This window comes from Amblyomma americanum, unplaced genomic scaffold, assembly GCF_052857255.1.
Source record: "Amblyomma americanum isolate KBUSLIRL-KWMA unplaced genomic scaffold, ASM5285725v1 scaffold_93, whole genome shotgun sequence".
Taxonomy (NCBI): domain Eukaryota; kingdom Metazoa; phylum Arthropoda; class Arachnida; order Ixodida; family Ixodidae; genus Amblyomma; species Amblyomma americanum.
The window spans coordinates 250,312-322,400 of record NW_027526565.1 but is presented as its reverse complement, the minus strand read 5'-3'; the positions used below and the strand labels follow the sequence as shown (position 1 = coordinate 322,400).

At 45.4% G+C, this 72,089-nt stretch overlaps 1 protein-coding gene and 1 long non-coding RNA gene across 2 annotated transcripts; both read right to left on the bottom strand.

The window, feature by feature from the left end:
- Positions 1-20,657: 20,657 nt before the first annotated feature.
- Positions 20,658-70,899, bottom strand: LOC144112404 (uncharacterized). The gene is made up of 12 exons (XM_077645245.1): positions 70,790-70,899; positions 69,240-69,326; positions 69,078-69,155; positions 68,914-68,991; positions 68,653-68,796; positions 68,394-68,530; positions 48,731-48,822; positions 47,168-47,243; positions 44,478-44,664; positions 39,581-41,125; positions 33,524-33,582; positions 20,658-20,767 (listed from the first exon to the last, which is right to left on the bottom strand). The coding sequence occupies exons 2-12, from the start codon at positions 69,298-69,300 to the stop codon at positions 20,732-20,734; spliced, it is 2,493 nt and encodes an 830-aa protein (XP_077501371.1). The 5' UTR covers positions 69,301-69,326; positions 70,790-70,899; the 3' UTR covers positions 20,658-20,731.
- On the bottom strand, positions 62,946-66,345 carry LOC144112409 (uncharacterized). The gene is made up of 3 exons (XR_013310248.1): positions 66,261-66,345; positions 63,278-63,424; positions 62,946-63,055 (listed from the first exon to the last, which is right to left on the bottom strand). It is a non-coding gene; the product is annotated as an uncharacterized LOC144112409 (long non-coding RNA).
- Positions 70,900-72,089: the final 1,190 nt, after the last annotated feature.

Here is a 72,089-nt window from a genome sequence, read left to right as displayed (position 1 = left end):
TTTTTTTTTCTGCATGATTGGTGATGGATTAGACAATGCAGTCCAAGACTTCTTCAGCACAGTTTGGTATTGACACTGTTGCTTCCATCACTGGCAAAACACCATCCAATGAAAGTAACGCCTACGTGGAAGCTGAAGACAGCTAAACTTGTACTGTTGGAAAAAACTGCATGCATGCTAGACACTTGCTGGTTCACTCAAATACGGCCTAATAGAGCAGCTGGGACACGAGACCTGGCTTACATACCTTCGAGGCTGCACTCGTAGCTATGTGATTAAAAGGTTTCGCCTGCACATTCTTTGAAATGCCTCAGGTGTCATCTTTTACCAGGTCAACGGATATACTCAGACTGCTTTCAGTTTGGGCATATTGTTACGTGGCGACCAGCCGAATTATAAGTGGCGATGAACGATGGCAGTGAGATCATTCTAATGGCCCCTCGCCTATAGCGCGACCTTTCTGTTCCCGCGCCGCTGCCAGCTTCGTCGTTTCAGTGACACTACCCGGGGCTGCCGAGCGATCATCCCGATAGTGAATAGAACACACCGACGGAGAGACGGCTCAGTGGAGATGGGTTCAGAGGAGGACGGTACAACACAAATGGCATGGGGGAAGTGCTGGCTGCCACGATGAAAGATATGTGTGAGTGAATCCTAGTCGACGAAGCGCTTGGGACACAGGTCACTAGTAGCCAACGGACGAAGCCCTTGAATGCACCGAATGGCATGGGCAGGGGGGTGGTGTCCTCACGTGTGGGCGGCGTCTCGGGTCGCGGCAGCGTTGTCATGTCAACGTGTCTTGTGGTCAGGGCAGGGGACGGGACTGCGGTGAGCGGCGAGGTCGATTCAGGTTCGGCGGGCTGGGGCACAGCGGGGCAAACCAGGTGCACACGGCCGACGATAACGGCAGACAGAAGACTCCAAAGATCCAGGACCAGGATGGGGATGATACCCCGCATCTCACACCAAATGTTAAGTGGCGACCAGCCGAATAATAAGCGGCGATGAATGATGGCAGTGAGATGATTTTAATGGCCGCTCGCCTATAACGTGACTTTTCCGTTCCCGCACCACTTCCAGCTTCGTCGTCTTCGTGACAACATTGCCGCTTTGCAGTTTTTCCACAGTGCCGCGAGGTATGCCTTAACGATGTTTTACTGTACCTGTGAGTACTAACGTTGCTGAATTTGATGCGCCTCAATGTGAAATCTGAACCAATTCATACACCTCCTGCAGTAAAGCCCATGATCCAACTATAAAATATAAGCCCTGATCTATTGCTATGCGATGCATTCAGAACAGCTGGTGCCCTTGATGGTCTCACAGATAACTTTGACCACAATGGCAACAAAGGCATCAAAGGTTGCCTCCAAACTATAGCTCTCCACCATTCGTGGCATGTTTTCCGCTGCTCTACTATCTTTCTCCACAGTGGCCCACTCATAACTCACCTCAGTTCTGACTGCGGGGCCAATCCAGCAAACAAGTCTTACGCAGTACTGTTAGGATGGACCTTACGGCCATGCCACTGCTCTAATTACACCCTACCACTGTCGCTCGGCCCCATGGCGACATTCCTAACAGAGGTATGGGAAGGAGGAAGTTGGAGCACCATGAAAGCCAAATGTACAACAAGGACGTAGTGCAGTGGCCTCGCTCAAAGCTCTTGCCCTGAGCTCAAACAGCACAGGTACTTCTGGTCGAGCTTACAACTTCGTCATGCCCGAGTTGACAGCTCACATCGAAACACACACATCGAAACAAATTTTTAATTACTCACGCCAACAATGCCACAACTATTAAGATACGGAAGATGATGTTAAGCCATCTATGCTCTAACCAACCCAAAATTCTTACCACTGTCAAGTAGATGACCTCGATTCTCTTCGGCAATACATCCAGCTCATTACTGTTCACAGCTATGGTAAATTGTCATTTTTACCTCTCAGATTTTCTCATCAAGAGGCACAAGGGCAATTGGTTAGCTGTATGGTTCTTGGGACCAAGTAACATTAAGCAATCACTACAAGCACTGGACAAACACTCCCTGAAGGGGCCACTGGAAATCTTGCACCAAAGTTGCAAATTATAATGTTTGAAAGGGCACTACTTTTTTTATTTATTTGTACTTTAAAGGCCCACAAGGGAGTATTACATGAGGGGTGGGCTGACATGTATTAGAACCTCCTGTCACAGAATTTTTTCAGAAAAGGCAAACTGAGGAGTTAAAAACATAACAGCGCGGAAAACGGGGACTTCAAGGGTAGAAAACACAGGACAAGCGCTTGTCCTGTGTTTTATACCCTTGAAGTCCCCGTTTTCCGCGCTGTTAATTTTTTAAATATGTATCACCAACTCGCCCGCCTTGCTATCGTGTAGAAGAGCTAAACTATTCATCCACATCCTTGAGGTTTTTTTGCTCCCATAATTCCTACTGCACTAGAAGCCGTGTGTTGGTGCTTGAAACTGAATGCCACACACCCATATGCATGCAGCAGACATCCTTTACCAGCAGAGCACCACGTAAGATCATGTCAATGCGTCATTTGGGGACAAGGGGTGCAAGCACGCAGAACAGTAGGAACAAAACGCAAACACTAATGTGTGAGCCACTCCTGTGCTCTGTCTTTTGGGCTACATGTCTCAAGATGAACAACCCCCTCCCCATTTTCCTCAAAAAGTGAAACTACAACGAACATCTACTGTTAACTTGTGAAAACAAAATGACAAACATAGAAGGAAGAACATAAACATGTCTCGTCCTTGTGTTTCTTTGTATTCTTCAATTACGGGAACTACTTCCTCGTTCAGCTACCTGTCCTACCTACATTCTTCTCTCGCCACTGCTTGTCTCTAGGGGCACAAACGTTGCCAGTTTCACAGCAGGAGGCCCACCTTCAAAACTATAACTTGCTAGATACGTGACAGCCTAGTTGCTTTGTTCAGTATACAGGCAGGCTTTGTTCTTTTGGGGTCTGCAGGTGAAAGCTGTTGTCTTAATAGTGAATGTTCCCACGTTTCCTTTTTTTTCTTCTTTCTATGTAATGGCTAGGACAAAAAACTGTGGCCCACCAAATGCAACGGAAGTAGCCACATAATCATAAGGTCTCTTTCATTCGGCTGCACTTTCTGCACTAGTTCAAGAAGTGCAGCACGAGTTCTAGGCTGGCCTAAATGAATGAAATGAAAGACGAATTGCTGCACCGCAGCTGCGGTGCAGCAGTATGGCAATGCCCATGTGTAGGTTGAAGAACTGAAGAAGGTATGGCACTAGTTATTTAATGAAATGATGACAGTTCTTTGTTGAAATGTCGATGGGGGTTTAAACGTCACAAAGTGACTCAAGCTATGAGGGATGCCATAGTGAAGGGCTCTGGAAATTTCGACCACCTGGGGTTCTTTGCGTTAACACGTTTTGGCGGGCTAGTTGGTTAAGCATCTTGAACAAACAGCGCGAACAAAGACGAGCACAAAAGACAAGAAAGCGAACGACACGGCGCTGACTAACAACTGAGGGTTTATTGCTGATCACACAAGTATAAATACATGGATGTCGGCAATGAGGGAAAGGTTTACAAAGTGCAAAAAACCAAAAACAAAACGTAAATGTGACAACAGCAACATAAGCACGCTAGAAATCAGCAGAGATTATCAACCCCCAGGAGTGACAGCTCTTTTTGCAGAAGTGTTAGCGAAGGGGTACTTATACATGCATTTCCCTGCTTGAATATGTTGTATGCCTCGATAATTTCCCTCGCAGTTTTTTCCCGATTTTTGGCAATGACCTTGGTTTCATGATATAGCGGTACGCACTGTTTTTTCTCTTTCTTTGCCCATTCACAATCCCGGCAATGAATGCCGGGTCAGCGGAAAATGGCCGCGCCGGAAAACGGCTCGGGCCGTGACTCCGTGACGTCAAGGAGATGTGGCGGCGCTGGCGTCAGCAGTGACAAGGATCTAGTTAAGTGTCTCAATGACGATATAAAGCAGTTTGAAGACGGTGCTATGCGAGACACATCTCGGGGATCTAGAATATTCACCGTTTATTGATGGCTACGTCTGGGAAGGGAGCAACAGAACAACAACGGAGAGGAAGGGATGAGCGGTAGGTATGCTGATACATCAAGGAACAAATTGGCAGAGAATAAAATCAACTTGCAAAGAACATGTCTGGGTATCAGGTACAATTGCCGGTAAAAGGACATGGCTAGGAGTAGTTTATTTAGGGACAGGGGACAAATGCAGACAGGAAGACAAGGATCTAGTTAAGTGTCTCAATGACGATATAAAGAAGTTTGGAGGCGGTGCCGATATTATTCTGCTGGGTGACATGAATGGGCACATCGGGGATCTGGATAGATATACATATTGTAACGGGAAGTTAATGCTGTACTTCTGTGAGCCACACAGCCTAGTTATTGTAAATAGAGAAACTAAATTTCAGGGACAAATTACGTAAGAATCCCGTAACAGGCAGACGACCAGTACTATTGCCTAATGTCGCAGGGGATCTCTAGCAGGCTCGCAAAAATGGAAATAGACGAAGAGGGGGAGTAGAGTCTGGGAAGTGATCATGAGCGTATTAGGCTACAGTTGGCAGCCCTGATCAAAAGCGAAATGGAGCGAAGTAAAAAAGAGAACGCAAAATTAAATGAACAAATAGCGCTAATAGCGGCCGGCATAGAAAAAAGCAATAAACACCCCATGGAAAAGTGGGATTATAATCAGAACTACTCATTAGTACAAAAACAAAACAGGTAAAGAGTAAACCACAGGAGAGGAAAGAGGAGGCCTCGCAGTTGGTGGCATAAGGTATTATGGAGGCCATCGAAGAACGACGGTTGGCTTCAAGGGAACACAGAGAAGCAAATAGGGCGCAGTTATCCGAAGAGGAAATAGGCCAAAAATGGGAATCATATCGACAAAAGACAGCAAGTGCAGGTCCTCGTCCAGGCTAAAATAAAGCTCTCTTCTGATCGCTGGCTGGCTGAAGCTCGCTATGCAATTAAAGGGGGGCCAAGAAAATTGTGTAACCATGTAAGCTGGCTGGGCAAAACGAATAAAAGAAAGCAAGAAATGCCGAGGGAAAATGCTTGGAGGGAGACGACGCTGTGAACTACACTGCATCAGTTATAGCTGAGTCATTTAGGAAGACAATAGGGTAATCACCCCAAATGAGGGAGCAACACAGGACAGCACAGTAGAAAACAGCTTAGAACTGACCAGTCTTAACTGGAAAAAGGCGGAAGCAAATATTCCAAACAGCACGTCCACAGGGATAGGCGAAATTCCAATCAATGAACTTGGCCCAAAAGGCAAGGAAACGCGGATAAAAGCATTGGAGACAGTCATATAACAAATAAGCCAATTCCACACAGTTGGAGACAGAGTAAAATGAATTTGATTTATAAAGCGAAAGGAGATAAGATGAACTTAAAATCCTTCCGACCGATTACGGTAACATCAATTGTATACAGGCTAGCGGCGCAGGCGGTGAAATTAAAAATGCAGTCATGGGTAGAAAATAATAGAATACGCGGAGAACTTCAGAATGGGTCCAGAAGGGGTAGGCGTTTAGCTGATAGCCTGTTCATGCTTACCCAATGCATAGACATAGCTAAGGTGGAAAACAGACCTCTAGTGTTTAGCCTCCCTGGGCATAAGAGCTGCATACGACGACGTGAACAGGGAACTCCTGTGGAACAGATTAAAAGATGAAGGCATCGGTCATGAGGTAATTGGTTTTCTACAGGAAATATATCGAGAACATAAAGTTGAAATAACATGAGAAGAGATTAAGAGTACGACAACTGTCGAGGTACACAAAGGATTAAGGCAAGGTTGTCCTCTATCACCGCTGCTTTTCATGCTTTATATGATAAGTATGGAAAGAAGGCTACAAGGAAGCAATCTAGGTTATAATCTGTCGTACAGATTAGGCGGAAAGGTTGTTGAGCAACGACCACCGGGTTTAATGTATGCGGACGATATTGTACTGTTAGCCGATAGCCAGGTATATTTGCTAACTCTGGTTTATTGCTGTGAATATGAAGGAGACAGTCTAGGTTTCAGTTTTAGCGCAACTAAGTCAGGTTTGATGATTTTCAACGATGCAACTGATCTGGAGCTTAAAATACAAGGCCATGAAATACCCCGAAGGGGCGAATACAAATATATCGGGGTATGGGTAAACGAAGGGCAGATGTACACGGAAAAGCACGAACAGTCTCTTATAGCAAAAGGGCGAAGAGATGCCGAGATAATGAAACATAGAGAATTGTGAAGGTAGAACAGGTATGAAGTACTGAGAGGTATTTGGAAAGGAATAATGGTGCCGGGGCTAACTTTCGGGAATGCGGTTATGTTCTTAAGGGCGGAAGTTCTGTCGAGATTAAAAGTAAATCAGAGACCTGCTGGAAGATTAGCACTAGGTGCCCACGGGGAAACCACAAACGAGGCAGTACAGTGGAATATGGCCTGGGCATCGTTCGAAAACGGGAAGCTGAGAGTAGAATACTATACGAAGAGCGCCTGAGGAAATTGGACGATTACAGGGGGGCAGCTAAGGTACTTAAATACCTGTACAGAAAGAGCGTTGACTCCCAATGGCGGAAAATAACTAGGAAGATAACCAGTGAGTATGCCAGACACGAGGACGGAGAAAGAAAGAGCATTAGACGACAGGTTAAAAACGGGGAAGGTAAAAATTGGATAAATTCAATGGAAGCGAAGCACAGTATGGAACTATATCGATACTGGAAAAGGTAGATCAGGAAGGAAGCGTTTTATGATAACACAAGAGGTAGTGCCCTACTCTTGGAAGGTAGGTCAGGGTGTCTTAGAACGCGCAGCTACAAAAAGAAATTTAACGAAAATAACACTTGCTGTGTGTGGTAAATTGTAGAAACAATAGAACACCTCATACTAAAATGTGATGGTATCCATCCCGATGCCGGTGCAGGCACAGTCACTCTTCCTGAGGCCCTCGGGTTTAGAGATAGTCATGTAAATAAATCTGCGGTGTAAATTAGCAGAAAGCGACTGGAAGATTGGTGGCTCAAAAGCAGAGAGGTGACATAAGGTTAGAAGTGTAGGAAGACGTGTTTAAATAAAATGGCGAATTTTAATAACTTACAACGCAGTTAAACAAAAATAAAAGAAAAACTGAGCATGGTGGCAACTGCCATCACCCCGTTTCAAAGGGGACGCCTCCACCGTCCGTCCGTCCAATGGCCGCGCCGGAGAACGGCTCGGGCAGTGCGTCAAGAAGATGTGGCGGCGCTGGCGTCAGCAGTGACTTTCGTTGTGTAGGGACAAAGCGGTACCGTGCGCCCTGGGTATGCCACGTTGCGTTTTTTTCAACGTAATTCGCGATACCCCGTCGAGTTGCGGTGCGGTTGGTTGAGCCGCAATGCTGAAGAAATGCAGCGGCATAAGTTTCCACAAGTTTATCGTGTTCAGACAGGAGCGAAAGCGTCGGGTAACGGCCGTTGAGCGGGTCAAAGTTCGGCGTCGGATCGGCTGTGCGGCTTGTATTGCATTTCTGCATCTAAATATGATATAATTGCATCTCTTAATACGCGCCGTCGCTCTTCAGTCGCGCGGCGAACAGTGCAAGAATCAACGCCTGCAACTCGTTCGCGTTCTGTCGGGCTCTCTTGAGAAGTTTAGACGGGCTACTCCGTGTGCGTGTGATCGTAAGTTGAGCGCAGGGGGCCCTTTTCAGAAGACAGTCACCCACACTACGTCCCGGGCATCTCTTCGCACACAAAATGAAAAAAAAAACAGCTGCTGCCAGTTGCCTTCAGCGTTCATATCATAAGAGCCACTAAGGCTGGTGTTTCAATTTGGAGCATCACTATAATTTTGGTGCGTACGACGCCTCGTTTTCTCTGTATTTTCATTTTTGCGAGCTTGAACAAATATCCTTTCAACGTTAGTCGCAGCAAATGATTAAACGTCGCTAGGATATGGGAAAAGTCATGCTGTGTTATTTTCCAGATCATCGTACCTGAATTTTGCCATTGCAGGTGGATCAGAACTTGGCGAAATCAGCAAATGCTACAATAAAAGCAACTCTGATCAAGCAGAATTATGCACGCACTTGAATGCAAATTTTAGAATAAGCAGAATGATTTGAAATATTTAGCTCTGTAGAGCAAACGTAAATTTCGTTGGAAGCTCGAGGAAAACGCTTATGTATGCGCTTGTGCAGCTCTACCAAAACCAAGAGAACAAAAAGAGCATTGTGGGCAATACCGGCAAAGCGGAACCTTGACTCCTGCCAGAAATGTCCATTTCATCAAGCAGAATAAAACATTTAAGTTTGCTGCACCGTCGACAAAGTTCCTTAGAGAGATCGCATTTGCACGCCTTATCAAAAGTAGCTCTAAAACGTCCAGTAATATTTCGCGTACTCCGGAGTGAAATAGCTCGACGGAAACAGGGATCACACACGTTTTGAAATAGCTTTGTTCGATTCAGCCGTGGTTCTCTGCACCGCCGGCACCGGTTCACGGTGCGCTGCACCAATGTCCTCGATCCACAGCGCCCCCTGCACCACTGTCCGCGATTGATTTGGGTGCGACCGTGGTGTTGCTGTGGTTCAAGGAACCTTGGCACCGTCCGCGAAGGAGGTGCAGGAAAGTTGTACACATGCAGACAACTTTGAGCAGACGACGCTAACATTCTCATAAGTATTGAATGTGAATTGAGGGAGGTCTTCGCTGTCGTCGACGGGTCCTATGTCATTTTGCGAGAAAATGACGCTGAAATATACGCGACAGCAGGTAAATCTGTTTTTTGTTGTACCTACTACTGTTAACAGACAGCTAAGCGGTCCGTGTGCGTGCGAGATCACACGAAACATTTTTTTTTCAAATGGCGCAACAATGGTGAGTGGGCTATTGAAAAAATACGCGCAGGGCGAATTGCGGACGTGTTTTGTCGGCGCCAGTACCTCTGCCTGCTGCGCTGGCCAGATGCTAGCTGCTGGTTCGTCGCTGCCTGGACACTAATTATGCTGCGGCTACGTGCATTCCGGGGCTCAGGCAAAGCAGCGAGGTAGCTTTTAAACGGCTTATAAAGAGCTAAATGAGCGATCGAGGCGGGCTCTCGACGGTAATTTGATGGCGCCCCCTATAGGCACCGGAAAATATGCAGGGCCTTGAAGCGCACCGAAAGTTCTTCGAACGACTCTCTAGATAGTCTGAAGAGCTCATGAATTCGAAATTGAAGTAGCAATTGTAACCACGCTTTTACAGTACTTCGGAATTCGGCTGCAATCGGTCCAAACAAGTGAGTTGCGGCAAGACAGCACAGAGTCAGTTTCCAGGTATTCATTGTCGCAAGAGTAGAACTACTCCATAACAAGGAACTAGGTGATGTCCCCGTCGTCGACCATGGCCAACTCCATGGACGGCGCAAGTCTTGTTATGCACGAAAGCGACCGCATACAAAAAACACACGCGAGAACTGCACCGCTGAACACCACCACGGCGAGCAGACAAGAGCTGCCTGTACGCACATAAGGTGCGGCGCTGCTGACGAGCTGCACCTGCACCACAGAACTGGACCTGCACTGCGCTGGCACCAGCGACACTTTTTCAGGACTGGTGCCGTGAACCAGCTCTGAATCGAATAAAGCTAATATTCGCGTGCGAGAGTTAGTTCCTAAGGCAGCATCGCTTAGTGCCCGTGCAGGCACGGTGCGTTTTTGCCTACACCCCGCTGCGCTGGCGAACGCAGCGCCACATTTGCTACAAACAAGACGCTCAGGCCGTGACGTCAAAGAGATCCGGTGGCGCTGGCGCCAGCAGTTTCGTTGTGTAGGCAAAAAGCGGGACCCACTGATCTCCACTAGGGTACAGTGTTCTAGAACCCAACCTTCTAGAACACTGTAACTAGGGGGCTGGATGCCGCATCGGGCGCCCGAAAGTGAAGCCACCGGAAGTTGGACAGCATATCCCAGAAGTCAGCATTTGGCAGTGCATGAAATCGGACCTCAGCACGGTTTTTCTGTTCTAGTTTTCGTTTTCCTCTTACCACCTTGTCTTTTCGACGTTCTCGTCTTTTTTCATGACAACGCCTACCTGTTGCGCCGTCAACTGCATGAGGAGGGCAGCAAAGTTCTCGGAAAGACGTATCAAAAATAAGGATCCATTGCATCACTATGGGACGACACTAGCAGACGACAGAACGTTGCTACACACAGTACGTACGGAGCCTCGTGTGCTCAGCTCTGTGTTGCGCTTGCGTTGCCAACTCTCCTCTTTGATGCGATGCACGTTGTCGCGCTCTAAGCCCAAGTTATACCCTCAAAGGGGGATACATTTAAGAAAGAATAGGTGGAAACCTTCATTAGGCAGCCGACATTGCAGTGACCATTTTACCGAATTATGTTTAGACCGAACCAGAGTGGGGGCGAGGCCACAATCTGGTGGGGTGCCGTCGGTGTTCTGCTAGTATACATATTAGCGCGTACAAAAGGTATATGGTACTACTTTTTCGACGGAGCTAGTGTATCAAGTACTGTTTCGCACTGTAGCAAATTATGCCTGGATGGGCTGTTATTCGTGATGCTTGGTGCAGTTGACTTCAAACAGCACTTGTCACATGCGCTGCTGCATTCGTCTTTCTCGTCAGTCGTTTCTCTCGTGCTGTGTAGATGAAATGTGGCTGTGCTATAGAGTTCGATTAAAAGCACATATGGAATGCAAATGGCACACTAAATCGATAAACATCACCTGTCATCGAGGAGGAGAGACATCGTGCGCCACCAACCCGAAATTGAAACACTGGCAGCTGTATAACGAGTGGCTCTTCGAGTACGTCTCAGGATTTCCGCGCCATTGCCTTTTCTTTGCTACAGGAAAATTTGTTTTTTTAGATGACCTAGGCTCATCGTCATTCCACTACTTATCCTAATTACGCTCGGAAGACAAGAACCAGGTCAGAAAATAGTGTTTAATGCACGTACCCCTTTGCCGCGGCATGTTGAGACATGCATTCCTGTTCACTGTTCCCCGAACAATGCTCACATTTTTCACGTTCAGCTTGCTTATTCCTTTGGTATTACAGTAGACGTTACACGAAAACGACGCGAAAAACTGAGGACGGAAGGGTGAAAGACACGACTTTCTGCATTAGCAGACACCGAACTTCCGGGACATGCCATTCAACTTCCGGTGGCTTCACTTGCGCTACAGAGGCTAGTTTTTCCTAGTGTCGTGAACGGCCGCCGTTTCAAGGGGCCCCTGTGAAACCAGTTTGGATGCACTGCGTAGGTGGCGCTGCTGCTTGCAGGCGAGCGGCTTTGGCCGCGCTATTCTAGCCGCGCCGTTCGCCCAGCCAGTTGGCAAGTGCGCGCGGGCTTTGATTTGTGTGTTTTGTTTGTGCGACTCTCGATGACTCGTTGTGTTGAAAAAAAGTGACGTCTATGGAGCACGTGTGATAATGCCGACAAAAAAAGGACGCACGTGTTTCGTGCCAAGTCGTCGAAAGAAAAAGTGTCGTTGTTCCGCGCCCCGTCCGACCCTCATCGGTTGCAAGAATGGGCTCGAAACATAAAGCGAGTTGACAAGGCTCTCGAAGAAACCTGTGTAGTGTGCTCAAGGCATTTCGACGAACGCTGCATCCAAAGGACGTTCAGGCATGTCATAAACGGGAAAGTTGTGGAAATTGATCGCGAGCGGCCAGCGCTCACCGATGATGCCGTTCCGACGATATTTCCTGATGCTCCCTCCTACATGACGAGGCCTGTTCCCCAGAAAAGGAAGGAAAGGAACCTAGCGGACAACTGTCTGCCACCATCAAAGCGCATGGCATCAGGTAACGAAATCAACGACCCTGCAGATGTCAGTGCTGAAGGGTGCACATTAGAACTGCCATCGCACGCACTGCATCCGTTTCGTGACATTGTCCCTCCGTCATCATCTTGTTGCAGAATTGTTTTGTTGAACGATCCTGCCACTCTGTGCTTCGGGTGGCACGTCAGTTTGGAACCAAGTGACGTGCTCGTGATCAAGCATGTAACGTTTTCGGCTTGCGCCGAAGCAGCTGGGTACATCTGCACATTGCACTGCAGAAGCATCAAAGTTGAAGAATTTCATGTGCAGTGTGAAGAGGACGCCGTCGCAGCGTTGATGAAGGCAAGTAAATTGCTACTTTGTCCTGGCTGTCAGATTGAGCCTCTCTCACCTGGCCAACATACACAGTATGGAAAAGCGTACTTCTCGAAAGCCTGCACTGTGACGATGTCCGATGGCAATACTTGTCTACGATGCAAATACTCAAGAAAGCTCATCTTGAACCAGATCAACAGGCAACATAAGAAGCGACTAGCAACTTTGAAACAAATAAATACAAGGAAGCGAAAATCCCTTCACTTATTCCGGGCCAAAAAAAAACTGTCTAATATCAACAAGACTGTCGAAGACCTCCGGGCACTCACGCAGTCCATCCCAACAAATGTGCTGGAGGAGAAAATCGGAGGCCTTCCTCCAAAGCAGCGCCTTGCTGTGAAGGGATGTTTCGAGACAGCTTCCAGAAAGTCAACCCGGGGCATGCGGTTCGATCAGCTGTGGGTGCTGGAATGTATCCTCATGCGAATGAGGAGCCCGTAGCTCTATGAACATGTCAGGCGGCATGAGATTATGGCCTTGCCAAGCAAGTCATGCCTGGACAAGTATTTGCAGGGATTTAAGAGCACATTTGGGTTTAATCGCATCGTATTCTCTGCGCTTCAAAAGAAGACAAATGAAATGGATGAAGTTAGTCGCCATGGGGGCCTTGTGTTCGACGAGATAAAGCTCTCCGAGAACATTAACGTGATGGGCTCTGGTGAACTTAGTGGTTTTGTTGATCTCGGCCCATTTAACGACGAAAGCAGCAAGACCGTGCTGAGTGATCATAGCCTAGTGATATTGTTCCAGCCATTCCAATGTGTGTTAGTCAAGTAAGGTTGTGCAATTGTGTTTTTGTTATACAAAAATTAGTACTTGTGTACGTTCGTGAGTTAAATGTTTGAGAACGAAGCAGATGTTTTTTGAAAATATTTTTTCACTGACACCATGCCTGTGGTTCTTACACTATTTTCCTCACAATACAATGTTTTGTATTTGCAGGGAAATGGACACAAATTCTAGTGGTATTTGCTGCCAAAGGCAATGTGAAAGCTCCTATGCTTTCGAAAATACTTCTTGAAGCCACGATACTTGCCGAGAAATCGGGTCTTTTCGTCGATTTTTGGACAAGTGATGGAGCTCCCTGGAACAGGTGCCTGTGGAAGCTCTTCGGCATCAAAGGTAGGTTTATTGCATTAAAACTGCTTAAAGGCTTTTGTTTTGTTTAGCTCATCAGTTACTGATACTGGTTTCTCATCTGTGCAGCTTCATCCAAGGAAATCAAGTGTAAAGTGCCCCACCCTGTAAACAAAGAAAGAAGTATCCACTTCTTATTTGACTTCCCTCACCTGGTGAAGTGTGTGCGGAAAGCTTTTGTTGGAAAAGGCATACAAATTCCAGGTGGACATGTTCATGCTTATGTAATAGAGGAAGCCTGGAAAATGGACAAAGAATCTGTGACATTGAAGGTGATGCCACACATCACGCAAGCACATGTGCATCCAAGTGCATTCGAAAAAATGCGAGTAAACCTTGCATTTCAGCTCTTCAGTCAGGGGGTACTAAAGGGTATTTTCTTTTACCGGGACCAATTGCAAAGGGACAACGTCCGAAATATAGAACCGACAGAACGGTTTGTAAAACTAATGGAAAGACTAATTTTTATAATGTCGTCTAGAATACCATCAAAAGGCCTTCGTGCTGATTCAAGAAGTGCACAGTTTTTGAATGAGTTCATTGTTTTTCTCAAAGAATGGGAGGAACATGCTGCACAGCAGGGTGGCGGCTTTTTAAGTGCAGGAACTGCCCTTGGGCTGCGTGTAACGCTACAAAGCACACTGTCGCTGGTAAACTACCTGACCACGTCCCTGCAGTACAAGTACTTGTTGACCGCAAACCTAAGCCAAGACAGGATGGAGAATGTATTTGGGATTGTGCGCCAGTGCTTCGGTTGCAATGACCATCCAACTGTGGGGCAGTTTTTGATAATTATAAACTACCTGGCTTTCTACAGCCTCGCAAAGCCGCCAAAAGGAGCAAACGTTCCTGCAGAAGTTGTGACTGCCCTGTTGCAGCCATCTGATGTCGCCAAAGAAAAAAATGCACGAATATCTGAACTTGTCGATAATTTACTGAATGGAGGAAACTTGGCCTCTGCTGCAGAGCTGCTCGCGGAGCACAGCAGCCTGAGCGACCATCAGGGCTGTGCAGACAAAAAAAGTGACAGCAGACTAATTTTTTATGTAGCTGGGTATGTTGTGAGAAAAATCCTTAAAAGATTTCCTTGCCCTGAATGTGCAACTTCTTTCAGCACTTTGCCTTTGCAAGCTGAGTCAAACAACAATGCCTCGCTTACTCGAAATTTTGACCATGGAGGCTTAGTTTATCCATGAAGGCCAATTGAACAGCTCATAGCAAAGCTTGACAACGCATTTACGGTGTTTTTCAGCCGCAATAAGCTACACGCAGATAGCATGGTCCGCTTTCTGCATTTTCTTCAGGGACGTACGCTTCAAGGTGTGGGCTGCGAGGATCATGGACGCCGAATTACGACAGAAGTGATCAAGTTTTACACCTTGACTAGGATGCATTTCCTTGTAAAGTCAGTAAACAAAGAGTGCGGCGTGCAGCGAGAAAGGAAAAGCTGCTGAAAATGAGGCGCTGTCAGTAGCCTCGCACAGGGCACTTCGCACAAGGAAAGGCATTAGTAAGTTGTTGCCATGGAACCTTGTGTAATAAAGACGTTCCATCCTGCAATTTGTCCCGCTTCCTTTTTTCGTTTCGGTATCATGTACGAGATGTGTTTTTACGCTTCTTTACGGCGCAGTAGGTCGGGCCCGACGTGACGCTTGCATCTGCTCCTGCCGCGGCACGCTGTCGGTGTTACAGCTAGTACGTGTCGAATCTAAGTGACAAGACAGCCTATGCCAGTGTTCGCACTGTCTTTAACACTTTAACGCCTTGTCAAAACAGTGGCAGTAGCCCACACACGATCAACCGAATGAACCAGAGAGCACAACCCCCCTAGGGGCTTCTTGCGCCCGCCGGCACGCCAGCGGGCAGAAGCGCCATCTGCCTTTCGCATAGCAAGTTATTTCATGAAAGACATAAGAGCGCAAACTGGCAACACGGACGAGGAAGGGAACAGGACGAGCGCCACGTCCTGTTCCCTTCCTCGTCCGTGTTGCCCGTTTGCGCTCTTATGTCTTTCACGAATATGCACCAACAAGCCCAGTTGCAAGTACTTCCAAGTTATTTCAGCTCTTCATATTTGAACAGCGCAATAAAACAACGGGACACAACGAAGAAAGGACACCACAAGCGCTGACTCGCAACTAGATTTTTAATTCACGTCAAAGCATCTTAAATACTAACAACGCCAAACACAAACAAGAGGGAAAACCAAAAGAAAACGACACAAAGCTGCTAATCATGCCCACAAAGGTGAGAATCAGCACGAGCGCGAAACTATACATCTTGGCTGGATAAAAACATAATCTCTTTATCAGTTAGTGCGACAGAAGGATCACTAATGCAGCTATCAGGTTCCAAGCGGATGTGAAAAGCCTCCAAAATTTCCCGCGTTAGGCTGTCATTATGTTTTCCTAGGATGACGGTGTTAGACAACAGAGGGGTGCAAGTACCTTCTCTCCAGTGACGGGCAAGGTTACAAGAAGACCCATTATCTCGGGACCTGTGGTGCTCACTAAGACGAGCGTTGATGCAACGTCCTCTCTGGCCAATATAACTCAACCCGCAAGTGCCCGGAATCCTGGAGACAACCCCCACGTTACAGGGCACAAAAGGGCTCTTATGGTTGGTCTGACAACCCCCAGTCTTTTTCTTCGCGGTTGTTGCCTTAGCCTTCTCTTCCACTTGCCTGCAAACACCTCTAAGTTTTTTTTAGGCGCTGAAAAGACCACATAAACATCGTATCTCGCCGCAACATTCTTTAAACCATGCCCCACACCATGCGTGTAAGGCACCACCACAAAATTCTTTTTTTCAAGTTTTGGTTTATCCCCGCTCTTGATCCATCTATGAAGCTTATCACATTCCCTGAAAATCACATGAGAAGGGTAACCGCTAGATTTTAATCGGCCAACTTGACGCAAAACACTTTCGTTGATTCTTTCAAGACATGACTTGTTCATGGCAGATTGCAGGCTAGAAAAAACAATGCCATTTTTTACCAGTTTTGTGTGGCTTGATTGGTAATTTAGAAAAGACTTGGTAGAGCGAGGGAAGTATTGCCAGCACACATGACGCTCTTCCAACAACAGTCTTAAGTCCAGAAATTGAAGTACATCTTCTTTATGAAGTTCAGTCGTTAAAGTTAGTCTCATCGCGCATTCTCTGAAAACCTTCAGTACATCTAGCACGCTACGCGTCAAGTAACCCTTCTTAACAAAAACAATATAATCATCGACATGCCGAAAAATCCTCAGAACAAACCCGTCACATCTCCTGTCTATGGATCTGTCTACCCTGGCAAGGAAGATATTGGCTAACACAGGTGCTACTTTAGATCCTATGCACACTCCATCATTCTGCGCAAACGATTTCCCTTTCCATTCAATGACAGTTGAACGGAGGTAAAAAGAAAATATCCCGGTTGGCAGGCAAAGATAGTCAGTTTCAATGCATCTCGGAATGTGTCGAAGTTTTCGAAAGAACAAAAGAGAAACCACGGAATTACCCCCGCATGAAAAAGCTCGTTGACTTTGCTGCATCTAGTGGTCTCAGGATAACGGTCGCCGACAAGGAAGGGTGCTTCGTCGTTCTCCCTGCTGGCACCTTTGAAGAAAAAGCGCATCAAGCCTTAACGAAGAACTTCAAGTCCGTAACTTTCAGAGCTAACAAAGTCAAGGGAAGTGCCCATCGTCTTTTGGAGGAGAACAACTTGCAACGCCTCGCGGCTTCTGTTAAGAGCACAAAAGGATCGCACCTTCAGGTTTTCTTTTCTGCAGAGACGCATAAGGACAATGTTCCCTTCAGATCTATCGTGTCTGAGCACGGCACTTGGCAGTTCTTCGTGTCTAGCTATCTTCAAAAGCATTTGTCGTGTTTGATAATTGAGGATCCTTTTCACATCTCTAATTCCGGTGCTATGGTTGACTTCCTAAAATCCAATAACCCGGGAAGGTGTGATGCTTTCAGCATTGATGTGCAAGACCTATATTATTCTCTACCTCATGATGACCTCATGAATAGTGTAAAAATGTGCATCGCTGATTCAACAATGAAACTGATTTTATTGCTAGATCTGGTGTGTCCCTTGAGAGCTTCTTAGAGATTCTGTCTTTTTACCTCCGTTCAACTGTCATTGAATGGAAAGGAAAATCGTTTGCACAGAATGATGGAGTGTGCATAGGATCTAAAGTAGCACCTGTGTTAGCCAATATCTTCCTTGCCAGGGTAGACAGATCCATAGACAGTAGATGTGACGGGTTGGTTCTGAGGATTTTTCGGTATGTCGATGATAATATTGTTTTTGTTAAGAAGGGTTACTTGACGCGCAGCGTGGTAGATGTACTGAAGGTTTTCAGAGAATGCGCGATGGGACTAACTTTAACGACTGAACTTCCTAAAGAAGATGTACTTCAATTTCTGGACTTAAGACTGTTGTTGGAAGAGCGTCATGTGTGTTGGGAATACTTCCCTCGCTCTACCAAGTCTTTTCTAAATTACCAATCAAGCCACACAAAACTGGTAAAAAATGGCATTGTTTTTTCTAGCCTGAAATCTACCATGAACAAGTCATGTCTTGAAAGAATCAACGAAAGTGTTTTGCGTCAAGTTGGCCGATTAAAATCTAGCGGTAACCCTTCTCATGTGATTTCCAGGGAATGCGATAAGCTTCTTAGATGGATCAAGAGCGGTGATAAGCCAAAACTGGAAAAAAAAATTTTGTGGTGGTGCCTTACACGCATGGTGTGGGGCATGGTTTAAAGAATGTTGCGGCGAGATACGATGTTTATGTGGTCTTTTCAGCGCCTAAAAAACTTAGAGGTGTTTGCAGGCAGGTGGAAGAGAAGGCTAAGGCAACAACCGCGAAGAAAAAGACTGGGGGTTGTCAGACCAACCATAAGAGCCCTTTTGTGCCCTGTAATGTGGGCGTTGTCTACAAGATTCCGTGCACTTGCGGGTTGAGTTATATTGGCCAGACAGGACGTTGCATCAACGCTCGTCTTAGTGAGCACCACAGGTCCCGAGATAATGGGTCTTCTTGTAACTTTGCCCGTCACTGGAGAGAAGGTACTTGCACCCTTCTGTTGTCTAACACCGTCATCCTAGGAAAACATAATGACAGCCTAACGCGGGAAATTTTGGAGGCTTTTCACATCCGCTTGGAACCTGATAGCTGCATTAGTGATCCTTCTGTCACACTAACTGATAAAGAGATGTTTTTATCCGGCCAAGATGTGTAGTCTCGCGCTCGTGCTGATTGTCACCTTTGTGGGCATGATTAGCAGCTTTGTGTCGTTTTCTTTTGGTTTTCCCTCTTGTTTGTGCCTGGCGTTCTTAGTATTTAAGGTGCTTTGACGTGAATTAAAAATCCAGTTGCGAGTCAGCGCTTGTGGTGTCCTTTCTTCGTTGTGTCTCGTTGTTTTATTGCGCTGTTCAAATATGAATCAATAACAACTCGCCCAGTTCGCAGCTTTAATGAATGTTATTTCAGCTGCGCCGGCCCGGTCGCGACACTATAGAAAACCTTCTAGCCTCTATACTTGCGCCCACTTCAGAAAGCGGGAATGCAGCATCCAGCCACCTAGTGGAGATCAGTGGCGGACCTTCCGCATTGGATGCGCCACGCTTGCGTTTTTTGACACAATTCACGGCGTGCCGACATTTTGTGGTGCGGTTGGTTTAGCCGCAATGCAGAAGAAAGGAAGCGGCGACAGTTTCCACGAGTTTATTGCGGTCAGATATAGTCGTGAAAGCGACGGGCAGGGGCCGAGGAGCAAGACAGGTTCGTCGACGGTGCAGTGAACTAGAGCGATGGATCAGCTTCGCGGCTAAATATTACCGCCGAGCTCGTTTCACCCGTTGGGTTATTACATTGCGTTTCTTCATTCAAATCTAATAAGTTGGTTCGTCTCTCTGACTTCGCATCGTTGCTGTTCGGTCGCGTGGTGAACAGCGCAAAAGTAACGCCTGCAACTCGTTCTCATTCTGTCGTGCTCTCAGCATAAGTGTTGGCGCGATATTACGTGTGCTTGGGATCGAAGTTGAATGCAGCGGGCCATTTTCAGATGGTTATCACCCGGACAACGTCCCGAGCATCACTTCGCGCGCGCAAAAAAAAAAAAGCTGCCGCCAGTCGCCTTCAGTGTTCACACCGTGCCGCGCTAAAGCACCGGACTCTCCATGGTAGTAGCACGCACGATGGTTTTTCTGTTTTCATTTTCGCGAATTTCAACGTGTGTCGTTTCAACACCGGTCCATGGAACGATGCTAGCATCTCGACAAAGTCGCGCAGTGTTATTTCTCAAATTATTTGAATTTTCACATTGTACGTCGATCAGAACCTGGCGAAAACAGCTACCACGCCAAAAACCACTCCGATCAAGCAGAATTAAGAAGCAAAACTTTATAGCTTTCCAGAGTGAGCGTAAATTTCGTTTGGAGCACGAGGAAAACGTCTATGTATGCGCTCGTGGAGCTCTCGGATCGCAATTGCTTTATTCAAAGCAACTATATAGTGTTCACTAATTATAGGTCCCTGTAGTGAAGCGGCTCGGTGAAAATAGGAAGCACACAAGGTTCGTCGTGTGAGGAAGCTGATTCGCGTGGTGCATCACGTCGTCCTATCTTGCACTGGCAATCGAATATGCTTTATCGGCCCATAAGTTGAGAACTGTGGACGATTAGTTCCTCTCATACCTCGCGCTGCGCTGTTAGCTGTCGCCAACTAGGAGCGGAGAACCACCCGATGCAGCGCTCTGCCTGGTAATTCCGTCTAGCGAACAGGCTGAAAAAGTGCAGAACTACTCTCTGAGCATCGACAAAAATGTTTCTAGCCACAAGCGGCGCGCACGTTTTGAAATATTCGCATACACCAGTTGGTTTCTAAGGCAGCGTCGCTTGGCGCAGTGTAGGCGTGCTGCGTTTTGCCTACACCCAGCGTCGCTGCCGACCGCAGCGCCACCTTTGTTTACAAATATGACGCTTGCCAGCTGCGCTGCCTCGTGACCTCGTCTCACGACGCGCTGGCACTGGCTGCATGGAGCCAGTCTCTCTGCAGCTGATTTCTCCCTTATCTTTTAATTTCTGTTACCTTTACGGAAGTCTCCTTTCGAGTTAAGGAAAGCTAAAGGTAAGGCCGACTCGTGAATATGGTGGTTAGGGTCTAGCCCCAGGCTTGCACTGATATTCACTGGCTGCTTGCTAGTGCAAGGCGGCAGCTGGTGCTTGCCATAGAAAACAACATTGAAGCACAAATGACCACAAGGAAGCGCTTGTTGCAACTTTGCATGAAGCATATTTAAGTCAGCACATTTATTGCAAAAGAAACGGGATGGTAGCTGCCAACCTGTAAAGCTATAAACTCAAACTGGAATAATGTCAGAAATGTATGCAGAAGTAACCGCAGAGACCACTTCCAATTACACCATCTTACGGGTCCTCTTTGGGGGTGGCTCCTGCAAAAAAATAAATATTGAGTGATAATAAAAGGGAATTCACAAATCTGACAAAAAACATTTCCTGGGCTGAGCTAGCTCAAAAAATTTTAGAAATGGGCAAAATTGTGACACACATTATGGCATCCACAGCTTTGCTCTCGATACCCTAACATGTCTTGATTACATTTGTTTCAATACCTAAACTGGCCAGAGCAGCAGTGCATATAAGTGTGCTAGTCGGCCACTCATGATCAAGCCTATTGTAACTGGAGATAATCTTTTGAAAAAAAAAATTGCAGATCCCATCAGGCTTAAGATTTCAAAAGATCAAGTAAACTACCATTCAGCATTTTTAATTTACTTGACTTTACTGATACCAACAACCGAAACTGAAGCTGACATGAATTGACAAGACTGCATCATTCACACGACAAAGAGGCCACTCTCATCGAAAACGGGCTTCTATATCGTTGAAAGCTTCTATGAAGACGTGGAATTGGCAATGAACAAAGTAAAATCACAATCAACTGTACTGATTTCAATGCGAACATAGACAAGAAGCAGGCTGGCAGCCAGGCGGTAGGCGACTCTGGGATAGGCTGTAGGAATAGCAAAGAAGAGTTGAGTTCGCAGATAGAAATAATTTACAAATCATGAATACCTTCTTCCGCAAACGAGAAAACAGGAATTGGACATGGAAGAGCCCCAATGGTAAGACTAAAAATGAAAAAGACCTCACACTATGCACTCACCCTGGCATCGTGCAGAACGTGGAGGTCCTTGGAAAGGTGTGCCGGAGCGACTACAGAATGGTAAGGCCTCAAATTAGCCTAGATTTGAATAGGAAATGAAAGAAACTAGTGAGGAAGTCCATTAATGAGTTAGCGGTATGAGGGAAAAATAGACGAATTCAGGATATTGCTGCAGAAAGATACTCAGCCTTAACTGAGGAAGATGATCTTAATGTTCATACAATGGACAATAATCTGACAGCTATCATCATGGAGTGCGCAGTAGAAGAGGCGGTAGGACGGTTCGACAAGATACCGGCAAGCTATCTCAGGAGACGAAAAATCTAAAAATGCCAAAGCATGAGGGCGTCTAACCCTACAGAGAGAATAGAACTAGCAGAGCTATCGAAGTTAATAAATAAGCACAAGGGGGTAAGCCAAAATAAGGAAATTCAATATGGAGAGAATCGAGCATGTTCTAAAGAACGGAGGTAGCCTAAATGTGGTGAAGAGGAAGCTAAGCATAGATAAAAACCAGATAAATGTGCTAAGAGAGAAAAAGGGCAATGTAGCAATATGGATAAGACAGTTGAAGTAGCCAAAGAGTTTTACAAAAATCTATATATATATATATAGTGGCCAATGTACTAAGAAAGTTAGAGAGACAGTAGTGCACAGCAATGGGTCATCCCGCAAGTAACGAAAGAGGAAGTAACGAAAGCCTTAGGGAACAATGTAAAGAGGGAAAGTGGCTGGTGAGGATTGGGTAACATCAAATCTGTTGAAGGACGGAGAAAATCTAGCCATCCTGTGCATGCAATGTCTTATGACCTCAAGTGTACCAGAAGCTTGGAAGAACGCTAACATTATCTTAATTCATAAGAAAGGAGAAGTCAAGGACCTGAAAAACTACAGACCGATCAGCTTACTCTCCACTGCCTACAAGGCATTTACTAAGGTAATAGCTAATCGAGTCAGGACAACCTTAGACAAATGGTCAGGCAGGTTTTCGTAAAGGATATTCCACAATAGACCCCACTCACACTATCAATCAGTTGATAGAGAAATGTGCAGAATTTAACCAACCCCTATATATACCCTTCATTGATTATGAGAAAGCATTTTACTCAGAGGAAACGTCAGCAGTAATGCAGGCATTGCATAATCAGGGAGTAGAAGAGCCATATGTGAAAATACTGAAGATACCTATAACAACTGCATAGCTACCATAGTGCTCCATAAAGTCAGCAATAAAATTCCAATAAGGAAGGGTGTCAGGTGGGGAGACACTATCTCTACAATGCTATTCACCGCCTGTTTCAGGAGGTATTCAAGAGACCTGGATTGGGAACAACTGGGGATAAGAGTTAATGAATACCTTTGTTATCTGTGATTCGCTGATGACATTGCCTTGCTAAGTCACTCAGGGGATGAACTGCATGATCAGAGATTTAGACAGGCATAGCAGAAAGGTGGGTCTAATTTCTTTTTAATTTGAATTTATTGAATTTTCTAGGGTATATACTGGATAAGTACATAAATTCGGTATACAGGTGGGGGTCCGAAAGTCAAGCGACTGTTGAACAGTCCCACAAGGAAACAGCAGTTACTGTAGGTAGCGAGGCATTGAAAGTGCTAAGAGAATACGTCAACTTAGGGCAGGTAGTGACCGCTGATCCGGATTATGAGGGGGAAATAACTGGAAGAATAAGAATGGGGCGGAGCATATATGGCAGGTTCTCTCAGATCATGAATGGCAGTTTACCAATATCCCTCAAGAGAAAAGTATACAACAGCTGTATATTACCAGTGCTCGCCTATGGTGCAGAAACTTGGGAGGTTAAAGAAAAGGGTTCAGTTTAAGTTAAAGACAAGAGAGCAAGCTATGGAAAGAAAAATTATAGGTGTAATGTTAAGAGACTTGAAGCGGGTAGACTGGGTGAGGGAACGAACGTGAGTTAACAACATCCTAATTGAAAAAAAAGAGCAAGAAATGGGCTTGGGCTGGGCATGTAATGCGAAGGCAAGATAACTGCTGGTCTTCATGGGTGACGGAGTGAATTCCAAGAGAAGGCGAGCGTAGCAGAAGACGGCAGAAAGTTCGGTGGGCTTTAAGAAGTTTGCAGGTATGGTGGCTGCAGCTAGCAAAGGACAGGGTTAATTGGAGACACTAGAAAGAGGCCTTTGCCCTGCAGTGGACGCAGTCAGACTGATGATGATGATATATAGAAAAAACGAAGAAATGAAACCCAGCTGTTGCCAATACCAGCTGATTTTGCAGGTAAACTGTGTGCATTGCTACCGAGTTTTCAGCGTGGCTCCCAGAACTACCTCTACATTGCCATTCATTTCAGAACAGTGGTGGCGACCAGGCCTCCTCTCGGTGTGGGCGTCCCAACTTTGAAGCAAGAGGTGGGAAAAGTTTTAATTTCTTTTTCGCAGCCATAAATGGGCTCTCTGGTGTAGACAAGTGTCAGCACGCCCAAAAAAGCCAGAGAATCAAATTTACTAACAAAAATAATTGATGCAGTTGTTCTCAGTGTCGCTTAAGTTGAATGGTCTGCATTGGCTCTTAAAAATAAAAGGCTCAGGTTGACATCCCCTCAACTCTGCATATACCTCACAACCTTTCAAAAATAAGATACTGATTTGCGCTACTGAAGCACAGCACTGCAAGCACTCACCCACCACACATAATATGCCCAGTTTGTTTCTCGAGCGAAAGGTAATGTGTCCACCTCAGTGCCAAGGATGAAAGGAATTGAGGAAAACCTTGCCCGTACTCTCACGGTTCCCCTCGATAACAGCGCTCATCAAAGCTAGCCCAACGTTGTTTCTGCCTGTTCGATTGCCTCACACCTTCTGTGCGAGGCCACTTTATGCAAAGAAAAGCTAAACACCTCATGACTACGCTGACTCTGTGAAGTGCTGGAGCATTTGCAGCACGGCTGTAATGGCTTTTTTTATGTGTGCCGTACACAAGTCTAATTGCAGCATTTCTTCAATATTTTTTATTTCACACAAAACCACTGCGACTCATCTTAGACGTCAACATGATGTTTTAGGGAAAAAAATCATCTTTTGGAATCTAGAAGAGTGCGGTGAGGGGCTAGTTGGTACGACCTTATAAGAACTATAAATAACTGCGCAAAAAGGATGGAACAAGAGTGAAGAAGCACATAGGACTAGCACAAAAATACCTGAAATCCAGAGGAAAGCTCTAAGGACTGGCCTAATATGTGCTAAATATTTATGAGGGACATGGCTTTCAACACCATGGATTTTGATGAAATTTATTTTGCAAGCTAGCATTGCTTTAAACTTAAGTGCACAAAATTTCAGCAATATATTTGAAGAAATTTTTTCTAAAAATTTTTTTCGCCCCTTCTACATCTTGTGGAACACCTGCAGATTGGACAAAATGGGTAGAAGACAGGTTCAACATTCACTGCATTTCTGAATGCATGCAGCGTGTGATGACAATCTGATTTTTTTTTTGCACAACACGTTTTTTGTTTTTTTCTTGTACAAAGCAGTTGGCATAGACATGTCTAAACTGCAAACAAGATGTCACACCAAAAATCTGCAATCCATCGAAATGGAAAGTCAATGTTACCACCACCGCATACAGTAGAGTTCTGTGAGTGTAACAAAACAAACATGGTAAAGATAAGCAGTGACGTATTGGTTGATCACGAAACATTTTTTTTAGTGCTTCCCGCTTGAACTGAGCAAGTGAACTTTGAAACAGCAAAGAGAGAGGCATATGAGTGGATACATTAATAATAAAAAAGCTAACTTTTTTTTTTTCAGATTTCAAAGCTACATCCCCACTTAAATGCAGGAAAGGCTTGCATGGTACTACCATGTAATGCACAAAGATCCACGCAGTGTTGCCCTGTTCACCAAACCTGTCCTTTTTAGCAAGAACATCACGAGTTTGAAAGTTCTAGCAAGAAGATTTTTAAAAGCGATTTTCTTGGTGACAAATGAGTCTTCTGCTGCCCGACAAACATTAAGATAGCCAAAGAATCAGTTTCTGCTCAGAACAATAATTGGATGGAGTGGTCCTTTGAGTGCTTTTGAGGCACATTTCTATGAGAACTGTTTTAGCATGTTAATACCACAACTAAGATACTTTTTTAAAATACACCAGGTTTTTTAAGCTGACATCTGTTACATGTCCATCAAAGGTTTTTGAGATGCCTGTCCTTTACAAACAATATAGTGCATGATTTCTGCTTCAAGATGTTGAGTAGTAGATGTTTGCATGAAACGAGAAGTATAAGATGGGTAATGCTAGCACGTTGCCTCGTTTCAGCTGAGTGACAATCACAAATTATGCGAAATAGGTGCTCGACAAGATAAAATGACGTGTTCAAAACATGCACACCTTGTGTTTGCCTTGCCTTGCCATGTGACATGGCCTCTCAATATGTAAGCAAACACACTCCTATTTTGTTGTTAGGCCACTACTTTACAATAATTGATGGTGTCAGGAGCATTTTGTTTAAAGAAAGAAAAGCAAAGCTCTTGGTGGAGTACGCATTCGGCACGAAGGCTTGGTTTCAAGTTATAAGAGAATAGCCTCAGTATGAGATTCTTTGCAATGTTTAGGGAAACCACAGCATGTACTCGAATGCATATTCAGCAAGTGTGTGAGTGTGAGTGAGCTGGAAAGAAATATCGTGGGATAAAATCCTGCGGCTGGATCAGGCGACTCCTAGGAAATGAAAAGTTCAGGCTTTTGTGCCAATGTGCACGTACTCTAATGAGCAACATGAGCAAGAACATGGGAGCACATGGCAAATAGCCTCAAACCCTTCTTGTGGCAAAACACGGCGGCCGCTTTCAGCAAATAAGTGGAAAGGGTTTGCCCATTGGGCATTCTGCCTGCACCCCCTGGTGCACGCATCTTTCTGCAAATGTGAAATTAGGTCTCGAATTAGCTCAGACTTGAGGGAACAAAAGAAGCTAGTGAAGAAGAAGTCCATTAATGAATTAGCAATAAGAGGGAAAATAAAAGAATTCAGGATATCGCTGCAGAATAGATATTCAGCCTTAACTGAAGACGACGATCTTAATGTCCATACAATGAACGATAATCTGACAGCTATCATTACGGAGTGTGCAGTAGAAGTAGGCAGTAGGACGGTTCGACAGGATACCGGTAAGCTATCTCAGGAGACGAAAGATCTGATTCAGAAATGCCAAAGCATGAGGGCGTCTAACCCTACAGACAGGATAGAACTAGTAGAGATATCGAAGTTAATAAATAAGTGCAAGGTAGCCAACATAAAGAAGTTCAATATGGAGAGGATCGAGCATGCTCTAAAGAATGGAGGTAACCTGAAAGTGGCGTGGAAGAAACTAGGCATTGGTAAATATCAGATGTATACCTTAAGAGACAAGGGGGGCAATGTCATTAGCAATATGAATAAGACAGTTAAAGTAGCCGAAGAGTTCTACACAAATCTATACAGTAGTGAACGTAATCAGAGCATTCACGAGAGAGACAGTAGCGCACATCAATTAGTCAACCCGCCAGTAACGAAAAAGGAAGTAAAGAAAGCCTCAGGAGCAATGCAAAGGGGAAAAGCAGCTGGTGAAGATCAGGTGACAGCTGATCTCCTGAAGGACGGAGGGGAAATTGTGCTAAAAAAACTAGCCGCCCTGCACACGCAATGCCTTATGACCTCGGCCATACCAGAAGCTTGGAAGAACACAAATATTACCTTAATTCATAAGAAAGGAGACGCCAAGAACTAGAAAAATTACAGACCGATCAGCTTATTGTCCATTGCCTGCAACGTATTTACTAAGGTAATCACTAATAGAGTCAAGGCAACCTTAGACATTAATCAACCAAATGATCAGTCAGGTTTTCGTAAAGGATATTCAGCACTAGATCATATTCACACCATCCATCACGTGATAGAGAAATTCGCAGAATATAACCAACCCCTATATATAGCCTCCATTGATTACGAGAAAGCATTCGACTCAGTGCAAACCTCAGCTGTCATGCAGGCATTGCAGAATCAGGGTGTAGACAAGCCTTATGTGAAATTCTGGAAGATATCTATAGCGACTACACAGCTACCACAGTCCTCCATAAAGTCAGCAATAAAATTCCAATAAGGAAGGGCGTCAGGCAAGGAGATGCGATATCGCCAATGATATTCACCACCTGTTTACAGGAGGCATTCCAAGGCCTGAATTGTGAACAGTTGGGGATAAGAGTTAATGGAGAATACCTAAATAATCTGCGATCCACTTATGACATTGCCAAAGCATGATCAACGATTTAGACAGGCAGAGCAAAACGGTGGGTCTAAAAATTAACATGCAGAAAACCAAAGTAATGTTCAACAGCCTAGCAAGGGAACAGCAGTTCACAACTGGAAGCGAGGTGCCGGAAGTGGTAAAGGAATACATCTACTTAGGGCAGGTAGTGACAGCTGATCTGGATCATGAGAGGGAAATAATTAGAAGGATAAGGTTGGGGTGGACCATATACGGCAGGTTCTCTCAGATCATGAATAGCATTTTTTGAAGCTTGGAAAAAATTCACCTTGGCGCAAATAAATTCACACAGACAAAAGAGACAAGGAGACAAAGCCAAAGTGAATTTTTTCCAAGCATCAAAAAATGCTAAACCAACTAGCCTGGCAACATGCCCTACTAAACATGAATAGCAGTTTATCAATATCCCTCAAGGGAAAAGTGTACAACAGCTGTATCTTGCCGGTGCTGACCTATGAGGCAGAAACGTGGAGGCTAATGAAAAGGGTTCAGCTTAAGTTAAGGACTACGCAGCGAGCCATCGAAAGAAAAATGATAGGTGTAACGTTACGAGACCGGAATTGGGCTGAGTGGGAACAAACGCGGGTTAATGACATCCTAGTTGAAATCAAGAGGAAGAAATGGGCTTGGGCAGGGCATGTGATGCGAAGGCAAGACAACCGCTGGTCCTTAAGGGTAATGGAGTGGACTCCAAGAGAAGGCAAGCATAGCAGGGGGCGGCAGAAGGTTAGGTGGGCGGATGAGGTTAAGAAGTTCGCAGGCATAGTGTGGGCGCAACTGGCAAAGGACCGGGTTAATTGGAGAGAGAAGGCAGAGGCCTTTGCCCTGCAGTGGCTGTTATCAGGCTGATGACGATGATGACGCACTCTCTTAACATGATTCAGCTTCGTAGTGTGCCACTTGAGGTGTGTTCATGATGGTGCATCTTCAAATGCTAACATGGCTTTTAGGCTGTTAAGTCTTACTGCTATACTAAGTGTGCAAGCATTCCATTTTGGTTCTAGTGCTTCTTATGCGGCGCGGTGGACATGCTTGCTTGTCTGCTCGCCAAGAATGTTATCCAAGCTTCTGTCCGCGTGCCCCCTCTGAGTCCGTTTCTCTCATCCCTGTGGGCCATATGCCTTCAGAAGTGGAATTTTCCTCCTTCCTCCAGTTTTAAATGAAGGTTAAGTGTACGCCAGTTGTCTTCGTCATAGCTCCACCTCACCAAGCATATTTTACTTGCTTTTTATACACTCGCCGTATTGACAGAGTCGCTTCCGCGTGTTTTTTTTAAATGAGACTTTTAGAATAGGGGGACCCTATCAGAAGGGGGATAGGAAAATAGTGGGGGACCAGTGCAGGACACGAACACCCCTCAAGTCATTGTTCTGAGCATGCGCACTGGCACCCCTCTATTCCCCTTTCCCCTAACTGATAGGGTCCCCCCTATTCTAAAAGTCTCTACTGTCATTTCATAACCGCACAAAATGCGTGAAACGTGATTATCAAAATTAGACAGTGGGCAAGCAGCTTTCTTTGCAGACTGTGCACCCGCGTACAATAAGTGAATGCCACCAGCACTGATTAGCCTGGGGTCCCACATGCTCTTTGACTCACAAAAAGGAAAAAAAAAAGGATGTACCAATACAGCCCAAGGAAATAAAAAAAAGGGGGAGGGAGGGAGAGTATGCGGCCAAGTTCATTCAAGCCTGTATCCGAAAAATCTCACGTGCATGAACACAGTGAAGCAGGTGAAGAGGCTGGTGTTAGAGTATAGTATTATGAAAATATCCCGGTGCCAGGTGGAGCCACATAGCAAGAGTCAAACTTGGTGCATATTTTTACCTTATCCAGAATGTATACACAACACTTTGAGAACATAGCAAATGCACACACAGGCTCAATATTGTAGAAAAATTGCGCCTTAACAATACAGAAAGAAAAAAAAAGATGAAATGTTGCAAACCAAATTTTGACACTAATTTTTTTTTTCAGTACGCAACAATCAACAGCGACATGCTTAAAAGCAAGATTTTTCTGGATGTTTACCACTCTTTTGAAAAAAAAAAGAGAAAGATTTAATCGACAATCTGTCCACAACATTTCCTCCCCTTATCAAAAATGAAAATGCTACTGCAAGCCGCATAAAAATTTTGCCAAATTTGGACGCGCTAGAGTTTCTGAAAGTGCTCATGTATTATTCTCTGTGGGAGCTCGCACTGGTGAACCCTCTTGAAGCAGCCACATGGACCGAACATTCTGACACACCCCTTGAAAATTTCACTCGCTAAATGTACAGCTATGATCTGACACAATGGCATTGACATCGGTGGAACCTTCCACAAGTGCCGCTGCTAATCGCCGTCTGAAACAAGAGGTGAGATCTTAAACAAGAGACATAAGGCCAGCATGAATTACAAAACCTACATCGGCTGTCATGTCAATACTCGCCCTCCTGGCCAACAGGACAAAACGCACGCATAATTAAAAGTACACTTTCTCAAAAACCATTCTTTCTTTATGGCAACGAACACGGTTCAGCACGCATGCATTCCCTCATTGGGGTATTCTAGGCGTAGCCCGGTTTACACTGTTACTTCTTTTTTCTCTCACCACTTCAGCACAGTTTCTTTCACTTGCACCTGTGTGGTTCCGTTCTTCCAATGTGCCAAAACTGCATGTTTATTGTGTACAACTTGGTGTTCACACAGTGAAGCCTCCTCACACGCAGCAGCGCTGCTTATGATGGGTGTGATGCGGTAGAACTTCACTGTGCTACACCGTGAAGGATGTGAGGGGCCCCTACGATTTTAATATACAGGCAATAAAGCATTAATAGAAACATAAACAGTCACTACTGCACCATTTTTATCTTAGAATTCGGCAACTATTGCCCAGTCTTTTGACAAATAAATATATGTTGATGCAGCAGTTCTTGACACTTTTTGGGTGCTTATTAGATAACTGAAACATTTTTAGTCCCATGAAGTTCAGATCAATAAGCTTTCACTGTACTCAAATTCCCAGATGCAAAACACAGAGCACAAATAACAAGCAAAAAGAGACAAGCCAACTACAGAAAAAAACTTGACTGCCAATTACAGTACTCCGTAATCCAAAGATTGAGCGCAGCATGATTCTGTGATACACTGAGGCAGAAAACGTGGACGACGATTAAGCTACCCCCAAAAGTACAGTGGGAAGCATCTGCACTTTCTCAAGCAAGGCCTCTAAAAGTATTGCACTGAACAAACTCTCCTCAGTGGTATGGAGGAGAGCAGTGCAACCCCTGCCCGGCTTTGGCGTCCTCTCCTGTGAGAACGCATTGCACCGAGCTTGTCTCACTGTTTCATGGAGTAACACGGATGCCACAAAAGACACGTCTTTGTTTGGAGCTGGCCCGCACATTCAGAGTAGCACGTACCCGTTCTCATGAGAACTGGCGTGGACTCCCCAAAGGTTTTTATAGACGTCTATGTATGTGCTGGCTGACATTTCTACCGCTGAATCATGGCTAACTCAAGTTGCAACTGGAAGCTTTGTATTAGATCTTACGCTGTTTGAGCATACAGCTCATTCTAGGTGAAGCAAATCCTATGGGGTCTCAAGAAAAATCATATCATCCGAAGTTTTGTATCATACAAAATGAACAAAATCAGTATGAAGCAGCATGGAAAATGTACTCACAGAGATCTGTTTTCAGCTGACAGCAATTATTTACGGTCGCATGACCACAGCTCACTGCTCACGATGTGTACAGCACGGCTGGCGATCGCGACATCAGTGATGTGCGGGCCGCGTGCCCATGCTCATTACTCCTTGTGCATACAGCGCGACTAGCGATTGCAGAGTCGATGGTGTGTGGATAATTTTACCATAGCGGAAAAGTATTCATGTAGATGCATATACAGGTTGCACTGCGATCAGTGAAAGGAATCCCATGATATGGGTCCGCCATGTTTATGAACCGCCAGCTCAGTTTGCAAGGCTGTCGTTCAGCATGGCTTTGGGTGCAATACTTCATTGCTTCAGCAGCAATAGTGCTGACTATTCTGCCAGCTACATCGGTGAGACAAAGAATTTGCTACAAAAGCTTTGCAAGCACACACGATGTGTAGAATTTCAAACAAGGGCACAGTGCAATTGTGGAGCATTCTAAGGACTTGGAATACCGAATTGACTTGTAGACACCAAGCCAGATCCCTTCAAGCATCAGATCATAGAATCCTGGCACATCCAAAACATACCCGGAAATGTAAACTGCGCTCAAGGCTCTCTTCCATCAGTGTATGCACATGGCCTTTGCAACAACCCACTGTATGGCCCAACTCATGTGACTCACACGGAAAGAGCCCCGCAATTTCATTGTGACCTATAGTGACTTGCACGGCAACAACCCATAGTGGCAGTGATTAGAAAAAGCGTGTTTCTTGCTGCCACCAAGTCAAACTTGAAGATCATGCTGAGTTGGCACCGAAACGTCTGTTCTCTCATAAGAACTTGTTCGGAGTATCCCAGCTTTCCCTTTAAAATGCTAAAAAACACAAGCTTCTCACAGATCACAGAGGACCAATGTGAGAATGCGAGCTAATGCCTTCAGCAAAAACAATGAAGCTTGCGTGCAGCATGCAATAAGCATGTCAACTCTGTGGCATGCAATTCATGACAAGTAAACCCATAATTTTGACTGCTGATGGCATGCTGATAACAAAACAGAGAAAACATCACTGTGTAATGCTACTGTTGGCATTGTAATGAAGACCCCCCCTCCCCCCAAGTAATTCGAGAAGACAAATCCTGACAGCTTCTCCTCCTTGAGTAAAGCACCAAGCTTGAAGATTCCACATGCCATCAGCACCCAGTGAAAAACGATGCAGCGTAAAATGCAAGCTGAGGCCCAGAAACAGCATGCTGAGACTGATGTGGTGGAAACAACGATTTAGCTATGCACTGTTCCACCATAGCTGCCACCATCCATATTCCTGTGGAGAAATCAATGTTTCTATAAACTGAGCTTTCACACCCAGAAAGTAAAAGGAAATGGGCAGGGAATGCTGCATTGATGCCTCGAACTAAATTCAACCAGACAGAAAAGCTCAAGGAAAAAGTGTGCTGACCTCTCCAAGAAGGGCTTGTTTTCGTGACAAGCTCTTTACCCATGCACAAATAAATATGCGATGAAAGCGATTAGTACACCAATTTGATGGTCCCAAAATAGACAGAAAACACAAAGCAGCTAACAATGTCGCCATGCAAAATCCAGGCGCAGGCCAACTCTAGCGCATCATGAGGGCTCGTTGCACTGTCAAAACTTTTCCTCGCACTGAACACATGCCAATCCAACCAGCTGCTCGCTCGAAAGTAGAGGAATTTTCAAATGAAAAGCGAAAAGGACCTGGTCGCAGCACAGAACACATTCATTTATCCGGGTCCTGAAGTGTGCACAAAAGCTGAGTGTTTCAGAAACATGGCTGCCGTAACAGCAAGCCTGCTGAAGTGACGTCCCATCCAAGCTATGTATGCCAGACAAGGTGGGTGCCTGCTGTGCATGTGCGATTTCCAGGTGGGGACACACCTGTCGCTGCTCATGAGCAGCAGGCACTCAGCCAGTCCTGTGTATAACCATGCTTGAATGCGTTTGGCAAAACATTACAACGAGATGCTGCATTACTCTGTTCTGTCCATAAGGACAACAATACCGTATTTCAAACTTGCAAGCATGTCTTCAGAAACGTCTGCAATTCTGTTTTCTCACCTCCTCGGAGCGATCTTTTGCTGTCCTTCGAGAGGCACCGGGTTTGTCATCTGCCCACTCTGCATGAGAAAGACACAAATGGGTGGATAAGACGTAGCTATTCCTATTTCAGTCTCACGTGCACTCATACATATTTGCATGGTGTAGCTAGCTGCATGACATTCCTTTGTACCATTCTAGTAATCACCCTAGGGTGTCTAACAAATTCGCCAAATTTTCTCGGAGTACGCTAAAAAGTGTCATGACATGGTCTACCCACAAATTGTGGTTTTACATTGCAGGTACTAGCCATGACGTTATGCATTACTGAAAAAGAAGTAGGACTCTATGCGCGCATTTCAGCTAGAAATTGTAATTAGAAGTTGTCGGCTCTGAGCCTCTCCCCCTGGCAGCGACGGCCATATTGAAGCAGCATGAGCGCCGTCGTCTGCTGCAAAACTGCTGCGCACATGGTCGGTGCGAAGCAGACCGCGTGCCTATTTGATTCCGGCCGTGACACATTGTGGTGAGGTCACCGAGATCAGGGAGAAGCTAGCCAGAAAAGAGAAGGACACACACCTTTGTCACCTTTGTCCCCTTGTCAAGACTTCTCCCTTCACCCTTCTCCACCCCTAGTCCGAACAACCCACTCCCTTACACTCACTATATGTACATTGCACAGTTCAGTCGCCAGGAAGCACGTGACTGTCAGTTTATGTTGTCACGGATCATGGTCGCACCAGGACTGCCACACAGCTCACTAGAAGTTTTAAATCCTAAATTACAGTATGCATTTGCTGAAGGGCATTTCATACTTACATTTACTCTCGATGATCAAATAGTCTGAATTTTTGTAGAATTCCCACAGTAACAGACAAGTTTAATGCCAAGAGAGGCTGACACAATGCCACCTTATGCTGTCACTCTCAAATAAAGATGTAAAAGAATAAAAATAACTTAATAGCAGAGAATCCTGTACCAACATTTTGTCTGTAAATCCAATTCGAATAGTAAGTAGTAGTGTTTATTTCATTAAACAAAAAACGGAGGAAGAGAGGTTACAGCGAACCATAGCTTTAGGGAAAAAAAAGGGAGGGAGGAAACAATAAACTGACTGACATACAGGGTTTTGCACTTCCGTGAGTTCTGTAAATTAGATTTGCCTCGAATCAACAGCCTTCAAGGCTGCAATTTCACCATGCTGTATTAAGACAATTAAAAGGGTAATTGTTGTGTGCCAAAAGCAGCGGTGTACGGTGCGTGTGTTGGCAACTGTGGACACAAGCTGCATGCGTGCGTATTGACGCTGTGTGTGTTGTGCCGGTGGCATGGCTTCCATGTTGTGTGTCAGTATTGTACCATGTTCTTAGTTGTGCAATAAATGAAGTGCAGACACAACAAATGGCGACGAGGACGGGATCAAGAACGCTCCAAGAACGGCCTGAAGATCACCATATCAAGCGACAGTAACTGGCAGCCGCAAGAAGAGCATTGACAAACACAAAGTGTCAGGCCTAACTCTGCAAGCCCTACGCTGGGCAGAACAATGGCAGCTCAAGCAGCGCTAATCGGTAAACTCGACAGTTTCAATGACACTGTTGAAGACTGGTCGTCGTATATAGAAAGGGCGGACGAATACTTCGCGCTCAACAGCTTACCAGAAGAGAAGAAGGTAGCGGCTATAATTACAAGCATGGGAGCGTAAACTTACGCTATCCTTCGCAAGCTGACCACGCCGAACAAACCCTCAGAGAAAACATACGCAGACATTAAAAAGTACCTGGGAGACTACTTTTCACCTGTGCCTCTTGAAACGTCTGAGCGACATCGGTTCTACAAGAGACTTCATAGAGAAGGTGAGTCTGCTAACGAATATATGGCAGAACTGCGGCGGCTTTCACAGAACCGCAACTTTGGGTCATTTCTGGACCAGGAACTGCGGGATAAATTTGTGTGCGGTCTTCGCTACGTGCAAGTCCAGCAGAGATTGCTAACCGCAAAAAAGGTTAAGCTAGAGCACGCCCTTGACGAAGCAGTAGCACATGAACTTGCCGTGAAGGAAATCGCCGAATTCAAAAGCAGGGAAGAAGTGCCGGCTTCCGTGGCTCATGTCGAGAAGGAAGCACAACAATGTTACAGGTGTGACCGCAAGGGGCATCCACCGTCGAAATGCAAGTTTCTCACAAGTGTTTGCCACAAGTGCAATAAAGTTGGCCACATAAGTACCGCGTGTAAAAGCAAGTCAAGTGGCGCCAATAGAGCACCACGCTGGTCAAGCCTTACTTACAAGAATAGGCAGGCTTCAAACAGTTAAGTGCATGCCATTGAACAAGACAGTGATGCATTTGAACTTCTGGCACATGTCGACGATGGGAACAAAAGCAGTCCGATCTGGCTGAAGCCACAGATTGAAGGACAAACATTGGAAATGGAGATGGACACTGGATCCAAGTATTCTCTTGTGCCAAGAACCACGTACGAAGCGCATCTCTCTCATCTGCCTCTGGAGAGAACTTCAGTACGGTTCAAGACGCTGACTGGTCAAGCCTTCAGCCCTAACTGTGTGGCAACAGCCAATGTCACGTTTGGGAAGTCAATGCAACGCGTGCAGTTCTTTGTAGTCAACACTCCAGGACCTCCGCTCTTTGGAAGAGACTGGATTAATCGTTTCAACCTTCTCGAGCTGAGCAGTGTATTGAGGATTGACAACCAACTGGGGCCACGTGCATATCAACTGAACAAGATCCTCTCAGAACACAGGGACGTCTTTGACGATAGCATTTGATGATAGCATTGGAAAACTCAAGCACATCAAACTGAAACTGCGTCTTCAAAGTGGTGTGCAACCGAAGTTCTGCAGGCCACGACAAGTGCCCTATGCCTTGAAGGAGAAAGTGAACACTGAGCTTGAACGGTTGGAAGCAGTCGGCATCCTGACAAAAGTGAATCACAGTGATTGGGCCACGCCCATAGTGGCTGTAGTGAAAGCAAATGGAACTGTCCGCATACGTGGAGACTTCAAAACCACAATCAACCCTCACTTGGTGGTGGACCAGTATCCCTTACCCCGCATTGAGGACATCTTTGCAAAGTTAGCAGGAGGACAGAAGTTTTCAAAGATAGATCTGAGACAAGCCTACCTACAAATGGAAGTAGACGATGAGTCCAAGCCGCTTTGACCATCAACACAGAAAAAGGGCTGTATCAGTACAACAGAATGATTTTTGGCATCTCTCCTGCGCCAGATGTGTGGCAGAGAACAATAGATCAAATCCTGCAGGGAATCCCAATGTGCCATGCTACTCAAGGTGACATTCTTGTCACTGGTGAGTCAGAAGATTCTCATCTCAAGAACCTAGAGCTAGTGCTCAGAAGACTGCAAGAGTATGGGCTCAGAGCTAACCTCCAGAAATGTTCGTTCTTTGAAGACTCTGTAACATACTGTGGTTACAAGCTCGATGGAACTGGGTTACACAAGACAGAGGACAAGATCAAGGCAGTGATACGTGCCCCTACACCCAAGTCCACGTCTGAGTTGAGGTCATTCCTTGGCCTTGTGAACTATTACGGGAAGTTTATTCCAGACAGTGCTAATCTTCTCAGACCACTGCATGCACTTCTGGAGAAATCATCACCATGGAAGTGGACAAAAGAATGTGAGGTGGGATTTCAGCGAGCAAAGAAGATTATAGCCTCAGAAACTGTCCTTGTGTACTACAACCCGAACCTGGAAGTACGTCTAGCATGTGATGCTGGCCCCCACAGACTCGGAGCAGTCCTTTCGCACAAAATGCCTAATGGGAGTGAAAGACCCATCGCATTTGCATCTCGAACCTTGAAGGCTTCGGAAAAGCAGTACTCTCAGATAGATAAAGAAGCACTAGCCATTGTCTGGGGTATAGAAAACTTCTATGCATACCTGTATGGAAGACACTTCAAGCTGATCACAGATCATCAGCCTCTGACACATATCTTTGGCCCAACCAGCAGTGTTCCTGCGATGCAAGCAGCACGCATTCAACGTTATGCCTTGTTTCTAGCTGGGCTCGACTACGAGATACAGTACCGCAAGTCATCGGATAATGCCAATGCAGATACATTGTCACGCCTTCCTCTTCCAGACAGTCCTGAAGACAAACCAGATGAATCTGAACTTTTCTACCTGAATCAAATGGAGCAACTACCTGTAACAGCTCGTCAAGTCAGACAAGCCACAGAGCGTGACCATCTGCTATCGAGAGTCCGCAACCATGTTGTGAACGGGTGGGACTCGTGCAAACAAGAAGACAACGAAATCCTTCCATTCTACAGGTGTAGAGAGGAACTCTCTTTACACCACGGCATCATTGTTTGGAGCATAAGAACTGTCATTCCAGCTGTATTGCGAGAAGCAGTCCTCAACGACCTGCACTCTGGACATCAAGGCACTGTGAAAATGAAAGCGCTTACACGTTCGTTTGTGTGGTGGCCATTTGTTGACACCGATATCGAAGCCATCACTAAGAAATGTGCACGGTGCTCCAGCGAGAGCAACATGCCACCAAAGGTCTCTCTGCACCCGTGGGAAGTGCCGAGTGGACCATGGCGCCAAGTTCATTTAGACTTTGCAGGGCCATTCCTGGGCAAAATGTTTCTTATTGCTGTTGACTCATTCTCAAAATGGCCTGAAATACTTGTGACGAGTTCAACTATGGCAGAGCACACCGTGGATGCACTGCGCGTTATGTTTGCATCTCACGGCATTCCAGAACGCATTGTCACGGACAATGGTCCTCAATTCACATTGGAAGAGCTTCGAACCTTTCTCATGCAGAATGGTGTGCGACACACATTTAGCGCGCCATGTCACCCGGCTACGAACGGTCTTGCAGAAAGGTTCGTGCAGTCCTTCAAGCACAGTATGAAGGCCATGAAAGTAGAGGGATCCATCATCGAGAAGTTGACAAACTTCCTTTTGGTATACCGTACGACACACCACTGTGCTACTGGTGAGACACCAGCAAACCTTTATCTCAAGCGCGAGCTATGCACTCGACTGGCACTATTACGCCCACAACCCAGTGGATGTACGTATGAGAAACAAGGGTCATCTCAACCAAGTAAGCCTCAGCGCTCCTTTTCTGAGGGGGAAGAAGTTTCTGTGCGCTCCTATAGGGGTACGAGTAAATGGGTGCCCGGAACAATCACAACCAGAACAGGGCCTCTATCATATGAAGTGGAAGTTGGAGGAACAACCTGGAGACGTCACACTGATCAACTGCGCAAGGGTTACACCGACGACAAACGCCATCTGGATCCGGAACCTGAATTCCTACCCAGTATGCAAACCTCCCCGGACAACGAGACATCACCTGCTTGTGTTCCAGATGAAAACAAATCTGCATCACCTCAACGTGATCCATGTGTGAGTGCACCAGAAGACAAACTTAATACTCCTCGGGTAGCAGTTCCCGTGAGCCTCCCTGATCCTGTCACAGGTCGCCCACCATCGAAACTGGACTTGTAAAAAATTACAAGGGAGGAAGCGTTGTGTGCCAAAAGCAGCGGCGTACCGTGCGTGTGTTGGCAACTGTGGACACAAGCTGCATGCGTGCGTATCGACGCTGTGTGTGTTGTGCCGGCGGCATGGCTTCCATGTTGTGTGTCAGTATTGTACCATGTTCTTAGTTGTGCAATAAATGAAGTGCAGACACAACAGTAATTAGGAAATTTTGGCTAATTAGTCCCATAACCATGACCACTACCTTGTTACCCAGAGTCTTCCGAACCCAACATACACTCACTGAAAGCAGCATCTATGTGACTATCAGTGTCGCTTTTTTATTATAAACCTGTAAAATAAGAATCATCAGGTATAAACATGCACAGCATTACATCATGCATGATATTAACATGAATAGCACACTTGGAACAATTTTAGCACTAGCACACAAGTACTTGCATGTGCATTCTTGGAACTGAAAAGCAAAAAGCACTAGCAAAATCTGCCTACGGGTCTGCAAAACAAAGAACTGCTCCACAAGGACTAACCCCAATAAGATGAGCACATAAAAGAATAGGCTTCAACAGTATGCTTACCAAGGGCAGTCTTGAGTGCTTCGGCACGTCTTCCCCGGGTCTTTCTTGGAGTCGCCTCATTTGCTGTCTGGGCCACATCAACTTTCACAGCAGCCATCGTCCGCTTGCTTCTTTTCGGTTCCATGGTTGTCGCTAATGCTTTGCCTCCGGCACTTGCTGGTTCCACAGTAGCCACCTCAACATTTGGGGAAGCAGGGGCATCATCAACCACTTCTTTATCCCTGGTGATTTTTGGATTAATGACCTGTTTCGCGCTGTTTGAACATTGTACATCATTCTCCTGTGGTGCATACTCGCCCGAAGCAACACGCTGCTGGTGGCCGCCGCTTTTTTCAGCAACAGTACCAATTAAGTCTTCAGCAGTAGTATGCTTTTCTGCTATGGACTCTTCCTTCAAATCAACCTTGCGCTTGGCACGGGTGTTCCTTGTGACAGAGACCTCTTTAGTTGGGGATGCCTCCCCTTGCAGATGCTTGTCAAATGTCCCATCCTTCCTTTGAGTAGTACTGGCCATTACCAGGCTACTGCCAGTAACATCTTGCAGTGTTTCACCTTCTTTGCAAACTTTCCTTGAACCCTGAGTATGCTCTGCTCTGGTTGCTTTTGTACTTTGTAGCTGGTCTACTTTCTTTTCTTTTGGGGCCTCTACAATGTCCTTTCTTGAACCCCGAGTACGGCAACCTCTTGTAGGTCTGGCAGGTTCATCTAAGACATGTACGTTGGTTGCAGATGAGCATTTTGATGGGGACACACCTGCAGTTCCTAGCTCAGGGGCCTCTTCCCCTTCATTCACTTTCCTCGTAGACCGTGCTGTCTTTGCCTGCAGAATTTTTCTCGAAGACTTCTTAGTGTCTGCTGCTTCCTGTTTTGGCGTTTCCCCAAGCTCCTTGTTTGAAGCCGGCCTTTGTTCAGCTTCTAAAGTCTTCAAGGGGCTCACTGTGCGTTTTGCTTCTTGTCTTGGCATCTTCACGTCAGTTCTTTTGTCAGTTCCCACGTACTTGGGCCTGGCAGCTCTTGTGGCCCTGCCAAATGCTGCCGCTGTAACATCTGTGTTGTCAAAAGCCAGATTCTTTGATGCTGACATGCCAGCTTTCTCTAGTTCTGTGGTGACGTCTGCAGCAGTCGCCCTTTTTGATGCTGGTGTCCTCTTGGCTTTTGAAGGCTTTGAAGAAGGCTTTTGATTTGAGCCTACTGTGGCTTCCTTCTCTTTCTCTTGGACTTTTAGTTTCCCCTCATTTGAAGACGTCTGGCTTGACCTTCCACTCCTGGTAGGCAAAGTGGCCTTCTCCGGCGCACTTTCTCGACTGATTTCCAATATTTGGCTTGAATATTGGAAGGTTTGCTTACTGACAGTCACCTTGGGAGATTCTGCCACGACGCTCATGTGTTCCAATGACTCCTGACAAGATTGTGATATGTCTCGTGCAGATTGCAGTAGTACAACTTCTTCCTCATCATCCCCTTCCTCACAAGCAACTGCACCTGCTTGCTCTGTACTTGCCTTTTTGCGTTTGTTGTTAGAAGTAGGTGTAGCATCCCCTGCAGCTAAAAAAAAGTTTTTGCAGATGCATGATACATGCTTGCTAGTAGCCAACCATTCTTTTTTCTTAACAAAATAACTTGTTGTCTAAAGATATCAAGCAGCTCATCTTAGATGCAACAAGCAGTGACAAAAAGGACCAAGAGCTTGGTCCTTCATCAGCAATTACAAGCAAGTGCACAAAGTGTGTGTAACCTATAAAGTTGCCTTACACACCAAATAACAATGTTTTAAATTCTTTATAAACTCTGCCAGAAACAAACACTGACTGCACAGAAATCATTACTTCTAAAAAAATATTTTGCATCTACCCAATCCCTTCAGAGGCTGTACCCTGAATTGAACTGGTGCTTAATTGGCAGTCATGACATGAGAGACCATTAGCAATGTGGCGATACACTCTGCACATAGTTCCGTGCAGCGTCCGCCTTGTTATTATCTGGCCCAGTGTAACACGGCCACATGCTGAGTCACCTGAGGCATGCATCACTGACGGTGACTACAAAAACAGGCTGCCCGGCTGGGAAGAGCGCCTTTCTTCCTTCCGCTACCGAGACGTGCGTAACATTGGTATGCTCGTCCACTGCCATCGCTAATCGAATACAGTTGTTACATTCTAATGTTGGGATTCATCCTTCAGCAGAAAAGACATCCCACAGCAATAGAAATTAGAGATGGGCAAAACAGCTCACTTCAGTGAGCGGCTCAGAACGGCTCCGCTCACTGAAGTGAGCCGGATCATTTGAACGGCTCGCCCGCTCACTTGGGTCGCTCAGGAAAGAGCCGGGTCTTTTGAGCAACTCCTTTAAAGAACGAGTGAGCCGTGGTTCTTTCCTTTCCACTCCCTCTCTCCACAAGTGCGGCACAGGGACCATCACTTTTTTTTTCTTTTCCTTCCGCATTCTACCGGCTCCTTCAAGCGCGTCTCTAGCTCTTTATTTTTTTCTCTCCCTTGCTACCCCGCCTCATTCTCTCACTCTAACCCCCTCTCCCCCGTGACGTGGCTACCTTCATTGGTTATCGAAACTTAGGACGGGCCTCGAAATACGGCCGCTCTAATTTCTTTGTTTATAAAACTTACAAAAACGCAAGCAAATGCATTACAAATCACCAGTCGGTATTGCCTAGTTTAGCTAGAGGCTCCGTGCAGTGGCTTGTAATTCTGCAAATATACCTAGGCTTTAACACGTGGGTCGATAAGTAAGGTCTTGTAGTGTATGTTCTCTGTGTGAGAATTACCTTTTTTTAGTTACAGTTAGTTCGGCCGTCTGTGTGAGATCTGCTTCTGTAACTCAGTTTGCCTTTGTACATTTATGTACCTTTATGTAGATATATTTCCTCTCTTCATCATCTGCATTCGACAATCGTCCCCATCTTCAAACACTGCCTGGAGAGGCCTTGTTCCTCTCTTAAGAAAAGGAAGAGACCATGCCTGAATTTACTACACGGCTATTTTACTGATGCATATATCGTTTTGTTTTCATGAAAGCCAAATAACTAGCAGGTTACACTGTAACCTCTGCTATAGAGTTTAGTTATTTGGCTTTAAAAAAAACGATATGTGCATTAGTAGAATAACCGTGTTATAGGTATTTTTACTAATACCTTCGAAATGTTGCACCAGCTCACGATGCACGATCGGTGGGAGTCGTGAGACATCACTCGAACAACAGCTGTCAACGAACGGCGCCATCCTTTGCCAATGATTTGCCAGAAGACACATTCTGAGCGAAACAGCGCTCGCAGACAACGGACGACAACAAGGAAGACACAACACCGCAGGACAACACAAAGCGAGGACAAGCTCTGCGAGCGCTCTTTTGCTCGGAATGTATCTCAACCAACTCGCCTAGAAATACGCTCTCTGCCAGAAGACCCGGCTCTGATTGAACGGTTCTTCGAACGGCTCACTGAACGAGAGAGAAGCGGATCTCCAAAAGAGCCGCATGGCTCACTGAACGAGAGAAGCGCCTCTCCAAAAGAGCCACACGGCTCACTGCACGAGAGAAGCAGTTCACCAAAAGAGCGACTCTCCAAAAGAGCCAAACGGCTCACTGAGCCAACGACCCGGCTCTTCAAAAGATCCGGATCTCCAAAGGAGCCAAACGGCTCACTGATCCAAAGACCCGGCTCTTCAAAAGATCCGGATCTTTTGAAGAGCCGGGTCTTCGGCTCAGTGAGCCGATTGGCTCCTTTGGAGATCCGGATCTCTCGTTCAGCGAGCGGGCGACCCATTCACTCAACCAGCTTTCTCGCACTGCTAATAGATGGCGCGCAAATCGCACCCAGCAGCTCTGACGGACGGTTCGACATGGCTAACTGAACGACAAACCAGCTTTCTCGCACTGCTAACAGATGGCGCGCAAATCGCACCCGGCAGAAGACCCAGCGACCCAGCTCTGACGGAACAGACAGTTCGCCGTTCGGCACGGATCACTATGCAGGACTATGGTCCTATGGATCAGTGAGCCGGATCTCCAAAAGAACCGCCGCTCACTTTTACTGAGCCACGGCTCACCCGCTCTTTTAAAAGAGCGGCTCAGAAGATCCGGCTCACTCCTGAGCGACCCATCTCTAATAGAAATCACTACTGTACTGCCACAAAATCTTTGTTCAAACAATAATTGTGTGCTGCATAACCACAATATCCAACAACAATTATATGGCAGACTAAACGGCCTTAAAATGCATAGTGAAAACTGTCCGCCATATCATGCTAGTGTAAAATCACTGAAGAGCGCTCCTCTCCCAAAAATTTAAGACGCTGAAATACTTTCGCAAGAATATCCAGGTGCTCAACACTCCATCAAATGAACACTTTCTGCACACACCCAACATATGAATTTTCCACCAGTCCCGGCTTCATGGGAAACCTGCAACCTTAGACTAAAGTGACCTGAAGCACCCAAACACCCAGGATCCATTCTCCTCCACTCACTTGACAGCTACAATTCTACTAGCCCTTTCAGACCTACCACATTATCAACGGCAGAGGGCAGAGCTCCTGCTGTCTACACTGGCAGTTATAAAAGCTGTGAGAGGGGCAGCTAACAAACCTGACTAACAGTTCAACATCCATTACTAATCAATGTCATTATTGCATGCTATGGTAATGATAGCATAAAATGAAATAACTGAGGTAGTAATGGTTTATGGAGTTTAACGTCCCAAAGCGACTCAGGCCGTGAGGGACGCCGCAGTGAACGGCTCTGGAAATTTCGACCACCTGGGGTTCTTTAATGTGCACAGACATTACAGAGAAAACAGGCCTCTAGAATTTCATTTCCATTAAACTTTTGCATGCTGTCTGTATAAAGCAGTAGGTATAATTCTGCACAGTCAAGTAAAGTACCTTACCTTTTGGCTGATGAGAAGCAGCAGCAACTTTAGAACTATTTTCTTTCTTCCGCTTTTCCCCGTAGTCAAAGCGGAACTTCCGATAACTAATTTGAACAATGTCCCCATGGCTGAGGACAGAATGATCGTGTACATCTTTCCCATTGAGCTTGAGATCAGGAGTGCCACTGCAATTTATAATATGTGCCTGCATGAAAATCTTAGAATTAGCTCCCGTACAAAGCACACCATACATCAATGTAGAGTACCAGCAATATAACTTAAAGGTTTGCTAATGCAGCAAAGGTCAGTGCACAGCACCTTAGTGGTACCAACTGCCATCTTCTAGTATTTTCAATTCAATTTTCAATTTAATTCAATTTATTTTCACCAAAATAATGTATACATGGCGAAAAAGGAGGTAGGAGAAAAAGCTGCACAATAGCAGCTTGACAAAGCTCCAACCATCCTGGGAACAATGACAGCACTGTAACAGTTCAATATTTTGTTCATTTTACAAGGGAAAAAAAAGAAATCACAGTGAAAAAGAAAGTATGAAGAGTAGTCTCTAACTACACTAATGGTCATTAACAAACAACGGCATTGTGTCAGCTTTGTTAAGCGCCAAAATGTCTATATCTTGCTTTGCAAAGTCACTGAGTGTGTGGGGAAGCGTGTATTCAATGCATTGGCAGCCATAACTTGTGTGCGTGACAGGACCTTTCCAGGGCAGTTTATGGCAGTGAGGGTATACGTATTCTTGTTTGTGGAGATTAGCGAGTGAGAGCAGTGTATCTAACTTGCCCTGTATCGCTCTAGTGTAAATTTTTATTAGTTTGTACTTGTATATGTTATCGGCTTTCACTATTTTGCATTTGTAGAACAGAGGTTTAGTATGCGGGTTGAATGGAACATTTTCTTTTGCCTTAACAGCTTTTTTTTTACTAGAAAGATCAGCTTGTTTAAATTTTGTGCACTGGTGTTTCCCCACACCAGTATGCAGTAGCTGAGCACGGAATGGAGCAAGGATTTATATAAAAGCTGTTTAATTTTGGCAGGAAATAAATAGCAATTTCTGCTGAGAATGCCAACTACCTCTCGTGCCTTTGCGCAAAGATGATCGACATGGTCGCTCCAAAGCATGTGTTCAGAGAAAACAACTCTAAGCGTTTTCAAAGATGTCTCTCTATTAATTTTATATGGACCAATGATAATGCTTTCTGGCATTTCTACACATTTACCGGGTGCATGGAACAAAACATTTTGTTTTTGATTCATTTATTAAGAGGGTGTTATTCTCAGACCACTCCAGCAACCGAAAACAAACTGAACTTGTGAGTGGTAGAATATCGATTAGACTTTTTCTACTAAAAAAAATTGTTACAATCATCAGCGTAGATTACATCAGACAGACCCCACATTCCCCCAATACTCAGCAAGTCACACAATACAAGCTGTTAATTGCAGGGCTTAATGCCCTGAAGTGACAAATGTGTCGAGGGACACCATAGTGCAGGGCTCTGGATTAATTTAGACCACCTGGGATTTTGTAACAAACGCTGACCTCACACACAGTGCCTTATGCATTTTCCCTCCATCTCTCTCTCTCTCTTCCATACAAACACTGCCACCACGGCAGGGATTGAACCCACGTCCTTGGGCTCAGCAGCTGAGCGCCTTAACTGCTCAGTGATTGCACACTGTCGTCACACAGCACAGGGAGCAAGAAATGGATATCATTTGCTATTTTGAAGCTCCAGGTGAGCAGGTCTGACAAGCATCAACAAACACCTCATCTGAGGCAGTTCGTTGCATGGTAGTATCCTGTCTGCTATTGATAATGCATACAATGCAAGGTATTACCAGTGCCACAGGGCCTAATGCATGGCATAGTTTTCAGCACTTCAGGTTGAAGAGTCATATTTCTCATTACACTCGTGTTTCTGATGCCCCCAGAAGCTGCATCACCAGTGTCACTTTAAATCACTTGGTATGCATTTTTCTTCATCATTCTCATGCTACCTCGGGGCTTGTGCATTACATTCTTGCACTTGTTGAAATTTTAAATGAAATTTGGTATGAATATGCTGTACTATATGCAGAATGCAGCTATACTATATTTAATGCAATTTCTAGTCACAAAAGTGCTTTGGTTTATGGAGGTCTAACGTCCCAAAGTGACTCTGGCTATGAGGGAAGCTATAGTGAAGGGCTCAGGAAGGTTCGATGACTTGGGGTTCTTTAACGGGCACTGAAATCGCACAGTACACGGGCCTCCAGAATTTTACCTTCATCGAAATTCGACCACCACGGCAGGGATCAAACCCGCGTCTTTTGGGCCAGCAGCTGAGAGCAATAACCACTGAGTGACTACGGCAGCAGTTGCTAAAGTGATTCAAATTCGCTACAAGCATTGCAGTCCCATCAAAATGAGACATGCTAAAGAGTACTAATTTTTAAAAAGCTTGGAAATTTTATACATAGAGCGCTTTCTTCTGCAGCATAAAAGGAACCATAGCGAGCAAAAGGAGATATTTTTAACTGCTGTCTTATGTCTATACTGATGACAAATAGGTGCACAAAAACAGCTCTATATTCAAAATGTTAGTCCACAAAGTTCTGTGGGGACAACTAAAACACCAATCAATCCTTGCCGTGTCTCCACAGAATTGAATTAAAGCAACTGTTCGTAAACAGAAACATATAATCACCTGCTCATTTTTGCCCACAAGGAACAAGCAGCAGTATGCACCAGATCTCGGTATGCGGATGTCACAGCCAGCAGCGCTAGAGTAACCAAGACAGAATTAGTTTCAGGGCATGCCTGTTGTGTGCACAACATGCTAATGCTCATGCCACCAGTGCAGAGACTATACTCCAGGACAACTTTCTCTGGCAAGGCAGCAAAAGCTACAGAACAGAAAATGCACTTTCTTCCTGTACAGCTGAAAATAGTCCTTGCTTGCAGTTATTAGCTCTCCCTTAAAGCATAATGTGTTGTCATTATTCATTATTAAAGGCATATTTGTAACAAATGCCAACTTTAAATGCTGAAGGTCAAGAAACTATCATCATTTCCTGCTTTTTACCGAATAAAAAAATTGAATGGTAATTACACAACTGGTAACGTGCAAAATCCGTGTCAATACCATGCAATAATACATTATGCACAGGACGATGCAGGCCGGGGGTCCCCATCAGACTCTGCTCCAAGGACGCAAAATAACTCCAAACAAGACACATGCATTTCCCAGAACCTTTGCAATGTTTGTTTTGAGAAAATTAGTGCAGGCATGGACTTTGTGTTCAGCATCGCTGCATGATCTTGCCTCCGTGATGTCGCACCCTGTGCATGGTGCATGTCCCACTCTCCTCCTTCTGGTCACGCTTGGCTGCACGGACGCTTTTTGGCGACCACGACAACACACTTTGCCTGGGATCCTTTCCCTAACAGCTAGCTAGTGCTGTAAAACTAGCACCAAAATTTGTGATAATAATACCTGTTAAATGTTTACCGCAACTGTTGCTGCTCAGAACATTTGTTGCAAAATGCACTGAGGTGAATGAAGAGACAAGACAATAAAAGTCCTGCGTGCTTGGTTTATCGTGCTGCAATTAAAAATGTAATACAAACTTGCCCAGTTTCTGCTTTTTCAGTATGTTCACTAGGGTTACACAGCAACTGTATCTTAACATATGCTTCCTATCAAGTGACCCTAAATACTCGTAGTAGGTACATACCAATGCAAAGCACACCTTTCCCAAAATGGCCAGTGAAACTTGAATAAGTGAGCTGATAATAGAAATTCCTGCGGCACTTCGGAGCCCCAGAAACATGACATCGATATTAAGGCAGAATGCGATCGAAATTCACTGCAGTAGTAGTATATGGGGAAACGGCACAGAAGCAACTTGGGTCATAATGTGCCAAGCACCAGAGTCATTGCACATTCATCTCGGATGCAGGTTTCACAGAGTAATTATGCCAGACTCCAAGGTAACAACTAGCAAAAGCAGTATATATATTTTTTTCGTTTTGATGGTTTGGTTTATGGGCGTTTAACGTCCCAAATTGATCCGGCTATGAGGGACACCATAGTGAAGGGCTCCGGAAATTTCGACCACCTGGGGGTTTTTAACGGGCACTGACAACGTACAATACAAGGGCCTCTAGAATTTCGCCTCTGTCGAAATTCGACCACCTTTCGAGGCTGAGCACAATGACAATGTGATCCCTTATACAACAACCACAACTGTAGAATAAATATACATACCCGCCAACCGAGCAACGTCCCGTTATAAGTGGGAGCACGGAGAATCCAGTTCCATTCCTTCTGAGTGTGACAATTTTTGGATAATACTCCATCTTAAAAGAGAAAAAAAGAAGTATGTGTGCGCTTATAGTCTAAGAAAAACTTTGCATGTTAAAACTCCCCTCAACTAGTAGAAGAAGGCCCCCATATGTGCAAATTATGATAGAAGTTTGCAACAATCGTGCAACACTTTAAAGCTATGAAACTGGGCACTACACAGCAGCGAACTGTGGATGCAGCAGCAATGCAGGGCTCAAGTTCAGCACGCTAAAAGACAACACCATGCAAGTTGAAATAAGTCCCCAACACGTAAATTATCCCTTTCAGGCAATAATTAAATCTGCTGGAAGGAAAATGTTTTTTGCGTAAATGACGATCAGTAGACTAAAGAGAAGTGCTGTGCAAAAAATTATGCAAAAATATTCATATTTAATCATATTTTATTCCCATCCACATTTGTGGCCATGGCACCTTTAAGCTGATACATGAATGTAAACACTGGTACATTTGTTTGCCTTTCCTAACTGATCGTTAGACATGTTCAGAAATGTTTAGCTGTGACAATATACGCTTCAGGGAATTATTCTGTAGTCCATGACTTTAGCAGCAGTCATTTTGTGATGACAGGCAGATGAAAATTCGGTATTTCGAGCACCGAACTTGGCTTTAGATGCGCGGCCTTCACGTCGGCACCGAGCGACAGACCTCAAAGTAACGCTGGAAAGTCAACCTCAAGTTCGTGCACAATGCTTCAGTGTTGTTTCACCATCTGTGGAAGTTTTAAAGTGGAAGTCCATCTGTGGAAGTTTTAAAAGCGGACACCAATTCTTCCGCCCACGTGAGCCCCAGAAAGCATGACGTCAAGTAGCGCACTTTCACTCTCTGCTCTGCATCCAACCAAAAGCGAACCAACACGTCCATTTGCTCTTTTTGTGCAATGTTAACGATTCGTTAAACACCACGATGAGGTGAGAGGCTTGCCTTACTTCCCATATGAGGTTCTCCTTGAAGAAAGGAGCGAGGCCATAGACAATAGTATATCCGGCGATTTCCTCGTTGGCGTTCCGAAACCCCTCGCCCCAGCGCCGCCCCTCCTCCTCCTCTATTCTCGCTCCTCCTCTGCTCTTCTGCTCGCCGAGTCCCCTCTTTCTCTTTTCTTTCACAGCTTTTCCGCTCTTCGCTCCATCGCGAGCTCCCGCCCGACCGGCCACTTCGCCATTGCGTTTCAGAAGAGTTCGTAAGCGTGCGCGGGACCTCCATTTTGTCGGCCTCGCCCACGAAAGCGGCGCCGCTGCAGAGAAAGCGATTGGGGACGCATTTACGGGCGCGGAACACGTTGGAATCGTGGTCCAGCGTGTTCTGTGCGCTTCTTTCGAGCAAAAACGCGACTCTGCGCGCATTTATGTAGCCAGAGAGCCCTTCATGAACCACTGACGACGGCGTTGAAGCTGGCGACGGTCGACCAGAAAGACGTCGTGGCCCTAAGTACGAATTGCGCCTCCACTTTTGCTGCATCGCGCAGAGTAAGCGATTGGGGACGTATTTACCCGCGGAAGACGTACGAATCGTGGTCGCATTGCCGTATGTCCTACCCTGTCTTTGCCAAACTGCATTTTCTTGGCTGTAACTGATGATGGGAACGTCAAAAGAAACGGAGAAGCCGATGCCAAGGCAGCACGGAGTGATGTGCGCGTCATAACAGCGTTGAGGCATTTATGACTTCCAAGTCACGATGCAAGATATCTTTTGCTGTACGATCGGGTTGGACGTCCGTCGCAGTAGTTGAAGCACTTGAAGGATGCGCGGAAGCTGACGACACTTACCCGGCATTCGTCACAACTGTGGTCGGCGGTGTCAAAAATGAGGCTACAAAGGATGTCCCGGAATTGGCCACAACGGTGGCCGGCGGAGTCAAAAATGGGGCTACAGAGGGTGTCCCGGCATTGGTTACAATGGTGACCGGCGATGTCAAAAACGAGCCTACAGAGGGTGTCCCGGCTCCGGTACTAGCCAGCCGGTGCTTCTTACTTTCAGCGTGAATTGTCACCGCTCTTCTTCCCATGTTGCTGAGCAAAAACTGCTTTCTGCATAGCGCACAGTATACGCTGTGTTCGGGTTACTTTCGACGGGCCTAATCTAGGCTGCAAACTCGCAAAGTTTCGCATTCGTCCACTCCTAAACGAAAGTGCACTTCAAGGCCGTCATGCTTGACACGCCGCACACAGCTTGCCGCGGCACTACAGCAATAATTAAACGAAGTCGGTTCAAAACGGCGCAGCTAAGTACGGACAAAATGCATTGCTTTACTAGCGTGGGCAGCTCACGAAAAGGCGCGAGAAACTATTTCCCTTTCTCCCAAAGCTGCGCCGCCTGCATATGCACCCCCTCCGGCAGAAATGGACGCTTCCATCTAGAAGATGCGAAGGGAGGAAAAGTTCATTTGGGACCATCGCAAGTTCACAACGTTTTCTGTCGCCATGTTGGAGTTGTCCACTCGGAAACGCAGAAAAACAAGGGGAGGCCGCTGGCCGTCGAACAGCGCACGCGCGAACCATAGGAAGCGCGCGCTCTGCCGTCGGCCACAGCGTCGGGGATGCGCGGTAAAGTGTCCGCTCTCGGCGTAGCACGCTTCGAAATTGGAAGCGCCGCCGGCGCCGAAAAGCTTTCTGCCGCCTTGCTGGGATGCTCCACTTGACAGCACAACGTTGGAGGCCAGCGGTCGCCGAGGAGAGGCCGCGTGAGGCCCGTTTCACATGCATGCGATATTCGCCTGCGACACTGCGAATTCTGTCGGTCTGCGACTGAGGAGGGCCGTCGATCTAGTCGCCGACGGCTTGCGATAGAGTTCCGTCCTGTTGGAATTCAGTCGCAGCGTCGGTGTGTTCGCTCTGCGACTGACCATTGGGGAGCGCCGAGACGGCGTGCGACGTGGGGTCACGTGGGAGCTGTTGCCGCGGTGGAAGCAAAACTGTTTATTCTAATCAAAACATGCGAAATATTGCCCTGCATCTAAAAATACACTGGTCATAAAATTACCAACACATTCCGTGTGACATTTCTCTCGCGTTTAATGATAGGTTGCCTATACACGCATCAAAGAACCTTGCCGGTTCTTCCGACCGAATTCGTTGTGTCGGTGTCGCATGTGAAAGCAGTGACCGAAAATCGCACTGCGGCCACACTAACGCCGCACTGGACAATCCGTGCGATGCCAGTCTGCATTGTTTACACGAGGCAGCATTATCGCGACTTTAGTTCATTTTATGTAGAACTGCAGCTAATTTTTCCTGATACAAGCACAAATCCCCTGAGTTGTTCGAGATTATCCAGATTCCCTTAGAATTCGCAGTTTTCATGGTTGGCAGACACCCTGAAATTCGCATTGCGTGCTAAAATATGAGGAGGCTTAGGTCGCGTTCACACGTGGCCACAGCACCTGAGAGGGTTATGATATTGCTCGGAATTAAGCGTTTCGCGTCGGGCCTCGGCCTAAACAAATTGCATCAACGATAACATGCATCGTACTATGCGCATCTGATTAAATTCGGAATGTTCGTCGCCGAATTCTATGTTCAGTGTGAAGGCTATATGAACAATGAAAACAGGCGCTGTTGTTCGCACTTACCACGCAGAAGGGGGCTCCTTCTAAACCCGCTCTAGTTCAAGTCCGCCGTGACTTCTTTACGAAATGCGTTCGACACCAAATGAGCAAAAAATGTCCGGACAGTTTTCAAGCCAACGACGATCCATGAACTACGAGAACGAAAAAAACGTACGCACGCACGAACGTTCGTGTGTACGCTACTAGCCCCTGGACGAACGTCAGTCAAAAAAACGGCGATCGATGCAAAGGCTGGGGATGCAGCACAAGCGCAAGCGGTTTCTCCATTCGCCGAGGATAAATTTTGAACACTGAGAACAAGTGCTGATTTCACAACACCTAGAAGGGGCTCCTTTCCTTACAAAGAAAACCGCGCTCGAAATAGAGTCCGCTGCAACTACAAATTTAACAAAACCTGACCGCTGCTCAAAAACGACAACGGAAGAACGAGACACAGCTCGCCAGACACACACTGAACGCTTTCAGAGTCAGCAGCAATGCTTAACTTAGCGAACCAAGGAATCAAACCTATGTACACTCGAATGCTAAAAACCACATGGGCGGGCGTCCCTGTTCTCTCAGACGACAACCGGCGCAAATGCTGCGAGAAACACGCAGCAAAAGCAAGCAGTTTCAATAACGACATTACGGGAGGTTAAATATTCAAATTCATCTTAAGAACTACGTTTTTTATTGCAAAAAAATGTACTCAGACCGGTGCATCCGTTGAGCGCAACGGTTTTTCAGGATTTTTTTTCCCAAAGTCTATTTCAAATTTCCTGGGGCCAATATAATAAATATCTAAGGAACCATTAGCTAGCAGGACAGAGAGAATACATGTTACGTGAACCAAATCCAGAAGATGTACTTACCGCAAACTTTTTTTGACGATTCTTCAGTACCGCGCGTACCTCCGTAACCGACCGCCGCACACAGCGTTACGAATAATCAGTCCCCCTCCGCGCGTTGTTTTATAGGAGCTGAATTCGGAGCATGCGCAGAAGGAGCGCAGTACAATTTGCAGCCTTCCGCTTAAAAACATAGATCTTCCCGCGTTTCTGGCTGTGGGTGGTAGTAAGCTTGTGCGAATATTCAATAATTTTGAATAGTTGAACGAATAATGTGCTATTCGATATTCGCTTCGATTCAATTTTTGTTATTCGGAAATTTCGAAGTATTCGGCTCGAACGAATAGCCACACGCGGCAGGGAGAACGCGTTTTCGGAAGTTTCAGTTTTGTATTCAGTAATACTTTTTTCCACGCCAGGAAAACAGAACTATATACTCGGAAGGCGTGCAAAAACGCATCTCGTGAGCGTGGTGGTGTGGTCGATTGCCTTTAGTGGGCGACTCTGTCTCTGCCGCGGCGCCATTTGATCAATCCCAGCCGTCTTGGACCACTCCAGAGAGCACCATGGCGGACTTGCATGCGGCCAGCAATCCAATTTGGAACTTTTTTGTAAAGATTCCACCGGGAACCGAAGCTCGATGTCTTAAATGGGTAGAGACACCACATTTTTGTGTTGCACCCCTCAGTTATAAATAATGTGTAGCGATTCTGTAAGCATGGTACACGAAGTTAGAAGCACGAACTCGTATTACATAATTAATAATCGTACTATTTGTACCTACGAGTTTCGGTTTCGGTTCATAGTTTCCAGGTTGTTACACGATGTCAAAAACCAGACAATGCGCTGTCACGTGGGCCCGGAAAACCGTGACGTCGATGGGCACGTCGTCTGCTTGACACGCACGTGCGTAAACACGCCGACGACGGAGAGACGGGAGCAGGGCAAGTCGCAAATTAATGGCGAATAGCTCCGGGTCAGAAGGCGAATCATTTTATTTTGGCGAGGACACTGATTATGAGGCATCGGAGGACGACACAGACCATGAAGAAGACGCCGCGTTTGCGAACTCCGACAACCACTTTAATTTTACACCGCTTGAGATAAATTTGGATGAGTGTTTGCCTGTTTGGATCTGCACCAAACCCTGGCCAATGCCCCACCGTGGGTATGTGCCATCGTATTTGAGGCAACAACAACTTTATTTCTGACCCGCTGGCCAGCGATTCCGAAGAGGAGGCAGGCGTCAGGCCCGACGCAGTTCAGGTTGTGCCAGCGGACGCCGAGCGTGTAGGCAACGTCAACTGGTAAGCAGTGTTGTTGTGTTATTTTGCTGCTCTTTGTTTTCGTCCCAACTGCAGTGCCCGATATCTGCCATTATGTCAGTCACTACCAGTCAAGCATATCGCGGACAAAATTTAAACGAGGCCACTAACACGTGCAACCCCGCATGTTGTAGCTCGGTCTTTGCTGTTTGCGTAAATGATGCGTATATATTTTGTCGCGAGCACCCATTACGCCGTTTGGATGCCATTTCTCTCTTAACTGTTTGCACGTGTTCTCCCACGTATATGTACAGTGCCGTAGGCTTTGCGTGATTGAGGGTCATAATTTTGCCGCTCCAGCAAGCCATTCGCACACCTCTATTCGCTATTCGTCTCTTTTATTTCTTTGTTCGTGCTCCGTGAAACACACGATCTTGCGCTTGTCGCATGCTTCGCGGCGAGCGTGCGCTAATTCGAAAACTCGCAAAAACGTGGCCAATGCATGCACAAAGCGGCCTTTCCGAAATCGCCTTCGGCTCCGGGCGCGACGACTTGGAAGTGCATTTTTGCGTGCTGCAATAGTAGTAGTAGTAGTAGTAATAATAATAATAATAACGTTTATCCTAGGTGTGAATGTGGCCGCTGTCGCGCCATGGACACCGTGCTCGAGTCTATGTGCTGCCGTGAAATCCCTGAAGTAGCTGCCCACATCCCCAAGTGTGCGCTGTGCATTACCAGCAGCAACATGTTTGTACTTGCACTGCAACTTGCATATTTGGCACTACTGGAAGACAGACCGGCCCCTGTCAATGCACCAGGGATCCACTAGGAACTGGATGTTGCATGTTCGACCATATATGAGAGGCACTTGCGATATTGTCATGCTCCACTGCTGTATGTTTCAATGATATTTGTCTCTTGCATTAAACTACACATTTGTCTTGATCTTCAAACCTAGCTTCGCCACCATTTCACTTGCAGCTATACAGTTTGAATGCAGCCACCTTCATATGAACCAAGTTTTAAAGTTTCAGGACTGGTTGAAATTTTCGCAATCCTGACAGCAAGGCTGAAAGTAATGAAACTATATCTTCCTACATAATACCGCTACATACTCTCTTATTCTGTCTGTACACCTAGCCTGGCACCTCAATTTCTGGCACTTGCCACTGATTAGTGCACCTGAAATAATAACATGCAATTCTGTTGCAAAACCATTTGCCTTTATGAATATGTACCTATGCACGTTCCATTCTGTTTGTAAATTACTACAGTTTATTTTGTTTTGTCTTCGTACTTGCTGTACATATAAAAAATTGTTTAAGTTCCACAAGAGAGCTTTGTAAAACCACTCTATATTGTTTAACCTTGTACGTTTTGCTTGCTTTGTTTCATATTTCCATATTCCACGAGTATGCTTTATATAATGTCCACCTATGTGTCGTCACTGCATGCCATGTAAAAGGGGGCTTGAGCGCAATCAAGTGAACACGTTTCACTTTTTGCTCGAGCCTCCTCCGTTGATTTCTTTCTGACAGAAAATAAACTGCATTTGATTTGATATTGAACAACTAATGGAAAAACTGATTCAGGGTTCTGTAACTAACAGTTTTTTTGTGTTTTGCACATCACCATCATAACGCAGCGACTATTTTTTGCAGTCGTTGCAGGTACACGTACCGACAGTTTGTGCGCTGGATTTGGCGTCGCCTTGGGAGGAGGAATCGCAGAGTTCTGCCAAGCTGTGTCGTGGGATGAGAAATGCTTTCCCCGCACAGCGATACTGTGGGTTTCGCTACCTGGAATAAATCGGTGTCAGAAATGAACTGCGCCCACTAAAGGTAACAAGGTGTACAATCATTTATTTCACATCAAAATGCACAGCAGAACAATGAACTCAAGGTAAAACAAAAAAATAAAATGTACATTAGTCTTAATTATTAGAAGTGATATTACGGACAAATGTGTACTTTGTATAGATATACATATAGATACTTTGGGCTGGCCTAGCTACACATACAACATATGCATGAAATGCTGCCTTTAACAATACAACTGCCGAAATTCACCCCACAAAACAGGGCTTGTACCTGTGATAAAATATCACATTGCTCTGTAAACACTATGAATGAACACAGGCATTTTCATATGCAACAGTAAAATGGCAGAACAGCTATATCTGCATTAGCTCCCATGCATAAAGAGTGACCCCAGCCGAGCCAGTTTGTGCCAAGCATATGCGGGTACAATGACAGACATCGCTATACAATGGACTTCGTCAGTTGTAAGCACTTTTTGCAAATTCCTGACAAGTGCATAAAGCCCACATACTGCGTCAGGGTACATGCCTTGCCTTCTGCAAAGCACTGATTATTATCATGTCAGCATTTCCTCAATATCAATTTTATCCAGACAAACCAGCTTCATAGAATCAAACCCTCTCCCATTATCTTTTTTTCTCCCATTTGCTCACCTCTGTTTGAAAGGAAAAGCAACCAAATGTTACCCTGATCAGCAGTACACTTATGAAGTTTTGTACAAGCAATACAGCACAACAACCTGAGTGCACTTCACACAAAGCAAATATGTGCAAGTAATGAAGACTTGAGGGTTGGACAAGTTGCAGTGGGCTCATTTTTGGACAAGGACAGCAGAAAGGTGACACTTGTGCTAATTGAATGAAGGTAATTTGGAAGAAGCAACAAATTACAGCTAAATTAAATTAAGCAGATGGAGGAAGAAAATGAGAAAGGGCTGGTAATAGTTGGCAGAAATTATGAACGATTACACAGAAACTGTTTGTGTGTATAAAGGAGCTTTCACTGTGAAAGGAACTTCCAAACTCAAGAAAGCCAGGGTGTAGTATCACTAGGAGCCTGTAGTGTTTTATAGTAAGAGGTGAGTTACGAAAACAATACTGAGTAACAAAAAGTGTTACTACTTTCAAATAACGCTAAGCATCCATTCTGGGGCTTCTTCTTGCAGCAGTATCAGGCCTTCCAGCAATAAAATTGAGCAGCAGGTAAGTGTTAAACTTTTCCAGGGATGTATCCCACTGCAGACTCTCTATAACAGGTGCAGGATTATGCACTGGGGCATCATCAGAGATATTCAATCACTGTATGAAAAAAAAGCCAACCTTCAAGCTACTAGAAAATCAAGCACTGTGCAGTCTATACCTGTTTAAGATAGCCCACCCTAAATCATCTAGCCTAGATAAAACAAAAATCAGCTGTGAGCAGTTGGGGCCATTACGTCAATATGTCAGGTCAAATGCATAGCCCATTTTACTCAGTGCTGCATGAGTGTTGTTTGCAGAGTTCGTGCCACATGTGCAAGAATATATAACTGCCAGACATGAAGGGCACTACGTGGTATTTGCAAGAATGTTTCAATTTTTTAAAGCTGTGCCAAACACTCATTAATTTCTCCATTGTTGCTCTTGTGGCACTATCAAGTTGACTTTTGCACTTGCAGAGCAGAAGGTAAACAATATTTTTTTGTTGCTGTTCTTGATCCTTATATGCCCTGTACACTAACCCCCCCCCATGTGACACCCTCGAAAGAGAGCCTTTAGGGGCAAACTGACCAAATAAATAAAAAGTAAGATCTAAGTGCTTGCCGACCTTGCATTAAGAGATGAAAAAGATAGGCTTCCCTAACCATTTGCAAACACTAAAGCCTAGAGTTCCACACCTGGTTTTAGTTGTCATTTTTTGCCTCCTTTTATTGTTATTTTGGCCGTTTACTTCATTTAATATTTTTCCACAATTTACTGCTTTTTCCAAAACATCTCCACCTGAAACTACTTGTGTTACCTTTTTGTTTTTTGTCATCAACTTTCTGCACTGCACAAATATAAACAACTTTCACACAAAGACATGCTCCATAGCACCAGTCATCTTCGCGTCTAAAAAAAAAGCCTTGGCCATCAGATGCGTAGCACTTATTCAACGTGTCACAATACAAAAAACGTAACACAGGAAGCAGGCCTTTACTTGGAGGGCTGAGCTGCATTATAAACGGTTAGAAAAACATACTTTTTACCCAACACCCTAAAATCTAAAAGAACCTGCTGATGCAGTACAATAAGCACGCATGCAGGACATTACTTCGGAAAGCATACACCTGTGGGACTTTCAGAGGCTATACTAAGCAAGGACATGAACACACACCAAAAGGATGACAGACTTCAGGAATTTTGATTGGACAGAACAATTTGCACAACGAAAACGGGGCAAAATGTCACTAAGCCTGTGACTGTGCAATCAACTTTACAACGAAAAAGAAAGCAAAAGACAGCTTTTATGAAGAGAGCAGCTATCATGCAGCTTAGACAAATTACTGTTTATAAGTGCTACTTCATCCTGACCCCAACACATCCGGTCTTCTGTCGGTACTACTCAGACAGACTTTTTCTGTGGTCCTCCTACTTTTTACTGCTACGATTTTTCTTGTCTCTTAGGTCTGCTACAGCTGTTTGATTTTTAGAAAATGTTTATGAAGCTTCAGCTGCAGAAAGTATTTGTGCTGTACTTGTATTTGCGTGTATTTGGGTCCTGCATCCACCATTCTGTGCAAATATTCACGCCCAATCCTTGGAGTGCTAAGGCTGAGCACCTAAAGGATCAAGTTACATGTCTCACTGAGCAGTTTTACTGCCTCTATAGAATGTACAAAAGCATAGCACAAGATTCTGCTGTCTTACACTCAATGAGTAAGAGGGAGTTCTGGCCAAGTTCAAACTACATAGTCTGCAACTTCGAACAACAGTTCAAGCCAAATGTTAAGTCTGCAAGCGTCCCTCGCACTTTGCAGTTGTCTTCTTCACAGCACTGATCCAGCGTGGCTGGCTGCTATGCTACACTAGAAGATATTGCTTCCACAACAGCTGCAGCCAAACTGTTTTATTCCAGCCACTGTGCATCTCTTCCTTTAGTTCTTCACCTCACAACGCATGGCACTAACATGCCACCACAAGGCCTCCCCCTCAGGAGACAGAGTCGTCCCAGCAGTCTTCTGGCTAGGTGAAAGAGGGCAGAGAGATGTCTTGTTGAGAAAAAGTGGAAAGAGAAGTGAGAGGGCAGCTGATGAAGGAAGCATAGTGTTGTCGATGTGGGCAAACTTTATGTGGTTGAGGGGGGTGACTGTGTCATAACTGATGACACACGGCATTTTCTCGCCCCGCACGACGACGAGATGGGGTCCAGTATAGGGTGCCTGAAGCAGATGGCAAGCACAATCCACAAATAAGAAAACATAGGTGCTGGCTCTAAGATCACAGTGGACAAAAGTCAGCTTGCACTGGTGAGCACGTGTCGGACAGGCGGTGGTACGGGACAGGAGAGAGGTTAGACGTTCCATATAAAGTATTCCAGGACAGGACAGACAATGCTTTGGGCAGGCGGGCACATAAAATCAGCTGGTAGACGCAACGATCCACCATAGACGAGATGAGAAGGGGCACATTCGAGATCTCCCTTGATGGCCGTACTAAGATCTAAAAGGACAACTGACAAGGAAGTGGCGATGCCTTCGGCTGCATGTAACCTCCTGACTGAACTGTTGGCTTGCGGACGGTAAGCTGTAGTTTTGAGGAGGATGATGCCGAGAAGCTGGGTCAAACTGGCGATAAGTGTGGACTCAAAGTGGCAGCCTCGGTCGGTGATGATCTCTGCTGGCACACCGAAACAGGCAATCCACATGGAAATGAGCGTGGAGGCATCCGTTTCCACAGTGATGTCCGGTATAAGACTGGCTTCCAGTCAGCGCGTAAAACAGTGAATTATGGTGAGTATATAATGGTAACTGTGCGATGATGGCAATGGTCCGACCAGATCGATGTGAATAACTGCAAAATGGGAGTCCGGAGGCTGGAAACTTCCTAGCGGGGTCATAGTGTGACAATAAATTTTGCACTGCTGGCAGGCAACAAGGCACGCCAGAGCCCAAATGTGAACGTCGGCGTTGAGGCCAGGCGAGACGAAATGCTCCGCAACAAGATGCTGAGAGGCACGGATAACGAGATAAGAAAGGCGGTGAACATCACTGAGAAGGGTGCGGCGTGGAGGCTTCACGTCGCAAATAATGTCGACTCCAGGATCAGGACAATGTACAGGGCGTAGGTGCAAGGATGATGAACAAACTGCTTGAAGGTCTTCGTCCTGCTGTTGATAACGGGCCAGGACTTCCAGGGTAAAAGAAGGTGTTTGCAAGAAAGATGCGTGGCTGAGGGTATCGGCAGAAATGTTATGGGCCCCCTTGATGTGCCGGATGTCAGTGAAAATTCCAACAGGAAGCTATATGTCGAGTTTTCGTGGGTGAGTAGGTGGTCTCGGATGAAGAGAAAGCGCTCGTGAGTGGTCTGTGAAGATTACAAAAATTCAGCCATCCATGAAGAAACGCAAGTGTTTCACAGCGATGTATGCCACATGCTGCTCACAGCCAAGAGCACTGTACTGCTGCTCTGAAATGAGAGCTTCTTTGAGAAAAAACCGAGAAGACACCACTCACTGTCAAGAAATAGCTCCGGGACGCCGCCAACAGCGGAACCTGAAACTGACCGTGATGCTCGTGGGTGCGTTGTGTGGCAGGTGAACTAGAAGGGTAGTAAAGGTGAGACGCTCCTTGACAGCAATGAAAGCAGCATTGGCAGCCTCGATCCAGGTGAAAGCAGGTGCCTTTGGGTTGGCCAACTAAAGTAAACTTTTGAGCGGTTGCAGAATGGCAGCACATCCAGGAATGAAACATCTGTAGTAGCTGACGAGGCCAACGAAAACGCTGGAGCTGACACAGTGAGTCTGGGGGGGAGGGGGGGGTGGGGAATCCGCGACTGCCTTGTTCTTGTTTGGAAGAGGTTGGATACTGTGGGCGTCGATGAAATGCCCGAGGAATGCCAAGGATGAAACTCCAAACGCACATTTGTCAGTGTTAAGATTGAGTCCGCGGTCGGCAAAACATTCGAAGACGAGGCGCAGATGATGGAGATGCTCGGTGGGAGAGGAACTAACGATGAGGACATCATCGATGTGTGTGAATACGAATGAAAAACCTCGAAGAATGATGTCAATGAAACACTGGAAGGTTTGCGCTGCATTTCGTAGCCAAAAGGCATCCTCATGCATATCTATTAGGTGCCATACAATTCTTATGCAGTAAGAGGAGTTAGATCATCAAAGCATGCTGTGGTCATGACTGTACATCTAACACTACTCAAGCTAAAACACTAACTCTAGAACAAATACAAAAAGAATGGTAAAGCGGTGTGAATAATATATTCATGGCAGCAAGTAAATTAGCAGAATCTAAAAGATACCACACAGACATACTAAATTTTCAGCACAGAGTGCTTGAAAACATATTTAAAGAAAGAATATATAATGTCCACATTTACAATAGCAGAAATCCAGGCATTAATTTTTAAGGAGGGAGTTTGGTCTTGAAAAAATTTTATTAATGAAGTCACAGTTTAGAAACCTTCAGGGAACATGTATTTTTGTGTGCGATTCTAAATATTACATTTATTATCATGCAAAACAATTCCTTGAGCACTTATGTAATTTTTATGAATGTATCTTGTGAAGAGCTTTGAAAAAAATTTGCTGTGGGAAACTTGCTGATATGTATGCCATTGGGTTTTCTTGATACTATGGAATGCAATAAGGGTAAAATTGTCTTCCTGCCTATCATAGAACTTAAGTTATAGGGTTTTCAAATTGTTGCTTCAGAAATGCGAAGAAAAGTATGTACTCTCATTTCTGAAGTGGCAGCTTCAATACCCTATAACTCAAGTTCTATATTAGCCAGGATGATAATTTTACCCTTATTGCATTCCTTAGTATCAAGAAGACCTAATGGCATACATTTCAGCGATTTTCCTACGGAAAATTTTCTTCCACACTCTTTGCAAAATAACTGCATAAAAATTATATAAGTGCCCAAGAAATTGTTTTACATGAAATTAAATTACATATTTAGAATCAGCATGCAAAAATACATGTTTCCTGAAGATTTCATAATTATTACTACATTAATAAAATTTTGTTTTTAAGACCAGGCTCCCCCCTTAATCATGCAAACCTTATACTCAGCTGGGAACAAGATGTCCTTTTGGATTCTGTCGTATGTGCACTTTGAAAAGGAGCAAATGCCGGCATTCTCCACGAGTCGCAGGGGCTCTGTTGGGCTGCATCTTGTGAACAAAATGGCAGCGGCCAGAAGCACGTTGTCATGTCCAATCCGCCTCTGTGTTGGCTGGCTATACCACTTTGTGCTGGGCATATTTGGACACGTTGTCACCACAACAAGAGAGCCGATGACGTAGAAAAACACACACAGGCAAGGTTAAACAATTAATGATGGTAGGAAGATATAAAACAGCATATTTAGCTTATTACTATCATCAACTGAGAAAAGATTACTGCAACCGCTGCAATGGATAAGTGAGACTCAGTTACACACCTTCAGTGAAGATTGTGCTGGGTGATGGCACTTCCTGCAGAGATTGGTGGGTTGCAGCAAGCAGTCTTCATAAACAATGAACCTCCGAGGTGGTGATGGTTCAGGGGAAGAGCTGCAGGCAGTTTAGTACTGTCATATAAATAATCAAACAATATGCTCAATGTACAACTACCATAAACTCTAAAGAATGATCACCATCAGGTGCTACTACAAAAATAATTGCATGTTGATGTTACACACAGGTTCTACTGAAGCAAATTTGGCCATTAACGAAGATGCCTACATGCTGCTGAGCTTTTATGTGTGCCTATGCCTTGCTTATTAATACACTTACGCTGCTGAGGTGTCCAAACTTGGTAAGCGCTGTCATGAGGATTCTCTTCAAATGTTGCAGACAAACCGTCCCAGTTTGACGACGAACACCTCGGAGCTGTGTTCTCTTGCAGCATAATATCAGAAACTGTGAGGTCTGTCTGAGATTCTGCAATTGGGAGGAGAATTAAGAGCAACGTGCAATTGCAAACACTGCGAAAGTAATCGGCCAGAAAGGCAGAGTTGTACCACAGATGAGCTGTGCGTGTGTCTAGTATCAGAGATGCATTGCATTGGTGTACCTCGACTGTTCAGTGCAAAAAAACCAGCCTATTGTGTGCATACTTGTAGGTTTACACCACAAAAGCATATGATTTCTCCTTCTTGAGGCATAGTACAATGGTTTCCAACTGCTGGAAAACATTGAACTTTTATTGCTGAGGCTGCTCCCTGGTAATGGTCAACTGAATAACTAGCTCACTTACAGCTACTTTAAAAGAAACTTATGTCTGGCTCGCCAACAGTAAACCACCTTGACGTTTCTCTCAGAGAAGAGTGCTGCTCAACAAACAATTCACATAATTGTTACAGGATTCCAAAGAAGACCTCACGCTAGTGTGCTTGCTGGTTTGGTTTATGGACGTCCCAAAACAACTCAGGCTATAAAGAACGCCGTAGTGGAGGACTCCAGAAAATTTCAACCATCTGGGGTTGCTTAATGTGCACCGACATCGCAAAGTACATGGGCCTCTAGCATCTCGCCTACATCGAAATGCGACTGCTGAGGCCCGGATCGAACCTTTGTATTTCGGGTCAGCAGCCGGGCTAATGACTACATCTTTAGTACTCTTTCCAAGAACGAAAAGAATGTTACGATAGAAAATCACATGTAATGGCACAATAATGTATAATTAGTGCTGCGGTTACAGAGATTAACAGCACCAACTGCTTTGAAAATCGCAATGCACGCATTACAATATGTTTCTTATTTTTGAAAAAGGAGACAAGTACTCCTTTGCACAGATACCAGCTTCCTGTGTTGCATGCCCTGTTTGCACACCAACACTTTTCGTTTTAGGCATAAATGCCACGTGCATAGCTTTCCATGCCACTGGGGCTGTGCCTGAACCTGTGCATCAGACTTGGTAGGTGTAGGTTTTTCTGGCACTGTGAGAAGTGGTGCCGCTTGGCCAAGGGTAAGTGGTAAAATTGAAATAAAATGAACAAAATTGTGCATGAAAACTAATGGCAAGGCTTCAGAGTACACAAACAGGCATTTATACAGATAGGCCATGAAAAACTTATGCTAGACAGTCATACAGGCTCTTTGTCAAGTGCTTGCCCTAAAACCCATGTATCAAGATTTGATATGTACAAGCAAACAATGGATGAATCAATGGTTTCCGAGGGCCTTCACTGAAACAGGGTTGTAGTGGATGCCAATATGCTTTGTATTTTTTTTAATTCTAAGCTAATCAATCTGTGTAACTTTTATTTCAGGTAGAAATCTCGCTATTGTTTAAGTTATCCCAAATCTGAATCCTGATCTTGTATCACTAGGTCATTGCACTGCTTTTAAGCGGACAACCTTGCAACTGTCTCTGGATAGTGCCAACGATGGACGTTTCACATTACTTTCATTACTTCTGAAGCCTGTACATGTATCAATTCTGGATGACTACTGCCACATCCTAGGAGGATAGACCATTTGTTTTCTTAAATTACCCTCAATTTCCTTAATTAGTTATCTTTCTGTAGCTGCAATTGCCATTTGAAACAGTAGGGCTCAGCATCCTGAATTATCATGGAATGATTCTTTCCCAATTTTCCTTTTCTATTTCCTATGCAAGCCCACAGCCTTCCTTTCTGACTCTGTTTAAAGTTCTTTACTTCTGTTTCAGTTGACCACATACTAGTTTTGTATTCATTTCCTTCCATTTTGAGTCAAGGCTGTTTTTATTGATGCCTGAACGCCTTAAGTGACAATGTTTTCACCTGATTTATAACACCATTCCTCACACAAAATTTTACTCTGCATTTCTCATCTTGTACAGCATCATTTTAAGTTTCACAGTGAGCACCCAATGCTGGTATTCCAACAACACTGCGGTTCATTTCAGGAAACTTGTACAAATTTAAGCTGCTTAAATGCCTGTCTTGCTATGTTATAAGTCAACAAGGAAGGAAACTGCAGGTATGGCAATTGGTGTGCTTCAAATATAATGAGCAAAAACCTCCTAGATCTATACTGGAGTGCATCGCACAGACATAATGTCCAACTCTGCACTTTGGTAGTCAACAATTAGTCTATGAAGTGCACAAAATGAAAGTAGCGCTACACGACTAATAAGCTTCCTAGTACGCCAAGCCACTCCCAACAGTGCTCCAAGGCGTCCATGTGTTGTGCTGTACAATATTGAGAAGGTAGAGGCTGCCCGGGTTTCTGGCTTATTTCTTTTGCCCTTAGGCACTGCACTTTCAAAACTAAGGTCTGGCACCACTCTTTCTATCATAATTCCTCTCAGTCATTCATTCCTATTGCACCCACTTAGAAGTGCTGGAGACTAACCATACAGCAGCTCAGTAACAATGCTTACAATGTCAGGAGCAATTTCTGCTGCATGAATGTATTGCAGTGCTAAGCTCCTTATTACCACCTGCTACCTGTATTACCAAAATACGCATGGGAGAGAGGGAGAGAGGAAAACCGATTTTTGGGCTCGAGGGCGGTTCATTTTATTTAGCCGTAGAGCTTGCGGCGGCGTTCCGTGCACAGCACAATAGCGGAAGCCGGTGGTTGGGCAGAGGTAGAAACAGCGAGGTCATCTTCATACGAAGCTCTAGTCAAGTCGCGGCGTTCACACCAGGTTCCAGTACCATTTATTTTGCGTCCTTTTTGTGCGTTTTCGGGGCTACTGTGATCTTTAGATAAGCAGCCAACCAAAACGTCAATTTCCGGCACCATGAGAAAACCCAAGTAAACCAGATCATCGAAAAATGCCAACCTGTGCTCGAAGACGAGAAGTCTGGAGTCTCGCCTAAGCCCGCGTACTCACAGGAGTTAGGAACCCCGCTGACACCATCGACGACGCACTGCGCAAAAATTTTGCACAAGCTGGCGCTGCAGCATGAACGTGCACACCAACAGACATCATTGAGAAAGCATGCGATACACACCTGATGCTTTGGCACTCTTGGTCCGCTCTGTCAGCCCTCCGCAGAGAGAAGACGCTGCGCTGCTGCGAGGTAGTACAACGCTGGCATGGCGCCAGGGCTCAGGAAACGTTTTGCTCGAATGCCGAATCCGGCGAGGTATGCCAGGTTGCATTCGTAGCTGCTTTTGTCAAAGTGTAGCGAGCACATAACACTGTATACTTGCTCGGAGTCCAATAGTGGTGCCCAGCTGCACGCACAAAATCTATTCAGGCTTGTTTCTGCGCGGCATCCCGAGGAAATTTATGTAACGCCTCTTCGGTGTCGGACTTGCTGAGGCAAAAGTCAACAACGCACGAAACCGGAGGCATGGCGATTGGTGTGCCTAGAAGCTCACTGTGCGCGTAAACTAAAACGCAAGCAGGACTGCGTGACTGGCGGGCTCGCTACAACAGCATGCGTTGAATCGTTGGTCGTGAGTCGCAGTCGTGAGCGTTGAGGAAAAGGAAGATTCGCAGGCAAGGCAAGGTAGATGTACAGAGAGAAGGAGCAGACTTAGATAAACAAACTGGGAGAGTGGCTAGAAGGCTAGACATGTCTCCAGCACAGTTGCTGCTTTCCGACAGTTTGAAAAGGTTGCTAACTAAAAGATGCCTAAATGCTGCTTGAAACTGCCGGCAAGACGAGTTGCTGTTCGATCCAGATTTCGACCTAACAATAGCAAAGGTGTTTTCAAGTGCATCCTGGTTCAGGTGCCTGGTAAGGAGGTATGTCAAACCATAGCGAGAGGCCAGGTGGTTCCATAACAGCAGCACAGCCCTCATAGTTTGGCAGAAGCCACGGATGCAAAGAGGCTGCCGCGCACAGCCTAGAACTTCGATGTTTTCGAAAACTGCAATACACTCTTCCAAAAACTCTGCATGCACAGATCCTGCACAAATTGCAGATGCATACGGAGACTTTCCCCGCTTCTGTGAAGTATTTAGACTGTCAAAGAGTCTATCGATCCTCTCAACAAATCTGGCTGTGTGGATAGCCTCTGATGGCAACTGTTGGAATGTTACCAATGTGCACAATGCAGCAGCGCAATGATTGCTGAATACCTGTGCTGCGAGTTTCACAGACATCTTCGAAGCAAAAGTTAAATTAAAGTGCCGGGCACTCAACTTTGGGATGGACCGAATTTGCATTTCTCGATCCTTCTCATAAGCCTGTCGTATGTACGAGCTTTTAATTGTGTCACTGCCTACCCTGAAGTCATACTTGAAGAGCATATTGCGCAAGCACTTGAGCAAATGCGGTGGATCAAAAATAAAGAAAAGCGGTTCACCACTCACACTTAAGTACGGCTTTTCAGGGGTCACAAGTTTCGAAAACAGAGAAACATTTTGGTTCCCCTGATCACAAACCACAGCCACAGGCTGCAATCCAGCTCCAACCAACATTTTGTGGCATTTGAAGAGGAGGTCATACAGAACAGTTGCAGGCGCTGCCTTATCTGCAAAGAAGTAGCCAAGAGGCTGCTTCCACGGCGTACATATTCCTTTGGCCATGAACACAAGCGCCTTGTTTGCAAGATTTGGACCTTGTGCTGCACTGTACTCTTCAAGGCCTTCAAATCTGTCCGGCACTGGATTGTACGACAGCTCCTTTGAAACATGCATTTCATCAAAAATTATGGTGCAAGCCCTGTCTTGCCGTGGAAAAGACTCTGCCCGCTTCTCGATCAAATCAAAAACATCAGGATAAAATCCAACCCTCAATGGTACGCGTGCAAGCCACAGCTGCAGTGACCTAACAGATGGAAGTTTCAGGAGTTTCCTGCAATATCTGTAACCTTTTGGGCTGTGGAAGTATAAACCTAAAGCAAAGGTTTTGTTTTGGCTGCACCATCGACGGCCAAACCTGCTGACATTGTGCATCTTTAACTGAGCTTCAACAAAAGCAGCAACAGCTGGTGTTAAATGCTCACGCAGACTATCTACCAATTCGGCAGTGGTCTTCATGCGACGGCGCTGAAGCAGCAGTCCTTGCAGCCTCTTGTTGCGGTTACGCAGCTGCCTGAGCTTGGCTCGAAGTTTCTGCAGTGGCCGCCTTTCATTGATGGGGCTGGTGAAAGATCCTGCAACGTACAGAGTCGACGGAAGAGCAATAAGTTGCTACGTCGGGTTTAGTCATAGCTGCATGTAATCCTGTAGCACCAAAAAGTGCGCAATATTGCGAAAGCGTTGTAAAATTGCTAACCTTCACAAGAAAGAGGCGAACTGCTGAACGGAGCTCCTGGTGACAGATCAGCACTCGCTGACAGTGTTGCGGCCACCCCTGCCGTGCCAGGTTCCAGAGATGAAGCGCTTGCTTCAGTGCTTGGTCCTGCATATGTGTGGTCAGCTGCGCCCACAGAGTATAAAGAACAAAATATAGTGACAGCACAGTTCTGACAGGGAAGCCAGCAACCCAACAATGCACAAATAATAACTAAGCGCCACAGGCGGAATTAACACTTACACTGAACCATTATGAAGCCACTGGCGTGGGAACAAGCTTGGTTCAGCGTAGAACCAGTAGGGCTGGCACCATCTGCATCTGCACAGCGCACAGACAAGGAATTGTAGCATATTTCTGAGCCATACCTCTTCAGGCTGTTCGAGCAGATACGAAATAACAATCACCTTTTTGGAAGAGTAGCAGCGACTGGGACGACCGACTCTGGACGTACCCCTTGGAAACAGGTTCACCGGAGACAGCAGCTATCATAGGAAGCAGTCCAATGAGCTTTCAGTCGTCACCATTTTCAAAAGATTTATGTCAGTTATGCATACAACCCTGCTCACCTGGTTCTCCAGCCCGGCGCACTGATGCCGAAGTTTCGCTCGGAGATTGTGAACAGTCCATGTCGCTGCTGCATTCGCTTGAGGTGTCTGAAATGGCAACATTATTGCGGAGAGAAAAGAGAATTCAGTACCTTTATAGTAAATAATTTCCAAAGAACTATAGCTTCCACAGCATGCGGTTCACATTGTCATCACTCTAGAAAGAAAAATGCTTATCCAATGAAATAAAATTCTGTTTACAACCCTTAATCGTTAGGCACATTAGTTTGATGTCATCAGCAGCTGTGGAGCACCAGTAAATCATTTGCAATCTTCATATGCTATGTTTTACTTTGAAGAGTGCGAAATTCGCCTATCACACAAACAACGATAGCTCGCAAATCAAGTAATGTGCCCCATATTGTTTACAGATTTATGCAGGTCAGCCTATGGCCTACGCAATGAGATGCAACAAGAATGAATTCGTAAGCAATTATCGCAAAAAATAAAAACCTGTACAAACATTGGCTTTCGCTAGCATGAATATTGAGGTAAAAGGCAACAACACAAACAATTATTAGTGCATTTCTATAATCGTTCAGTGCATGCTTTGATACATAACACATGAGCACACAATATCTCGAGAAGCTTTTCACCAAGCGTACCTTGCCCAAGTCGGCATAAGATTGCATCCTGATAAGACTGAAGATGAAAAAAGAAGCTCTGCATACAAGAAAGCAAAGTTCTGGAGTACTAAAATTCATCAAACATTTAGGAAGGCTCACCCTTTTTTCCCCCTCACTTCTTTTGAGCTATCAAAGGAAGGACGAGAATGCCCTCTGGACACGACAGGGACCGTTCATGAGACAAGGTTTCACGGTGAATATGAAAGATTCAACTCCCACTTGCTGCAAAACATGTAGAGTCGCCTGGTTTCCGTTGCTGAAGTGGCTAGCGGCATCAAACAGCCTGAACCGGAAGACTGACAGACTCACGTTAAGATCCTTTGGAGCCCTTTGCCATACCAGACTACCGAATATCCCACTTCCATTATCCTTTTTTTTACCGGAAATATCAGGCAAGAGTATTCACACCGTCAGTGTACTTTTCCGCACCCGTACCTAGAAATTCGCTTGAGCACCCTTCGCCTACTAAGCTTGTGCCATTACCTTACCACAAGCACAAACCTAATTCTATGCTATGTTGGACATTTGTCACGAACCTCACATACAGTGTACAGTGCATACAAGAGACGTAAAACGAATATTATATATATATATATATATATATATATATATATATATATATATATATATATACACACACACACACGATATGTATAGAATTATATGTGCTCACAAGAAAGCGATACTTCCATTTTCGTTTTCGCTTAGCAGGGTGCAGGTAAAAATTTACTGTAATTTTTAAAGCCGCAAGACAGATACATAATTCGTTTTGCAAAAGACGCTAGACTGTTTACGGTTACGACAAAAAGGAAAAATTTCATTTTTTCACAAAACCTGACATTTCAAGAGCGGCGAATGCCTTAAAAGTTTGATAACAAAAATTACCGGCAATGCTTGCTCGAGTAGGCAAAGCATCGTGTCACAGCCTTCCTGACGGCAGATACACAGATGGTTCGAAGTGCCTCGAGCAAATCCTGAGTTCTCGTAGCTGCGACGGCAAGGGTGTGACATTCCCGTAGAGCCAATGGGGACGATTTTGAAATGCGACGGTGGCGGTGCCTGGGAGTTGGCGGTAAAAACATAAATTGCTCAAAACTTTTTGAAACAAGCTCAGCCAAGCCAATCCAGAAAAATCCAATATGGCGGCGTTTGTTTACCCGGCTGGTTGCGGGCGGTTGCTCGCGCGTTCGTGGTGCTGGCTGCCGCTAGCTCGATGCAAGCTTCGTAAATACTGGTGACTTGCTGCTCCCGCGCTGCATTCCCGCTTGATTTCCTAAGTACTTACGACATCTGCTTACCCGCTTTTGCATTTCGATGTGTCTGTTGAGGCAGCACGGTGCATGGTGGCGAGCGGCGCGGCCAGCGCGGCTGATTAGCAGCTGCTTAGGGCGCTCGCTCGAGTACCAAAAACGTAAATAGTTTTCTCCAAAGAACAGTTTATTAAAGGAAACATCAGTAGTGACAATCGATGTACAAAAGTGATTTTAGGCATCTTGGGCATTGCAATATCAGTGACAATCGTTCTAAAAATCAAAATTAATAAATTCCATTATGGAAACCTAGAACACATGAGCCGCCAGATACCAGGATCGCTGCAATCGTTCCGACCGTGGCGACACTTACGGCGCGGACGCGCAACTTGCAACATGCCACAGCACTGGCGACGGCGCCTTCTTCTCCAGGCTGACGTTGCGGCAGAACTGCGCCCACGCTCGGCACCTGGACGTGATGCAACATGCACGTTAGATACAACTGCGCCAAAAGGAATACGCATACTCGAAACGCCAATGCGTCATTATTCCTGTCACTGCTAACTGCAGTAAATTATATTTGCATTACATCTGAACTATGGTAGTAAATGCTCGCGCCAAGCTCTCTGCGCCCCAGAGTGCGGTAACGCTCATCCTCATGCCACGCGGCTAGCTGCTTTTCTAAGCTCAACGAGTGACGAGAGTGAAGTGCGTTTAAAATTACCCTGACAGTCATGTATATGTAGGACAGCAATACCAAGGCAGGCAATAACTCCTGCTGAGCGAATCCAGTTAAAGCCTCCTCAAAGCCGCGCACATACACGAGGCTGAGTTTCGATACTCCCAGCTGCGAGGGGATCCTCAAATTGGCTTCATGGTTTTGCAAAACTAAACAATGTCGTACTCAGAGCTGTCAGGTAGCAAACTTTGTTCTA

What these genes read in the sequence shown, in the direction of transcription:
- LOC144112404 (XM_077645245.1), bottom strand. Translation starts at nt 69,300, where the DNA reads ATGGACTGTTCACAATCTCCGAGCGAAACTTCGGCATCAGTGCGCCGG. An exon ending in TTGTGGGCAAAAATGAGCAG is followed by an intron (nt 44,665 to 47,167) that starts GTGATTATATGT and finishes ATTTTCATGCAG; the next exon opens with GCACATATTATAAATTGCAG. An exon ending in TGCTTCTCATCAGCCAAAAG is followed by an intron (nt 41,126 to 44,477) that starts GTAAGGTACTTT and finishes ACTTTTTTTTAG; the next exon opens with CTGCAGGGGATGCTACACCT.